The 72,089-nt window shown below is 39.2% G+C and overlaps 1 protein-coding gene across 1 annotated transcript; it reads left to right on the top strand.

The window, feature by feature from the left end:
* Nucleotides 1-17,126: 17,126 nt before the first annotated feature.
* Nucleotides 17,127-71,632, top strand: SVIL (supervillin). Its single transcript, XM_054273622.1, has 32 exons — nt 17,127-17,166; nt 17,290-17,441; nt 17,832-18,498; nt 27,548-27,582; nt 28,670-28,731; nt 29,077-29,216; nt 29,969-30,064; nt 31,293-31,545; nt 34,072-34,543; nt 36,077-36,296; nt 41,608-41,737; nt 52,218-52,368; nt 55,043-55,126; nt 55,209-55,295; nt 56,350-56,527; nt 56,736-56,908; nt 58,126-58,281; nt 59,046-59,182; nt 59,706-59,853; nt 59,981-60,126; nt 60,957-61,132; nt 61,232-61,376; nt 61,815-62,091; nt 63,744-63,895; nt 65,072-65,177; nt 65,993-66,200; nt 67,018-67,151; nt 67,805-67,960; nt 68,365-68,508; nt 69,198-69,319; nt 70,101-70,256; nt 70,383-71,632. Exons 1-32 carry the CDS (start codon nt 17,159-17,161, stop codon nt 70,467-70,469), a joined length of 5,358 nt encoding a protein of 1,785 aa, XP_054129597.1. The 5' UTR covers nt 17,127-17,158; the 3' UTR covers nt 70,470-71,632.
* The last annotated feature ends 457 nt before the right edge of the window (nt 71,633-72,089 follow it).

The raw sequence follows: 72,089 nt of genomic DNA, 5'->3' as shown, positions 1-72,089 counted from the left end.
TGCTTTGGGGCTGGCAGGCCTGGAAGTTGGGAAGCGTTTTTCAAGTCCTTTAAACTCCAGCTTTGATTAGAGCTATTAGTTTTGCCAGACAAAAGGAAGATATTTTCCTTCTCTTCCTGTGGGAAGCTTCAGAACTTCAGAACAATATTTAACTGCCAGCTGGTCTTTCATGAGCAGTCTCAGATTTGAAATGTATACATGCTTAACCTCCAGCTCTAAGCCCAGATGACTGCAAACTTAGCTTCCCACTGGGCTGCCCCCCTTTCTGAAGGCTGAACTGTTGTTCTCTCTGTGTTTGCTTATGTTGGAAGCTGCTAATGCTGAAGAATTAATGATGGCAGAGGGGGACAAGAACATTACTACTGATTTGTAACACAGCCTTGATAACATGGTTTGGCTGAGCACACTTGTAGGTCCTGGAGACTGGGTCATTTTTGAAGGGCAAACTGCTCTTCCTCCTTTCTTCATCGAGTATTTAGAGATTAACTTCTTTTCCTCTGGGAAAGATTTGCTCTTAAACCTGCTGTTTTCAAACAAGCAGCAAAATGCTAAATCCAAGATTTCTTTTCTTTATACCCTTGGTTGACTCCGCTGACTTAATGATTTTGCACCCTGGTTTTTTCCACTTCCAAAGCTGGTTAAGGGCCAGCACAGAGACTCCTCTTATGACAGGTGATCCCTTTTCAGTGGAAAGGAAGGACAGAAGTGGTCACTTATCTAGGGTTCAGTATTCCAAATGATCTGTGTGAGGTGCATAGCATTGATGTAATACCCAAAAGCTCCAACATCTCAGAGTTTTAATACTGGGACCAGTGTTGGCACATGATCCTCATCTTGAATCTACACTGAATGAACTCTGGGATTGCAGATTCTGCACAGCAGGACAATTTCAGTATCAACAGCAGTGCCAGGAATGTTAAATCATAGGTCCTGTGCACAAAGCAATGGCTGGTGATCACCTTCCACCAAACATGAAGAGATCTTGAAACCAAACTCTAGGTACTTTTGTGAAGAACTTGATAGAGATTCTTTTTTTAATTGAATATTTTACTTTCCCCTATAATACCTCTCTTTGGACCCATGAATTCCCTGGATTCTTGACCTGCCAGCTGTATATAGTAGGAAAAGGAGTCCTATTTGCACCAAAGCCTATCACAGATATTTCTTCCCAGATGGTAGCCAGACCAGTTGGAGAGACTGGGTTCTTACTGTGTACTGTAGGCAGACCTGAACAGCACAAGCAAGAGCCTGTTTAAAAATTACACAATTGTGAAAGGCATTCCAGAGTTTTCCTGTCTTTCTGCAGCTCTCTGTGCTTTCTCTTCTGCACCTCATTCACCAGGACAAAACGTTGAGGATGATGTATAGCAGAGCAATGGGGGAGCCTGACCCTGCCCTCCACAAAAACAACCATACCCCTCCTCCTGTGGTAGGGGACATTGCCAGATGGGGGGTGACATTTGAGCTGAGCCCACCTTCTTTGTTAGCCAGAAGAGTTGATCCTTTTGCTGATCATAAGATCTTGTGCCTTTTTCTTTGCTCTGGCACCTCCTGAAAAGCACGCCCAGCAAAAATGAAAGGAAGTATTTACTCCCATTGTAGCTGTCAGGATGGGTCACTAGGGGAGCAGGAGCTAGCAAAGCTGCTGCAGCAGGAGGAACGATGGCTAGGACTGTCTTTTTTGGCAGCATTGAGCTATTGCATCAGCTCAGCTGTCAGGTCTAACTTCTCCTTCAACCTTGCTAAGGATTGCAGACACAATATTTATCAAATGAGTGCAGTTTACCTGAGCTTTATCAGAAACTTCCCTTACTGTGGACCAGATGAGTTACAGGTGGTTAAAAATGCTCCAAGTAATAATGCCTCTATTAATGAGATCAGGTAAACAATCTTCAGACAGGCAAGGTTGAGAAAGAAGGTTTTTTTTGGGGGGGCAGGGTGTCTCTTTTTGCTATACCAACACATATGCTGGTCCAGAATTTCCCCATGAGCTATTACCAGCAGCTCCTTAGTAAGTTCTGCTTCATCTTATTTTTGTGGTTTTAGCACACCTGCACTTATGCCTAGGCCATAAAGCACCAGATTCTTACGTTAATTGCAGGTTTGGACTAGTGCCAACAGATTACATTTTTTGTATATATTAGGCTCAAGTACATGGAGGCTTTCACAGCTGGTCAGGAGTGCACGGCAGTGTTGGTTTGTGTTCTGTTGGTAGTGCTGGGAGTGGTTACAATTAAACATGTAATTGGCAAGGTTACAGCAAAGAAAAGAAACATGGTATGTACCATCAAATATTTCTGAACAGAGAAGGTTACTTCATGAGTCAGAGGCTTCAATATTCCTTGTGTTGGGTGACTCTTGCTCCTGGGAGCTCTGGACTGTTGAAAGATCAGCTAAGAAAAGGTGCTTTGATTAGGTTGACTCCAACATGATTTATGTTTTTAAAAATAAATATATTAAAACAAATATCAGGTGCATTGGACAAGATGGAATGCATGTTCTTCTATCCATTGCAATAACTTGTTAGCATGAAGAACAGTGTTTTGATGACCTAGAGAAGCTAAGTACAACTTCATGATGAGCCAACAGCCATTAATAGGTTTTTGATAGAGTAGGTTTTTCACTTGTGGTTTTGCAGTTTTTCACAGCATCATTGTTCAAATCATGTCTGTACATTTAAGTTCCCAGCATAGATCAGGGTTCTGTTGTACCAGGCATCACAAAAACAGGTAAGAATAGTCAAGAATTTCAGCCTTGTGTTTCTAGTCTGCCTTTTCATAGTCCTGACAACCCCAGTCCTGTGGAGAGTTTTCTGCACAGAGAATCATAGGATGGTTTGGAATGGAAGGGATCTTAAAGATCATCTCATTCCAACCCTCCTGCCAGAGACACTTTTCACCAGCCCAGGTTGCTCAAAGGCCCATCCAGCATGGCCTTCAGCACTTCCTGGGATGGGGCAATTCACAGCTTCTCTGGACAACCTGCTCCAGGGGCCTCACCACCCCCACAATAAAGAATTTCTTCCTAATATCCAAACCTACCCCTCTTCAGCTTAAAGCCATTGCGCCTTGGTGTATCCACAGGTCCTTGTAAAGTCCCTTTCCTGCTCTCTTGTAGCCACCTGTAGGCACTGCAAGGTGCTCTAAGGTCTCCCTGGAACCTCTTCCATGCTGAACCACCCTATCTCTCTCAGCCTGATACTGATAGCAGCTAAAATCTTTTGGGAGGGAAGAGGTCTGTTGGAGGGAAGCTGATAGAGTTCCCTATTTGTTTGGATGGGGTTAAGTGCATGGACCTGTTTCAATCACACATTTAATGCTTCTTTGTGTCTGTGTTAGACCATCAGGTAGTTCAGTGTGAGCAACTAAGCCAGGGTTATTGTACCATTGCAAACAAATATTTCCAGACTTTCAAAATTAGCTAAAAGGGTTCCAACTTTTCAATCCAAAATCCGTCAAATCTGTTTAATAAAAAAAAGGTAGCTAGACAGTACTTTAGTGCAATTTTTCACCTTCTGTCTCGAATTAAAATATTTGGAGCTGTGGTGTCTGTTCTTAAATCCCTACCCCCACCAGTAATTTTGCTCATATGTTATCCATAAATCTTGTCTGTTTTAAATGTTCCAACTAATAGTTAGGCAAAACATTTAAGCATAATGCTATGATTATCAGAGTCCATTTTTTGGCAGCCTGGGTGCTGTTTTTCTTAAATAAGCACTGCAGTTTATCCTGATTAGAGATACGAAGGAATTATTCCTCTTCTCGACATTTTTTCTGTTGTTGTTGGGGCTTTTTTTGTTTGTTTGGTTTCTTAATATGAGGATTCAGGGGTTCTGCATTCGTTTTGCAGGAATATAATGTGCAATTTGGCTGGATCTTTGAAGTGGTAATATTATAAATCTCCCAATCACCACTGCCCAATCTGTTTTAGCATTCATGTGCCTAATTTCTGTTCGTAATCTGATTACTGGCTTGAGCTGCTCCGGCTTGCAGCCTATTGCTATGCATTTACTGTACTCCCTGGGACGCAGAGCCTGACAGCTCCAGTCCTGTGCTATGAAAAATCTCTACACGATATTGCTAAGACAGGCCTAAGGGCTGTGCCTGCTTCAGAATTAGCTGCTATTGTAGTTTCTCTTTGCCGAATCCTTTGTTTGTGCAACCATGTTCAGAAATCCTTGGATCTCCAGCTATTTGGGAAATGTTAAATACTCTGAGGAGCAAGGTAAGAGTTCCAAGCAGATAAAAGAAAATGCAGTTTTTTGTGTGTGTTTAATCTCTCATATGTATGTCTGCATGTGTAAATGTTGTTTGACTGGCTCTCCTGCAGCTGCATTAGGTACTTTAGCAATCAGTATGCAGTTAGTCACCCAGGCTATTTTGTTATTTCCTAAAGGACACTTTTGAAAGATCCGATTAGATGGATCTTTTAATTAGCTTAGCATGCCACCGACTTAGGGCCTTTAAATATACTGAGTAATGCTGGAAGGTTATACTACTTTTTCTTTTTAGATTGTTCATTTTAAATTTCTTGCATATTAAATTATGGATAGTGGTTTTATCGGGTAGTTTGTGCCTAAGGGAGAGGGAACTCGACTGAACAAATGGTTAAACTTGTGAGCAAGTCTGATTTACACTTCAGTAAAGATTCTCTTAATTTTAAATAAAAATATTTTAAATTGCTATAATATGATTACAAACATGTTTAGAATTCTTCAGTAAAAAGCAGAACAAAATGCTGTTGTAAATTTTTTTTTCTCTGTTTATAGAGTACAGTGAGGGTGGTTTTTTTATCTTTAAATTAACCATTGAATAAGACTCTGCTAAACTGATGTTTCTTTTGTGGGCATATTTATTGTCTTTTGAGGCAGAGTTGTTTACTTTTCCTCTTGTGTTTGTATTTAAGACTTCCATATTGTGGTAAGTAAGTTTTATTGGACTTTAATCCCCCCCACATGATGTTTAATTTGAACAGGAGGAAATACATAAAATATATCAAAACTCTCTAATGGAATTTTATTGTCTGCTAAGTTTTTCTGTGTTTGGGATGTGGGGGAAGATCGGGACTCACCCCTGTGAAACACAGCAGAGTTTAAAGATGATTTTGAGGCATTAAAGATGTGGTGTGTATGAATGTTGCTGAATGTGTTTAAGGGGTGCAAGAGCCAAAGTGGCTGATGTGCCCCTCCTAGCAGCCCTCTCCCTCCCTGCTCCCAAGGAAGCAGTGCAGGCTCCTTTCTTCCCTTCTCATATTCCCTCCCCAGTTTTGGCTGGGCTAGGCAGAATTTCTCTGTGGTCTGCTTGTGGTTTTCATGGTGGACAGCTGTTCCAGTGCCAATAATTCTAGGATGGGTTGCATCCTGTTAGAACAGCTATAAATTTAAGATATGCCTGGTTCTGATTAGCTAAGCTGATACTGAGCTGGGCTTTGGAAGTTAGTGCACAGTCCTCTCAAAGTAATGTAAATTTCGCCTTTTTAGAGGATCCATATGGCTCAGAGTATTCTTTTTAATGCTGTAGTGTAAAATATAATGATTTATATACCATTCACACTGTTTTTCTTACAATATTCTGTTTTGATCTAACAAGATGCTTTTGTGTAATCTATGTGCTTTATTCTCCACTTAATGGAAAGAGAAAATGAATGTTAACAAAAACAGGAAAAGTTGCTGATTAAAGTTGAAGACTGCTATTATCAAAGCTGCTTGAAATCTTCACTGACTTGTAGCAGATGCCTAGAAAATGCCTTTTTGCACATTTTTAGCTTCTTTATCAAGTTGTTAAAATTATCTTTTTTTCTGTTACTTTTTAAAAGTTTTTTCAATCTTTATACCTGTAGGGATGGCAGAAGGAAATGGAAGAGGATAAGAAGTTTTGAAATGCTTAGACAAAATGTACCTTCTGTAAATTAAGACCCATATTGTCAGCTGTAATGAGTTGCATTAAACCCTTTCTGCAAAAATAAGAGACATTCTACCCAGACTTAAACACTGTGCATGAGCAAAAATATTTTTTTGCAGTTAGGTCTTCCTTGAAATAGTTAAATCTCAGCTCTGAGGTAGAGTAATAGGAGTGTAGCTGCAACTGAATTGTTCTAAAGTCTGGACTGTGTTCTGAAGTCTGGGTCTGGTTTTGAAAAATAAAATGATTGCTGTGTCAGTGACCAACTGTATATTAATGTAGGGTCTTGGGTAGTAGATTTAATACAGATGGGGATGGAAGGCAATTTTTCATTGGGAGTGAGTTGTCAGTAGCTCCATGTGGTTTTGCACAGCAGTCCCAGACCAGGACCTGCTCCCTGGCTGGCAGAGCTCTGGGGTGTCTTGGTTGCATCCTCACTGAATGGAGGGAGAGCAGGTTCCCTCCTTCCACTGGTCATCATTTAGACCCTCTGGTGATGCACTTGACTGCAGAAATTAAAAAGTTTAATCTAGGAGAAGGTGGGGAGATTGCCCATTGCTTGTTATGGTTCACACAGTTTTGGGAACCCAGAGGCCTTGTAATACATGCTTTTTTAACATCAGTCTGCAATTTTGCTCTCAGTGTAAACATGATTTCCTCTGTGAAATGCATGTTGTAAGGCTATTCAGAAAAAAAAGGGAGCTTCCAAACAGTAGACAATTTTCAGAAATATTTCTGTCATGGATGGTGTAATACTGTTGCAACAGATCCTCAGCTGGATGTCTCTTGGCTTCTGCAGTGAATATGCAGTTTTAATAGTATTGCCAGGCTGCAGCCAAAAAGGCTCTTGCTGCTTGCAGCATTTCTCATTTGCAGAGTGCTTCATAAACATGTCCATTGCCCATGTTATAAGCTGGGAAACAGTGATTTTATATGATCACCTCAGGCTGTACTGCTACACCACAAATATTAGGAATAGAACATGGCAGTTCCATAAAATGTTGATGCTTTTGATGTATCTACTGTCTGTACTCATTTTTACAAAGCTTTGGTTTTTCACCATCTTGGACATGCCAGCTGGTGCTCCTTTGCTTAGAGAGAAGCCTCTGCACAGTCTTTTGCAGGGGAAAAAGGTTATGATTGGAAACTATAACCCAGTGTACCAAAAGTTCCCCATTTATTACAGGATCTTCAAATTGATGTGATTTTTTTTTCTATTTCACAGATTTTGCCAAAGGAAACTCAATCAGATTTAAGCCTTCACGGTTGCTCCTAAGGAAGAGAGCGTTAAGGTAAGGTTGAGTTTTTCTAGCCCAGTGAAGATGTCTGATTGCAGTAACTTTCATTGCTTGAATCTACAGTTATCCTTTGTCAGGAAAAGTGATTATTGGTCCTCTCACAGGACCAAGCTTTTGTACAGAACAGATGCTCTGATCAAGCATTTAAAGCACCAACTGCCTCTACAGTAATGTTAAGTTTTCTAGCTGACATTGCTAAAGGGAAAGTCTCACTGCACACTGAGCTTCCTGCCATTGCAATGCCCATTTTAATGCCCATTTGTGCTTTCATGGCATGGACAGAGTACAGACATCCAGTGTGAACCAGCCTGGAGCACTTACCTGTCTGTAAATCAGGTGGCTGAAGTGGGTGAATTAGTTATACATCCTGCAGGGAGCAGTCTGGGGGGAGAGAGGAAGGGGACCCTGCAGAGATGAGTGGGCTGCTGGTGCTGCTTCCATGCAGGGCTGTGGTCTGTGTCCTTAGGGCACACTTGCACAAGGCTGAGTAAGGGGAATACAATTAACAGTTAAGCAGGATGGCAGGTCACATTCCCTCTCTCTTCCCATCCAAGCTGCCTTGGGTGTCCACATTTGTGCTTGCTGGACTCATCCAAATGGCACAGAGAGGAGGTCAGGAGCTGGGGATGGACCCTTGCCCCAGGAACCAGCTGTTCCATTGGCTCAGCTGCACAGGAACCCACCTGCCACAGGTGCACAGGCTCATCTTTGTGAGCTTCTTTTCAGTCAGTGCACACACCTGGAGCACACCTGGTTCCATGCCATGTTGTTTCTGAGGTCCTGCAGAGGGATGGAGGGAATGGAGTACAAGACACACTGTGCTATGAAAGCAGGAGAGAAGGACATGGCTGTAAAATGGACATTTTACAGCAGAGTCCTGGGAAGGAAGTTCTCCTGGAGGCAGAGAAAGAGAAGTGAACAGCAGCACCTGGCTGGCAGGGGTACAAGTGGGTTTTGTACTTCAATCATAAAATCTCAGTATATGGCACAGCTTTAATTGGGATGGCAGGTCAGTGTTACCAGTGGCATTTGGATCAAACTTCTGGTTGCTTTTGAGGATGTAACTAGGTTAGTGGGACAGCTATTCAGAAACCATATGCTGCTGCTGCAGCAGCAGATGAAGGTTTCAGCCTGGAATCCCTGATGTACAGCATGCAGCTCACACTTACTCTGGAAGGTGCCAGAACAGTACAACTACTGAGACTGTCAAGTACTCCGCTAATCCTGCATTGCACATTGTTTTTAAAGAAAAACTATTGAGATTGTGAAATGTTGTTGCCTGTGTTTTAACAGGAATCATCTGAATTCCTGAACAATGGAGAGTATAATAAGTTTGTTGGGGACCTGAGGCCAAGCCACACGCAAATCCTGTGTGAAACAAACTGGTGGAACCTCATGCTGTTGATTGCATTTCCTGAGTGCAATCATGATCAAAAGCTATATTTCAAGCAAGGAAAGGACAACAAGTTCCTCTTTCAATATCCAGATTTATCAGGGTCTTCAAGAAAGAATTCTTTCAAATGTCTGGTTAACTTTTTATTATTTAGAGAAACCCATGTATTCTCTAATTATTTTAATAATAAATGTGCATAGCCTAGCTGTTAAGTCCAAAAATTCATAGTGCTGCTGCTCAGAATCTTACCCTATATTTACAGCATGACTAGGTGTAGTTGTGGCATTTCTAGAAGAGGGTTTTGGATGAGTTTGAAGGTACAATAAATTTGGCAATCCAAGTCTGATTATCTGAATCTGCTTAAGCAACTGAATTGATGCTGTGACTGCTTCTCCAGCAGAGAAACTAATAAAGCAGGGAGAGGTCTGGAAAGATCCCTTTGAGTAAAAAGGGAAGTTTTTTTAAGGAATTACTTATGAGCTTGTTTTTTAAAACACTCATAAATGGTGATGAGTAGCCTCCTCTAATTTTTTTTTTTATTTGAAATTGCCTTAACATCATTCCAACTCAATTTAGATTCCTAATGAATGTTCTTATTGAACACTGTGACATGTCCTAAATATGCCTACTTTCATTTTTAGAACTAATTTGATGTATGTGTCTATAAATACTCAATTGTTTGGCTTGACTCTGTCATCTTCAGAGCAGTGCTGTCTCTGATTCCTCTGTGCATGGGAAAGCAATGTAATTATGCATTGGATTAAAACATTTGGGTTTTCTCATGTGCAAACATTTAAAACAAGCAATTCCACCTGCAGCTTAGCAAGACAGAGCAAAAAAAAGTGTCTGAAGAGATAGAATTCCTAAATTGTGGACAAAATAGTGTATGATTTTGTTAAAAACTTTGATAATTGTTAATCTTTAAAAAATAGACAGTAATGGTTGACAGTATGTCCAGAGGGAAGTGGAAAATGAGGGCACAAGGGAAACTGTGAAGGGACCTTCACAAAGCAGATAACCTGTGATGCTGTCTAGTGCAGCGAGGGTTAAGCTTAGGAAGTTTGTGGCTATTTAAGGAATTTTAATGAAATCTGCCAGTGAGCAAAGGCTGCAAGCCACCGTCTGTATAAAGGAGGAGGGAGCTCCCATACAGGAAGAACTGGATGACCTTGAGGAGTAATAGAAAAAGGATGTAATGTAATAATACTAAGTGCACAGTTGTGCATTGGGGGCTGATAAATTTTTCTGTCACTTGCAACTGATGAAAGCAAAGCCTTTGCATATTAGTTTCTCATGCAGGATTGAGGAACCAATGCAGTGTGTATGTAAAAAAGCAAATGTGTTGTAGATCCCAGCATTCAGCTAGGTATATAATAATGCTTTCATTATTAAAAAAATCATATTTTCTTAAGATACTGCTGAGACCCAAGTCTGGAATCAAGACTACCCAATTCTGGTCACCATATAAAAAAAAATATTACTTAAGACTGGAATAAGCAGAGGACATTGTAACAGATAATCAGTGAGACTGAGAGCCTGTCCTGAGAAATCTGAGTACATGGAGATAACTTCTTTTAAGAAAATAAGCAAGGTACCTGACAACACTGGCACAAGAACAAATGGATGGAAACCCAGTGACAGACATTTAAACAGGGTTTAAAGGAGCTCTGTCTTCAAAGTCACTAGAGCTCCCTGGAGGGGAGGAACAGGGGGAATGTAACTAGTTTACAAGCAATCTGATAATATGGTTGTTTATGGAACCATCAGGCTAGTGCCAGTTCTGATTCCATGATTTTACCCTTGGAAATTCACGTGGGAATTAGGCTTAGGGGTGGGTGTTCACACATTTCATTTAAACAAGGATTTTGGTGTTCAGTGAATGCTTTTCTGCACAAAGCCCCTTGCTTAGGGAAGCTTAAGGTGGTGCATTGTCATGGGCATTATGAAAGCACGTGGAGATACTGCTAAATAAAGCCCAGGTATTCAAAATCTGAATGACTTTGAACTCATTCAAATGAGCTGGATCCTTCAGCACTTTTGTCTTAAGTAATTAAGTTGATTTGGCAAAATAAATTTGGGCTTGGTTTATAGCCTTAGGCCAATATTATTTGCATTTTTCAAACTCACCCTCAGCTAAAGTCTGCTTTCAAATGGGAACTGGCTATCTCTCCATCCAGTGTTCTCCAGGAGTGTGTCTGTAAGAAAAGAATATATTGTGAGGCTAGTAAGAATTGCAAGTGTTGGCAGTGTGGGGTCAGGCATAGAAAAACATCCAGTTAACTGTCTGAGTCTCTGCCCAGTCTCAGATGACACATGGATCCATCTGCTTGTGGCTGCTCTTTTTTCATTGTGTTTGGATTTTTGTTTAGTTCAATTACCGTGTGTTTGCTGTGTAAGGACACACAGTTCTCTCTAATGGACAGCTTATTGCAGCTCTCCATCTTCTATTTGTTATTTTCTGTAGTGGCTAACATTGCTTTTCTTGGCAGTACCTGGAGTAATTTCTCTAAGTGCAGTGGTTGGAGACAATTTGCAGCAGGTGGCATGGTGCCTGGTTGTGACACAGCCCAGTTTCTTCATTGTCATTTCAAGGGGTTTATTCTCCCCTCAATATCTTAAAAATAGATGTTATTTATGAACAATATATTTATAAACGGGAATACTTATGAAACATATTAGTCAATATATGTTAAAACTCTTTTCAAGGAGAATTATTCTTTAGAAATAGTGAGTACAGCATTCATACCCTTGAAAAAAAAGCAGCCATTTAAAATCTGTCCTCAGGAAGGATTTTCCAACAGTAAGATTGTGCAGTTTTTCTTATCAGAATGACATTAAATCATACAGCACACCACTGCTGTGACAAAATGAAGAACATGGGATCACTGTGAGGATTTATATCTGTTACACCTGTCTACACAGTTTATTAAAGGCTTTAAGACCATTGTAAGTTTTCTTATGTCCAGCTGGGATAGTCACAATGGCTGAATACCACAATTTGTTCTCTGTTTTTGTTGATTGGAGAAAAAAAAAAATCTTGCTTACAAGGAGGAGCACTTCCTCCAAAAAACTCACTCTAAACAGTTGGGATCTACTTTAGACCATTATGATACCACATTTTAAAGTTAAAATTTATGTATTTAATGAACACATTTAAAGAAATATTTTGTTTCATTTAAATGGGCAGTTTTCCTGTTTTGAAAAGATATGGTATAAAATTAAATGATCTGGTACTCCTATTAGCGTATTATAAACTATGTAAGATCCAGAGAACAGTGCAGTAACAGCAACAGAGTAGTCGTGCAGAAGGTTTCTAGGTGGAGTGTACATGCAGTACTGCCTTTGATGACATGTTTTAATATTTATGAAGAACCATTCAATATAGATTATGTTAAATGTACTTGCTTAGCAGAGCATTTTGAAGGCAGTCAGTAATCTAATGCAAAAATGTGTCACAGTCAGTTCCAAACAAGTTTCAAATTATGTTAGGTTTGGCTTTCTGAGTTTCTTTGGGTTATTTCTTAGCTCATTCTTAGGGAAAATATTTTCTTTGGTATCTCTGTTAGACTATCTTGCAGTAAATTGGTTATGTCTTGGGTTTATTTGATTTGCAGCAGAGACATCCACAGTTCTGTAAACCAGATGTTGCTTTCAGTTTTCAGAAGGAGTTCTCCCTTGAAGATAAAGAAGAACTTGCGAACAGCACAAAGGATATTGATGCTAATCTCTTAGCAGTACTTCCCAAAGGTAGGTGAGGGAGACATGCTGTGAACACAAGTGGTAATTTAACAGCATGTGAAGTTTCATCTATGCAAGTACAAGGCACAGTTACAATCACTTAGGCACAGATGTTTTGTAAATGAGTTTTCCCTGTGAAGTGTGCATGAAGGATGAAACAGGGGATGAACCACAATGCTCTGTTATGAGACCTTCCTGCATCCCTGCTGCATAAAGTTCAGCTTTGTTTACCTGTTTCAATAGGCTAGTAGTTGAAATCCAAAACTTCACAGAGTTTATTTTTACAGATAGATTAATCCTGAGTTCAAACTTGACTTGTTAAGAGTCACAGCTCTTTCCAGGCCCCTTTGGTGGTTGGTGGACTCACTGTGCTTGCATGACCAATTGACTGCACTTGAATTTTTGTCTTGCATGTTAAAAGGCCTGCAGTACATATGGAATTTAGTTTGGGGGATATTTTATATTTTCCACATTTCTATCCTAGTCTGAGTAATTTCTAAAGAAAACAGCAGTTCCATCTTTATCATTTGACACAGTTGAGGTAGAGGCAATAATTAATTCTCTTAAATTATTTAGAGAAAATTATAATGTGCTTGACTCCCAAAGGGTGACATTTAACTAAGGAACTACGTGCAACTGGCACAAAGATGTTCCTTTCATTCAAGGATGTCATGGGTATCAGAACTTGGATTAAAATTATGTGTGTATGTTCTGGTGGTATTTACTCTTTTCAAACAAGCTACAAGGCTAAATGCACTAATTCCAACATAAAGGGACTGGCTTGCTCTTTTAATGTCATTTGTTGCAGAGTTCCTCTGGAAAGGAACACTTCTTCCAGCATAGCATTTAAGTGCTATGTAAGTGATATGCTTGCTTTTAAATATGATCATTACAGATGTTCAGAAAGAAACATTGTTGGCAGAATGATGGAATAGAGTGATGTGCATTTATGCAATACAGACTTCTGACAGCACCAGAAAGTAATAATCCATAGTCCTTCATTATTCCTTAGCCTTACAGTCATGTGGCCAGCAACTTAACTGAGCCTTCAGTTGAGAAACCTTATCTGTAAGTTGCTTCACAGTGAACTAATTTCTATTCCAGGATGTTTCTATTTTTCAAAAAAATAGTCTCATAATGAAGGCATCATATTTGGTATGTACCAGACTTAAGAAACAGCACTCAGAGCATTTGGTTGCATTGCAACAGGACTACTTAAAGTCCAGGGCTTTTTGAAAATCCAGGTTATTTTCTAGAGCCTTTCTAGAGTTAATTTTGATCCAGGTTTGCATATGTTGAGAAATTGAAGGGATACGTTTACTTTTCAACTGATACAGACTGAACTGAGGCCTGCACTTGGTTATTGAACGTGTCAATACATCTTTGCTGACATAAACAGAAGATAAATGCTTTTCCAGTCTAGTTTTGAGACCATCACCTTTCCAGTTGTGGAGGGGAGGAAGTAGGAATGAGGCTGGTAGGCTTTGCTATTCTGTTAAATTTTCCTCAAAATGAAAATGTGTGGCACCTGTGTTGCAATGGTTATTTGCCATCTCTGAGAAATTAATCCTCTGGCAGGTAACCTTTTGATCCATGTCTACTCAGACTTCACAAGTGTACATGCTCCCCCTCTATTATGAACTTTTGGAAGGCTTAATTGAGTTTTTACAGCTTCTGTGTTGTAAAAAGAAGACCGCTGTCATGTGGCTGCATCTTTATTCACATGTCCCTTCTGCAGTTGTCAAAAAGGGCTTTCAGCATGTACATATTCTGCAGCAGGTTTTGGAAAGATTTCTGTGAATATATATTTCTATAAGAAATATTCCACCTTGATTTAAGGAGGTTTTAAAACATAAGATGCCTTCCAAATGTACTTTTTGTTTTTCATTCTGGATCAACATACAGAATACTGTTTTTCCTAAATAAAGGTATTCCAAAGTAAATTTTGTTTGGAAGGACTACAGTTGCCAAAGTTAAGATGCCTCTTGACAGTTTACCTCAGAGGGTGTCCTACCACAGCATCCTGCTCAACATCCTAAAATAAAGCCTCAAGTTCAGAGCTGTTTCTGAGCTGTGGCTGTTCTTCCTCTTGCCCTTAACTCACCAATGGTGCTTACAAAGTGTGGTGCCATGAAGTAATCTAGATAAGGAGCTTTTACTGTGAAATTAATTATTTTAAGCTTCTTAGTGTTTTCTTGTGTGCTGAATCAGATTTTTGTGCTACTTTTTAGGTAGGAGTGTTGCTGTTCTTTAGCACTCCCATGGTGTTATTTGTGATAATCACATGGGAAAACATCCCATGGACAGATGGGAGCTGGCACCAACATACTCAAATTGTAAACTAAAAAGGAGAAGCCTGGTCACCTAAATTTGCAATGGCCAATCAGTGTCCTTGGGAGTGAAATGTCTCCAACTAGTTTTTATGCTTTGAAGTAAAACATTTTATTCATCAAAAAGAAACCACTAGACTAGAAGATTTTCTTCATTTTGTCTTCTTTTGGTTTTGCTTTTTTCTTTTGTGCTTCTTTTTCCCTCCTTACCAAAACAAGAATATTGCTGGAACTGCTTTCCCCCAAAAGGTTCTGCAGATGTTGTGTCCAACCTAGCTGAAATTACTTCTGTAATCTCAACCTTGGAAAAAGTGTAAGGCAGCATGGAGTAGTCCCATGCTATTTTTGTCCCATGTTGTTTGGGGAGGTGTTGGGAGACATTTTTCATGAGACCAGTGCTCTTTTTAGGACTGCAAAGTGGTAGTAGAATCTCTGGAACTTCAGCTAGCATGTAGCAAGAGAGTGTTGAGCTAATGCTTTAGGAGTTCTTTGGATGTTCCACATTTCTTGTATGTGGACAACTTATAGTCAAGTTTCCTTTTCTGGGGGTGGGGGGAGAGAAAACTTTCACTAATAAATGAAGCTGTGCTTTAGAGATTTAGTAAAGCTTGTAAAAGACCTGTTCTCTGATGATGGATTTGGTGACTGTATAAATTGGTGACTAGGGAAAAAAAAAAGAATCAGGATGTGGATGGAATGGGATTATAGTAACTCTGAGCTCTGGAGGCCTTTGACTTGTCTGAAGACAGACAATTACAGGTTTTGTTTTGACAATGTTGTGTATACATAGCCAACAGATGGAACAGAAGAACTCTAATAGCTAGTGGAACATAATGAAACAGTAGATTTGGGAGGTGAGAGCAAAGTCTTTATGAGAAATCATTTCCTTTGGTGTGGATCTGAAATGAAGGCTGGTTTCAAATGGCTGATTCCATTGCCAGCACAGCTTGAGTACACAGGGCAACAGTGGAAACTGCTCATGCATTGAGAGAAAAGCCTATGAAAACACAACATAAAGGCTCATCTTTGCCTTGGGGTTGGTTTAGGATCAGAATGGGTTAATTCTTGCTGATCCTGCACATTTTATCTGTAGTCCTACTTTCAGGCTTTTCAGCACATAAGGTTGATGTGACAGTCAATGTCAACAGTATCTGTGAGGTGTGAGCACTGGTATTGAGTACAGCAGACTTCCTGGATGAGTCAGCTCAGCTGGAACCCTGACCACGCCATGCATGTCAAGTTCTTGCAGCAGAGGGAAGGCAGAAAAGGTGCATCTGACCTTTAAAAGGGTGGTGTTTCTGTAATATTTATCTTCCAGTTATCTAGAGCAATGAGATCTGGTAGCAAGAAAAATAAGCTGATAGGTTTACCTCTGCAGTGGAACAATGTCAGCCAGACACTCCTGACTCATCAGGTGTTTCTGATGGCAATCTCTGCCAGTTTAGCAGGCATAGACTTTCACTTGCTTTAACTTTTGATCCCTGGGTTAGATCTAACCTCAACAGAGTTAGAGTCCCAGATGTGCATTGGCTCAAGAATAGGTGCACACAGCTTTTAGCACCACGTTTGCCAAGGCCACAATGTGTGGATGTGCATGTCTGTGTGTTAGGCACACCCCACCCCAGTGCACTGCTGCCCTGGACAGCCTGGGCAGTTTCTCTTCCTGGTGGCAAGAAGCCACCCTGCACTTATTTGTGTAGCACTCACTGCTGCAGCGTGGTCTGCACATGCACAGATGTGGGTATATATAGGGATTACTTCATCTATCGTGCCTCCCCTTGGTTCACTGCAGTTTTGTGGACTGTGGCAGCTGTCTGCTGGCACTTCACACCAGCAAAGGCTTCAGGGGAGGAGAAGGAAAGTATGTCCAATTAAAACTACAAGGGAAAGTTAGCAAAGTAGCAAGTGATTAACCATGCAAGAGTACCATGATGGTGCATGGTAATTTTCACTTCAGCAATGAGTAACTGGGGATTTGATCAATATAAGGGTGTGGAGGAAAGTAAGGAGGAGGGGACCTCTTCCTTATGCTTCTCTTTAAACATGGTCAGTCCCTGACCTTTGAGTAGGCAGGGCAAGCAGACTTTCCATAATACCTGGTTTTGAAATGGGTTACTAGGGCACATCAGTTTAACTTTAGCTAATCAAAATACAACTTGTCCAGTGTACACTACATCTTGAAAACTGCTAGGATGGACATAGTAGATTTGGGATTAGCCTGGAAGTATGTGGAGGGGAAAAGTACTTGATGGTCATACCTATGTGCCTAATGCACTTTTGACAGCACAACCTTAATAAACTAGGAAAACAAGAGGAAAATGCTCATTTCCTCCCAAAAGCTATTTCAAACCACTGAACTTTATTTGACTGTTCCTTCTTATTCTAAAACATTTTAGCAAGTTTCTGAAACTTATTGTTTTATAAGCTACATAATGTTTTGTTGTCTCAGTTTCAGAATTAAGAAAACTCTTTGAACCAAACAACCGAGATTTTTTGGAAATGAAAAGGTAAAGGAAAAAAGTGTTTGGCCCATAAAACAAAACACACAGCTTGTTTTGTTACCTCCTCATAGAAACTCTGCCCTCCAATCTTCAAGATGCCTGTTTTCACATTTTTCGCATATTTTTCAGAAAGGAAAGAATAGCTAGGCGCTTAGAGGGAATTGAGAATGATACACAGCCTATGCTCCTACAAAACTGCCCAGGATCAGTCACACACCGTTTGCTAGAGGAAGACACACCAAGATATATGCGAGCAACTGACCCATACAGCCCCCACCTAGGTGAGTGGCACATGGCAGTCTGTCTTGCACTGCTGAATTACTCCTTGTTTGCTACACTATCAGCCTAGAAGTTCTTCTACAGAGGAGCTCTGTCAGGTTGTTTGGGGTTTTTTAATTTGCCTTTTAAATCTCCAGTTGTCTTATTTGAAAAATGTTTATTGCTTTAAAAGAACTATTTGAATTGAGAACTATTACTTATTAAAGAATTATTCCTAATACATATTTCTTAATTGTTGCTTTTGAAGACAAAAGTGCAAAAATATAATGTGTCTGTGCAGTCACTTTGATTTGTAAGAAAACGGAAAGCTTTTAGTTCAATCAGTTTGAGGGGTGGGTGGGGTACCTGGAGTTTTGGGAAGGACTTGCTCATATATGTTGTACTTTTGACAGGAAGATCAAATGAGGAGGAGGAAACTTCAGATTCTTCTGTAGAGAAACACCCCAGATCGTCCAGATACCGATCAGAAACCACAGGAAGTAATAAAGAGCCCTTGTACAGTACAGCAAATATGGATGTCCAGGAACTAGAGTCAAAAGCAGAGAGAATAGCCAGGTACAAGGCAGAGAGGCGACGCCAACTGGCAGAAAAGTATGGATTAGCCCTTGAGTCTGATTTGGATTCTGACTACTCATCCAGATATATACGGGCAAGGAAAGATCCTGACAGTGTGGAAAGAAAGGGAGTGAAAAGTGAAAGGCAAGATGATGAAAACAAGGACTATGGCAGTCTCTATTTTTCCAGGACTGAGACAAAGTCATCAAAGAGTGCGATTTCTGATTCCAAAGAGTACTCCAGCCGTGAAGATAAAGATGACCTCTCAAATGAAAAGGGTGTTAGAAAAGCAGATGACAGTGCCATTAGACAGGCATCTGAGCCTTCAGCAACCTTGGATAGCTCTGCCTCCCTTTCCCTTTCTGGACGAGACTCTTCCTGCTATAACGAAGTGCCAATGCCACCAAAGAAAACCCCCCGAGAGTCCCTCTCCTCACCCAAGCGGGCAGCCTCACCCACCCACTTGCAGAATGACCAGCCCTTGCACAGTAACAGCAGACAAAGGTAGGTATGATTTCTATTTCTTTTTTCTGTAGATTCCTTTATCTTACTCAGCTTCTGCATCAGTGTCTACAGTATTAATGAGAATGTATTTATTACCCTTGAAGAATGTATTTAGTTGCTTTGGATGTCTCAGGATGGATTAGTTGTGTTTATTGTATCACAGTGTGTGTCTGATAAAAGGAAGTGGCTATGTATTTCTCTAATTAGCTATGTCCCTGGTTTCACTTTATATTTATAGAATTTTTGCTAAAATTAGGCCCTTTCTGGAGAGGACACAAACTAGAAATTGAAGGAGTTATGGTTCTAAATCCCCTTGGGTTTTGTTTTTTGGTACCTGTTAGAGCAAGTCTTTAACTTTCTTTCTTCTATACCTTGCAATTGTTGGCTGGGAGCTTCTAAGTAGAGGTAAGCTGCTTCTCAGTGAAGATTTGACTGTCTTTATGATGGCTTCTGCCAAAATAAAACAGTTTGCAAACTTAAAAGCTGAAGAGTGTCTTGGGTCAGTTGAAATAATAGTTGATTTGTTTTCCTGATGTGAAAGTGTAAAAACCCTTTTGAACTGTGGTAGACAATTTTTTAGATAATATCAAGCATATATATGCGTGAAGGGGCAGAGGGGAGAGTTAAAATTCTATGCTGAATTGCTGTAGACTTGACAAATTTACTATGGTAATAGGGTAACCAGATTCTGCCAGAACGAAAAAAAAATCAGTTTCCACTAATTTTACATTACAATTTCTCAGTGTGGTATAGAAAGGGTGTCAAATTCTTATGCTGACTGAAAATAATGTGTGACTAAGAATTTTTTTAAAGTATGATTTTCTCTAAGTGTGAGTCTTTAATTTCTTGGTAGGCGGATAGATAGAAAATAATAACTGTAAAACCTTAACTTAAAATGTTGCAACTAAAAATTATGTAAATGAGAACTTAATTTTGTACATATGTGCATAATGCTGAACAGTGTTGACTATTTCTAGGAAGCTGAGGTATCTGGTATAAACTCAACCATTTATGCTTTCCATAGAGCACAAGAGCTTTTCAGTTCCCAGTTGTGAGAAATCAGGAAAAAAAAGGAAAGACACCAACATGGATAATTAAAGAAGTGAATGCACAGTAGTGAGCAGTGACAGGTGTTTCGGGAAGAGTATAGAGACACTTCCTAGTTGTGTAGAGATGAGGTTAGGAGGGGCAAGGTGAAGCTGGAACTGAATTTGGCAAGGGATGCAAAGCAAAGCAAGGACTTCTACAGGGATCTTAGCTGGATATGGAAGGTCAAAACAAAACTGGTAACAAAAGGATGAGGAGATGGCTCAGCTAGTTTTTTGCCTCAGCCTTCAATAGCAACCTCACTTTCCACACCTCATGAGTGGGTGGACAGCAGGGTGGTGACTGGGGAGGCAAAGTCCCTTCCATTATAAGAACAAAATCATGTTCCTGACTGCCTGGGGAAACTGAACAAAAATAAGGCTACAGGACCCAATTAGATTTATCCTGGAGTCTTGAGGGAACTGGCTGATATATCTCCATGATATCTGAGCAGTCAGGTGAAGTCCCAAGTGACTGGAAAAAGGGAAACATTGCACCCATCTCTAAAAAGGGTAGAAAGGAGGATACTGGAAACTGCTGCCCTGTCAGCCTCACCTCTGTGCCTGGGAAGATCATGGAACAGATCGTCTCAGAAACTATGCTAAGGGACATGGAGGACAGGGAGGTGATTCGAGACAGCCAGCACAGCTTCTTCAAGGCAAGCCCTGCCTGACCCATCTAGTGGCCTTCTGTGGTTGAGTGACTACGTTAGGGGACAAGGGAAAGGCTGCAGATGTCTCTGCCTGTGCTCCTGCAAGAGCACACAGTCCCCCACAGCACCCTTCTCTCTAAATTGAAGAGCTATGGACAGATTGTTCAGTAGATGAGGAATTGGTTGGACAGCTGCATCCAGAGTAGTGGTCAGCAGCTCAGAGTCCTGATGGACATGAGTGACAAGTGGTGTCCCTTAAGGGTCTCAGTGGGGACCAGGGTTATTTAATGCCTCTCTCAATGACATAAGGGAGTTGAGTGCACCTTCAGCGGTTTTGCAGATGACACCAAGATGAGTGGTGTGGTTGACACTCCTGAAGGATGGGATAATCACCCAGAGGGACACGGACAAGCTTGAGGAGTGGGCTCATTAGAGTCTCCTGAGGGCTTTGCTAAGGCCAAGTGCAAAGTCTTGCACCTGGGCTGGGGCAAGCCCCAGTAGTACCAGAACAGGCTGGGCTTGATGTGATTGAGAGCAGCTCTGCCAAGAACTTTGGGGAACTGGTGGATGAGGGGCTGGACATGAGCTGGCAGTGTGCACCTGCAGCCCAGAAAGATAAATGTGTCCTGGGCCACATCAAAAGGATCATGGTCAGCAGGTTGAGAGAGGTGATTCTGCCCCTCTACTCCACTCTCATGAGATTCCCCCTGGAATACTGTATCTGTAATCCTCAGCACAGGAAAGACATGGGAGTGTTGGGGCAAGTCCAGAAGAGAGCCACAAAAATAATCAGAGCAATGGGGTACCTTTCCTGTGAGGAAAGGCTGAGAAGGTTGGGGTTGTTCAGCTTGGAAAAGAAAAGGCTCCAGGCTGATTTCAGCCCTTCAGTGCTGCAGGAGGTGATTATAAGATTGGGACAGACTTTTTAACAAGGACATTCCTCTTTTCTGAAAGGACAAGGAGGAATGGTTTTGCACTAAAAGAGGGGTAGATTGATGCTAGATATAAGGAAAACATTTTCTTAGAAAAAGGCTGGTAAAACACTGGCACAGGTTGTCCAGAGAGAAGGTAGATGCCCTATCCCTGCAAGCATTCAGGGTATGTTGAATGGGACTCTGAGCAACCTGATCTAGTTGAAGTGTCCCTGCTCATTGCAGAGAGATTGGACTAAATGACCTTTAAAGGTCCCATCTAACTCAAACTATTCTGTGAGTAATAATATAATACAAATTTCTGATTGCATTATCTCTAATTTCAGATTTTTTTCTGGATGAGGCTTGGGTAGTATTTGCATAAAACAAATTTCCCCTAATTGCTGTCTATCTTGTGAAGGAAACCATCTGCACCCACCAAGATGTGGTGTAGTACTTAAAGCAGCCAAGAGCTTAAATATGGGATTTGGTCTCTTGTTTGGATACACATGTAGGCAGTAGCTGGTATTTTAAAGGCCATATTGCCAAGAGCCCATTCTTTAATACCCCTGACACTTTCAGTGCCAGTGTGTACTCCCTGGTATAATATTCAGAGATGTGACAATAACCTCTCTGAAACTCTTGTTCCTGATTCCGAGTGGTCCATTCAGTCAATTTAAAGTTACTCTGTGGTGGTCCCTATAAAGCTATTTGCACAAGAGAAAAAAAGGCTAATTCAAATTTTTCAGGTGACTGCTGTCTGAAGTCAGTTCCACATTATGTACAGGCCATAAAATCGGTTTTGTTAAATTTAAATTTCCCGAGTTTAAATTGGAAAATAAATGCAGCTCACTTTGGAATATATATGAAAGCTTTTGTGACTTCAGTACTAAGATTTAATAATTAATCCAGTTACCCATCACTGAGGAGGTATCATTTGACATTGCCTGCATTTGGCTCCTGAAATGGCTGATTAAATTCAAAACGTTCTTCTGATTGCGCTCTTCAAAGGATGAATGATCAAGTACAAATAATTACTGCTTGGGCTGTGCCCACTATAAAATTGTGCCAAAGTACACACTAAAAGAGAAGGAAGTTCCTGTGCTTCAAAACAATTCCAGCTAGTTGCTTCTAGTCAGCTTCTGTGGAAAGGTTTTGCCTCCTCTTTGGTCAGTTCCGTTAGGGATTCAAAAACATTTGAAAAACAGAAGGTGTTTCAACAGTTGGTGTTTGCTGTTCTAAGATAGATTTGGATTCAATGACAACAGTAGGTGAGTTCTCAAATTTAAACTAACTTGCATCAAATACACTGTTATCTTGAGAACAGATGTTGATTTAACCTTTTTCAACTATTTTTCATAAACGAGTAACTAAGAAAAATTGAAGTATATGACCTGGATCTTAATTTGGGGGTGTTATCCCAAATGGCTCTTCTCCAATGGAAAAGTTCTTTCATAAGTAATGGAAAGCATCCTGGATGCTTGTCACCTCTGGGGGGTGAGTTTGTAAACATTAATGTGGCAGGACAGGCTGTGCCTGCAAGGTTAAAAGTACTTGATGTGTTCTACTGTTGCTGGGGGATTGTAGGTGAAGGTGAGCTTTAGGAAAGTTTTTGAGAAACTTTATGTAGGAAGCAAACAGCCTTTCTTGCACTGCTGCAGGGCTTTTAAAAGCTCCTCTTTCTTTTTGTGCTTTCAACTCTAAAATGTGAACAGAATAAAGTCAAGGCAAGATTAAATTAGGAGTCACTTTTTTCCTTAAGTTTTTCCTTTGCCAGGTCACCCAGTGACACAGTGTCTTTGGTTTGTGCTAACCAGGTAGGCATTTCTGAAGCTCTGTGATACAGGGTTACAAGAGGACAGAGGGGTTCCAGATGCTCCTGAGAATTTCTTTGGAAATATGATGTAGCATTATGAATTTTCCACTTCATTAAATTCCTATTGCTCCTTTGTTTTGGTTGCAGCAGTCTCTACCACTTTAGATCACAAATTAAAGGAATTATTTTACCAGCTTTTACAGATGTCCTTACACAAACTGACCCGCAATGGCAAATGCAAAAATAAGGTTGTGTAGTTTCTTTCACTTCTCAATTTTTGGACAATGTGCACTTGATAAAGTTACCTCTGCAGAACCTTTACCACTTAGCATACTTTGTATATGTTTGTGGGATTATATAATAATTTCTTTCCCAGTTTATTACCTTTGAATTGGATTAGTGTACATTGCTTTTGTTTTCTAGAACCATCCTCTGCAGCTGAGTAATCAAAAAAAAAAAAAAAAAAGCAGTGGGGAAGGGAGATTGGGAGAAATAATGGGAGCATGTATTGAGATCTCAGAAATTACCTGAAGTTCTGTTTTCTGTAGTAGTGCAGGGAAAGCAAAACCTGAATGGTTTCTTCAGAAAGATTCGGAAGGGGACACACCTTCACTTATCAGCTGGCCCTCCAGGTATCATGAAGCATATCTGTGTGGCTAACAATCAGACTGCAAACTCCCCGTCTTTCCTTTTACTATCTACATTTAACACTTGCCCTTAATTTTCCTTTAACAGCAGCAAGTAAGAAAGTGGAGTTTTTTGTGAATAAAAAGCCTGTGAAACTTTTCTGAAGCATCTGCTTTTATTCTAACTTAGAACCAATTGGTATTTTGATGAAGAAGTACAAATTCCCCATGCTTCTTCCACAGCTACAACCATTCTGGCTTCCACTAGATTTTATAACTTCTTATTTTATGTCATTTTGTGCTCTGCAAACCAGCATATTTTTATACTGTACACCCTTCCATCTTAGCATTCCCTACAAGTAACTCCTTGAATTCCAAGGTACAAGAGAAGTAAAAGAAAAAACATTACATGGAAAAGTAAAACAAAATCTTGATCAAAGCTACAGGCAGCTGCTTTCTCCTGGTTTGGTAACATTTACAGTAAGCCCACCATGAAAAGCATTGCAGGAAGACTGGTTTTCATGTCCCTGGTTAAAGTAATACCTATAACCCAGTACTAACATTGGTGTGGATGTTCTGGAGGATGCTTGGTACATGTAGTTCAAAGCATACTTCTTCAGATTTAACACACTTTATATGCTTAAGTAACTCTGCCTGACAAGTGCATCAATCTTCAGAGGTAAGAAGCACCAAAATATTAGAAAGAGTGGTGTTTCAAATAACTTTGGATATCCTGAATTATTCTCTTAAATAATTTGCCTTTTTTTTTACCCTAAACCTTACTTTTTTTCTTTTTTCTTAATGATGTAAACTCCAAAAAGTCTGTTGGTAGCAAGCGTGGAATTGCACATACTTTGAGCTGGATTACTTACATTCAAACTGTAGTTTCCTAGTTTGACTCTCTCTCTTTCCTCAAAACTAAAATTATTTTTTCAAACCCATTTGGGAGGGGAGGGAGTACAGGGCTTTCATTTTTAATACTGTGTGTGTTATCTGCAGACACTCACCCTGTGAGGTGTCTGAGCCTTGGTGAGGCTGTGAAAGTGCTGGAGAGTTTTACCTGCAGCAGCAGCCCCAGAGCAAAGGCTGCCCCTGGCTGCACATGCCTGCCTCCCACTGTGCTGCTGTATTCCATTTAGAAAGGTCAAATAAAACTCTGTTTTGCATGGATGTTGCACAAGTCCAAAGGTGTTTCTAGAAAACACACTGAAGTAAGGTAACTTTTGGGAACAAGTGTTTTTTTTGCAAGTTTTGAATGTTAAAATGTAATGAAACATTTTAAAACAGAATACCTGTTTCAGTTTTTAAATGTTTTTTTCCCTGCAAGCTCTGAAAAGCAACAGCCATGCCATAGTTCTGCATTTGGGTTTAGGACTTTCCCTTTCAGTGTTTTTATTCACTTACTGGAACAGATTACACTACATATGATTTTTCAGATGTCTTAAATGATATACAAAAACACAAGTGAACCAGTCTCTGGCAAAATGTCTGAAGGGCTATGTGGACATAACATGTTTTTTTCACCCCTTTCTCCAATGCAACAACGTCTTGATGTGATGTAAGCTTCCCAGTGTTTAGACACCGTCAAACATCTGACTGCATACACAGCTGCCAGTAGAACTTGCAATTTCAGGCTGAACCCAACACTGATAATATAAAAAGCAGTTTTGATCATCTTGTTTGTTTGAGACTATGGGTATGTGCTGTTTGGCAAACGCACTTGTGATCTCATGAGAACATGCTGTATGTTCCCAGAGCTTGCACAGTTACCTTCTCAGGAGTCATGCATGTCCATGGCCCCTGAATCACTTGACTGTTTTTGAGCAGTGTTACTGCTAAGACCTGGGGGAAGGAAGAGGTTGCATCATAAGATTGCTTCATTTTAATGCATTGGTTTGTGTTTTACTACAATGTTGCTGTCTGTACCCACAGTAGGTGTCTGTGTTCCTTTCCAGATTGGGTATTGCTGTTCACAGCTTTAATCCTTTTTCTTTCTTAAAGAGTAAAAGTTAGAGAGAAATTGGTGAAAGAGGAAAGTGCTCGTGGAAGCCCTGAACTTGCCACAGACACAGTATCTCAGAGAAAATCCCATCCAGTGCCAGCCCACTACATGCCTCTCCAGACAGAAACGTCTGCCTTTGATAGGGTTCTAAATCAGCCCGTCAGTTCCGTCCGCCAGCCGATCCATGGCTATATCCAGCCTGCTGGCATTGCTCACACAGCTCAGCTGATGGCAGCAGAAGAACCAGCAAACAGCCCTGCTGGCAGCCTCCTCCCCACAGACACAAAGCCCTCAGCAGCCACTGCCTCGGAGAGTGAAAAGAAGGAAGCACCCGGTTACGGAGCAAAACCTGCTGGAGAAGATTCCTTGGAAGGGGAACAGGCCTCCAAAGGCAGAAGGCCCATTCTGCCATCTGAGATTCGCAAGCAAGGGAAGAACCACGAAGGCCTCTTTGGTGGAGGAGAATTGGAGACCCCTGTGGGGAGCTCCTCCTTTGCAAGCAAGCCGAAAGTTAACTCAGAAGTTCAGAGGGAGTTGGAATGCAATAAGAGGCAGGCCCCAGAGCAGCAGTTTAAGACCCCTGAGAACGTAGAAAGGAGTGAAGCTGTCATGTACATACAGAGCGGATCTGTACTGCAGCCTGACAAGGCACAGGCTCCTGCTTGGAAAGTGTCAACAAAGCATAAGGTCCTGACTCGCTCCATGTCTGACTATACTGTGACTACTAAGCTAGAACCTTTTAAAAGTAAGGAGAGCATGGAAGCAAATCCACCAAATGGTGAGATTGGCATGGTTGACACAAAAGTCTCTGTTGCCCAGCTCCGTAATGTCTTTCTGGAGTCTGCTAATGCCAACAAGAAAACGGAACTGTAGGTGACATTTCACTTGTATTTTCGTGTGAAACTTGCACGTCCTTGGCAAAATTACACCCACTCAACAGCAGTTGTTGTTCGGCACTTAAAGCACACAGCTTAGCTCTCACCAGAGTGTACTGAAGGCTGAAATGGTTTGAACTCTGCTTTTGTGCTTCTGCTTGCTACTGCGAGTTGTCATGTGGGGTAGCTGGAATGTGTTCGTCTGCATGGACCCGGAGGAGCATGCAGAGTGGTCTCTGGGGACTTGTTGAGATGCTTACATCTATGTTTTACTTCTCTCTCCTATTTTCTTTCCTATGCGCTCTCTGTGGTGCGATTTGAAAGTGAGTCTCGGTTTGAGATGTCGGCAGCAGGTAGTACTGTGTCTGCCAATGGGGACCGTGGGCCACGGAAGGCGAGGCGCTATTTTACACCTGGTGAAAATAGAAAGACTTCTGAGAGGTTTAAAACTCAACCTATAACATCCGCAGAACGAAAGGAGACAGATAGGTAGGCACGTACATAGCTCTGTGTAGCATTCTGGTGCAGGTGGATATTAGCAAGGTTGGGACAAGATTTGTCCATATATTAAAATAAACGTTTTCAAGGTTATTGTTTGTCTTTGAAAACAATTTATTGTAGCTTCTTACAAAATAAAGAAACCCCTCCCCCAATAAAACCAATTTGTTGCAAATTCCTCCCATTTGAAATAGTGAACAGTGAATCATCCTAAAGTACTGTAGCTGTTTGGTTCGAATGTTAAATGCTTTTGGTTTCATATAAAGGGTTTCCTTTCCATCTACTCTGCTCTATCATTTACTCTCTTTATAAACCATCAAAGGTACTTTTTTATGTTAAAAAGCTGGTAGCAAATCATAGACTTTTATTTTCTGCAAGGTGAACTAGAAATAATTTTCCTTGACTGTATTTAAGTTTGGCTGCAATTGCTAGCATTTATGCTTTATTAAAGGATGTTCCCAAGTGAATACTGCTGAAACTTGAAAAACAGATAAATTCTCCTGCTACTTGAGATTGAATTTGAATTTCATTTTTGATGTCTTGTTTCCAGCTAACTTTTTTCTGTTTGACAATTTTTCACTAGGTCAATTTTGTATGCAGAAATACCAACTGCTGACGGTATGTTGCTGTACTGTTTTCCAAGGAAGAAATGGGCTTTGATGTGTTTTATTTTGTTTTAACTAAAGAACTGTTTGATAATGGAAACAAAATCCAATTGAAAATATCTTTACCTATGATATATGGTTGAAATACCCCTTTTCCTTGGGCCATAGCTACTACAGACTCGATTTCAATCTCATTTTCAGTCCAAAAGTCTGTCTGTTGATACCAAACTTCAAATGGGAGTCAAGCAGAGAATGGCTTGAAACTTTTCTATATAGTTGAGGTTGGATTTTATCCTAATTTAGACAAAAAATAAGCTAGTTGTTGGGAAAAAAAATTAGTCATTGGTCAGTTTTAATCACTGGTCTAGGACTTACAATTTAAAGAAAGCCTGTAGTATATTGTGAAATTGATGTTACTAACTTGTTTTTTGGCTAAGGAAGTTGCAAAATGCAGGTTATTAAGTTACAGAATTCAGTCTGCCATCTTGCTCTCTTTCCCTCTTGTCACCCTTGGCAAGTCTGGCACAAATTAAGTAGGTAATCTCATGAGTAGCTATATTTAGATTTAATGCCTTATGCTATTTGAAAGCTGATATTCCTTGCAGCTCTGAGATGCTGGCTCTTGGATCTGGAGGATGCTGATTTCAGCTCCTGAGGATACCAATTTAGCCTCTGAGAAATGTGGACACAAGGTGGTAATCAGAATGGCCAGCTAGTAGAAGATAGATGTTCAGTACTCTTCACTCACCCTTAAGGCAGTCTTTATTTTCTTAGTCCATGTGTTTTCATAGACTGATATAATAACTTTGATTATTCATCAAATGTTGTTTATATAGTTTGAAAGGACATGAACTGTCCTAAAGACAAGTCTTTTCTTTGCAAATCGTGTCAGACTACATGTCAGACTGTATTGCTCATTTGATGCAATACATGTAAAAACAGGTGAAGTTTACACAGCTGTGTTCACAATAAGTTTTTTGTTAAATGTGAGGAACAGCCAGCTTATTTGCTGGTTTGTAATTATTCCTATTAAAAAAATATTGCTCTTAATATGAAATTAAATCATTATGTTCAGCCTCCTTTTTTTTCTCTTTGTGTAGATGAAGAAAAATTGGATGACCGAGCTAAACTAAGCGTAGCTGCAAAGAGACTCCTTTTTAGAGTGAGTATTGCATTAAATTAAACACTTCAAATAGAACGTGCTGAAGGAGCCCAAAGTGCATTAGAATGAAGTATAATGCAGTTAACCAAGTTCAAGCTCCATAACTTTTGGTTTCTACTTCATTCCCTACCTACACAGACCTGTTGCCTGCTTTAAAAGTGTTATTTAGAGAGAAGTGTGGAGTTAGTTTTAACTCCATGGTGCATACTGTGTGGTTACATCTTGCTTCTGATTCAGAGATGGGCATTTGGGAACTTCACTGCTGTGCATGCTAGAAAACTAAGAAGAAAGTACTGTTTCAGAACTTTTCTTCCATGGTTTTAATTATGACACATATCCTGTTAGGAAATGGAAAAATCATTTGAAATGAAGAATATTCCCAAGCCACCTGTCAGAAGCTCGGCGGTGGAGAGGAGGCTGCGGCGCTTGCAGGACAGGTCCCACACCCAGCCCATCACCAGCGAGGAGGTGGTCATTGCAGCCACGTAAGTCTGCTCTTGGCTCTGCCCCTGGCTCCTGCTTTCAAACCTGGGAATAAGCTCCATATCTGTGGGGCTCATAACTTTGTAACAAGGAAAATATTTATTGCTAAGGGCCTTGAGAGCCACAGGGGAAACTATATTGAAATTCCTTTTTAAATGTAGAGGGACTAGTAAAGCATAACTTGTATGAACAGTAATTTGGCAAGAAGTTTAGGAACCTGTGGATTAGGTAAACGAGATTAATTATAGCATTGTTTCATAACCCAAATGAATAAGATAGCTTGTGCTGAGGGAAATCTGCACAATTTCTTATGGAATGTATATGTATTGGGGAAAACTTTTTACACCCTGAAATCTCAAAGGTACTTTTTGGAAATGCTTTTCTTGCACTGTACTCGTGTATCATGACATTTTCCTGAAAAAGGGAAAATCATTTTGGGGGGGGAAATTAAACAATGGTGAATTGAATGGATGTTCATCTAATAGTCAGATGTTAACTTACTTTATGGATTAAGAATAACTTCAAGAGTCAGCCTGTTTGCTCCTCTAGGTCTTTAGTTCTTTCAAGATACTTGGAATTACTTTGCAAATGTCACAGCAGATAACTCAGTTAATTAAAAATGATTGCTGTGTGGTTTTTTTCTGTTTTGTTTTGGTTTGGTCTTTTCTGTAGTTAACACTTAATGTATTGCTTTTCTTAATGCTTTTTTCTTCTCTCTCCCTGTGAATTTTCCCTCCTTGGCAATTCTTTAAAGTGAAACTAGCCCTGCTTCACGTTCTGTGAATACCCACACAGTAGTGACAAGAGTACCTAGTCCCACTGTAGTTAAGAGCACTGTACAACCTACCAGGTACTGGGGGGGTAAACATGCATGTTACATGGAGCACAAGATTCCTCAATAGCCGATGCATCTTTAAAGTCTTGAATGCCTTTTCAATGTGTCAAGTGAATACTTGTTTCAAGAATATTTAAAACATTCGTCAACTTCATTTATGTTTGCATGATAAAGCAATGCAGCTGTTTTTGTCAAGCGTCTGTTTTCAGGACCCTTCTAACCACACTTAACCTGTTGTAGAAGCTTATTCTTCTGAAAGAAAGAAATTAATTTGCATGTGAGCAAACATAGCAGAACCCTCTTCGCTCTTGTAATTTTTTGTATGGTAATATCATCCTAAGATGAAAATAGCACAGCTGAGTGCTTGATTTCACAAGCAGTACATGTCCTTTGTCTGTCTCTACATGTATTTTTTTAGCTTGCAAAATTAAAGGAAATATAAGAAATTGCACCACCTATAGGTAAAGTTGCAGAATACTGTTCTGAATGAGAGAATTTTAGCAGAGACCATGACAGAAAAAAAATAATTAGAGAATACTACTAATTCCATAAATGTGAAAGAAGTTGAACAATAAAATCTTTTATAGTAAAGGTGAATAAAATACATTATTGTAGAGACAAATGCAGTTACAGCTTTTATGAATCAATATGTCTGCCTTCAGCATTGGTCAATTTTCAAAATCAATGGACTGTGCTTCAAAACCAATTTTTCTTGTTGATTTATCCCAGATAATTCAAAACAAAAGACAGTCTGAAATCTGTTGCACTTCAGATTAGAAGAGTCATTGCAATTTTTTCTAACTTAAAAGCAGCACAAACTTGGAGTTTAAGTCTGTCTTTTAAATATTTTTATCATATATGGTCCACAAATTGCTTTCAATAAAATTGAACTTTATATAAATTGCACTGTAGGACCTTAAAGGCATCTTAAATGTCTCTACATAGCTCTGTGCTCTGTATAAAGAGATTATCTGGAAAATCTCTCTTCAATCTTGAGTTCCCTCGTAAAAAATGTTGTGTCCTAGTCAAATAAATTCATGAATGAAAATATAACTTTTTTTTAAATCTTCAGCTTTTGAATTAGAATTCATCATGCCAATGTTGAACCACTGCACACCCACTTAGGCTGCTACATTACATTGGCTATTGTGCTTCACGTGCAGATCTTCTGCTTCTATCAGGTTGAGATTTTAAAACTGCACAATGGCTTCTTCAAAACTAATTTCCAGTTCTGCTTCTTCAGCTTGCAGGCATCAGCACACCAAAAAATTTTAGCTAAAGAGGAGATAAGAGCAGCCAAAGAGGCGATGGGGCAAGATCAGTCTGAGGAACCAGATTCTTCCACCTTAAGCTTGGCAGAAAAGATGGCTTTGTTTAACAAACTGTCTCAGCCAGTGTCCAGAGCCATCTCCACGAGGAATCGGGGAGATCTGAGGCACAGGAGGATGCATGCTCGTTACCAGACTCAGCCAGTCACCCTTGGAGAGGTTGAGCAGGTAAGTGCCATCACAGCTCCTTTGCATTTCTTTTTATTGGAGAAAACAGCTTCAGTGTAAGATACCACAAAGGCTGGCTGTTCCTTTGCTCTGAACTACACACAGAGGAAAAGGTTTGTCAGGAAGCTGCCTTCTGACACTGAACATTCCCTGAAGTGTTCAAATTTTTTGGTATGATTTTCTTCTTTTTTTAAGTAATTTGAGAGTTTATTGACTTCCTGCCTAGTGTAAGCTGTACCTTTCACAGTGTGTGCCACTTCCACTAGAGTATTACATGTTGTCTAAAAGTAAATTCTTGATCAAAGATGTAAAAAACTGAGACACACATCATTTTGCTTTGGTTGTATTTTCAGGGCATTTTGGAGGTTTGTCATGTGCATTTTTCAGGCTCTTTCTTGTAAGCACAATATATTTCTGTTATTAGTAAGGACATAGTCTGTCATTTTCCTCTGGGAGGAGGCATTGATTTTTATCTGTATTTTTTTCCCTAAAAGCAGAATACTTTTGAAATTCGGGAAGTCAAAGAGAAATTATTTAATGTGCAGTGAAATTTGGCTTCCTGTTCTGGAATACTTCATCTTCATCTAATTGGAACTGCAAAGGAATGCCTTTTTAGTAAAGCCCCAGCATAAGGTGGCCCAGAAGTGGTCTTTTAGATCTCTTCACAATAGCAGAAACAGCAGTCCCTTTGCACTACAGCTTTGAAAGAAATCACTTTAACAGTCAAGCACAACTCCTGTGCTTGTCATATTTCTATGTATTTGGATAAATCTGAGTGTTAGAAAATTCCTGCCCTTTTCTTTCTATATGCTTCATTCATGATTATACATTTTCCATATTTTATAATAACAGGATAGTAAGAAAGCAGTATTTCTCTAAACATATTGGTGCAAGGCTGTACAGATTATAATTGTACTTTATGCCTACTTCGCTTGCACATGAAGTAGTAATAAATGCTTGACAGATTTATTTAAGCAAGGTTTCCAGACCTTACATAGTCCTTTTTCCATTCACTCTCCACGTGCCAATCACTGTCACAGCAAGGCCTCTCTAATGGTTGTGTCACCATAAATACATGGTGTTTGGGGCCAGGATGGTGGTGAATGGAGCAGGGCTGAAGCAGATGGGGAAGAAGTGACAGTCACGTCACTTTGTCAGCCTTACAGAGCAAACATGCTTTTCAAGCAAGGAAAATCAGAGGAAGCATGTTGTGTCATCTTTCGGAACCTAGCAAATGAAATCAGAGTTGACTCTGAAGCAAGCTCAATGGGAGTGTATTTACAAAAAGACTTTCTACAGTGAACTGTCCATTGGAGTGTTGGGGGGTTTGGAGATGCAGGTATGGTTTTTCTAGGAAGAAGCAAAAGAGAGCTCTCAAAATAGATAACTAGAGGTTATATTCCCAAAATGCATATTTGAAAATTAAAATATCTTGTAATTAAAACTGAATTCACTTTTCTGATCTCCTCTAAATTTCTAATTCTGATAGATGCAATGGAAAAAAAATAAACTGGTAACTATTTTCTTAATCTTGTTTGAAATCTTTGACTAAAATAGTCTTTGCTCTGCTTCCCAGTTTTCTTAGTGAATGACTGTTGTGTGTGTTTTATGGAATCTGCATGCACTTTTAAGGTTCTGAGCTGATTTCTTCCTGCTGGTGTGATCTTGTCTGTCCTTTTGCACACTGTTCACTAACTCTGCAGTTTAAGAAAACAACAAAAAAAACCCCCTCTCCAGATCTGTATGAGGCATGTTTGTCACTATCTTTCATAGCTTTCATAGTTTCTCCTTTGGAGAAGATAAAGCTCTGCATGTCAGAAAAAAAATGCATCTTAACGGCATCTAGAAAATTTTACGAAATTATTATGTTAGAAGAGTAGAAAAGATAGTTGTTCCACTGTGGATGCTGGCAGAATAAGTTTGGAAGTGTTTTTAATGTGCTTCTTAGGCTCAAATACTTTGCTCATGACAGCCAATGTTTGCATTTGCAAAAGTGCTGCATGAAGGTGATTTATGTGGAGGGAGCATCAGGAATGTCTGCCCTGGGTTAGGACAGCACGGAACAGTCTCTCCCTGGCACTCAGTGGTCACCAGAGCTGGGAGCTGCAGGGCTGTGCCAAAGCTAATGAGTCCTGCTGAGATGCAGAGGTGATTAGCCTGGGCACATGGCATGTCAGCTGGCATCTGGAACCTGAGATAATTCCTTCCTGCACTGCTGCAGGTCCTGAGCCCTGACACAATGCCAGGTTGCATGTTCCACACACAGCCCTTGTTGCTAAAGATGTTGCTGCTCACATGCAGTTGTTTTTACCTTGAGTGGAATAACCCATCTGCAGACAAATTACAGGGGCATTGTTGCTTTCCTTACCTGTTCTAATCTGTACTGATAGAGTACAATATTTACATGAGAACATACCTTGGATGAACTGATGTGATAAAGCTGCTTTTTGGAATTGATAATTTCAGAGCTTGTAAGTCCTATTTGGCTTTTTTGGATTTTTTTTGTTTGTTTTTTTCCCTTCATAGGTCCAGAGTGAAAGTGGAAAGCTCGCTCCCCTGTCACCTGCAGTTGCAACATCGATTTCAGCCATGGCCTCTGCCCTGGCTCCCTTGCTTGGGGACCTGCACGGGAAGCTGAGCCCGGATGGCAGAGGGGGCGCTGGCACCAGGTTCCACCCTGCAGCAGAAAACTTGGACTCTTCAGGAAAACACACACACAAGTCAGAGCAGTGGCAGCCCTCCGTGGAAGCCCTAGAAAGCAGAAAAGCATCAAAGAAACATGAAGAAGAAAGAAAGAGGTTTCTAGCCCATGAAGCGAATGAAATTAAAAAGTACAGCTCCTTTGAGGATGAAACCACACATCCTGTTCCTGAAAAAGCAGGAGACCACCATAAAGACACAGCATACAGCTTCCTGAGGAAGGGCAGCTTGGAGCTCTTTGGTTCACAAGCACTTTTTCAGCCTCTGGAACAGAAGGAAATCAATACTGGCATTCAAGGTAAATGGGAAGACAAAAAAGGCCAGTCCTTTGAAGAAAAGGTGGATTTGGAAAGTGTTCTGAAAAGCAAGACTTGGCAAAGAGGTGTGGTAATTGCTTGCTGTTGGTGTGGTCTCATTCAGCAAATGGTGTTTCAAGCTTTATCAAGACTGGTTATGTTTCCTTTTTTAACACTGCTTAGAAGTACAGAAGTATCTGTGAAAAGTTTTATAAATAGAGGGCTTTTTTTTTTATTCTTTCTATTTTCCAGTCTTAAAAGATGGCTCAGTTTTATTCAGATTTATTTACTTTGAAAGAAGTGGTATTATATGCTGAAGCTAAGATTTATTCTTTCTGGTTTTGCCCTTTTTCCTGCCCTCCAAAATTCAGAACAAACTGAACTTGCTGCTTTGAGTCAATTATCTGACTTTAATTTTTGTGCATATAGAGTTATGAATTACCTACATAAGTGCATACATACCTGTGGATAATTTTCAGATAATTAATTTTGCAAAACTAATATTATTTTCTCTTTGATGTGGTGATGAAATACAAACCAGGAAATTCTCAGAGCAATTACATTTTTATATGCACAGCATAATTTAAACTTTAAAAATAAACTTGCCTATCTTTAAATAAAGTACTTAGGAAATAAACTGTGGATTTGGTCATTTCATAAGTCCTTCTATTCTGCTGAATTTAGAAGGATGTTCTGTGCCATTTCTGTTTTATTTTGATGGGTGACAGCATCACACTACCCTGTAGCACTAAAAGCATTTTTGTGTTCATCCTGTGAAGTTAATATATTTTGAATTTAATGGTCTTCACACAGGCATAGAGAGGAAGGTACAGTTCTGCCTGTATTCCTCTAAAGCAGTATCCACTCCGTCCAATTAGCCTTTGGTGACTGCAGGGGACATGGAGACTGGGATATAATAGGAGCAGCCATATATCAGAGGGGTGTTGTGCTTATAACATTTCAAAAAGAAAAATGAAGATCACTTATATTTCTTTAGGGATAACTGTAACAGTGCATTTATTTTTTTTCAAGGCAGTTTTTTCCTGTGGTTTAATTGCTCCTTGAAAAAACAAACCCAAAACAGCCCCCAACACCCTCCTAGAAAATAATACCTCTATTAAGCTATTAAATGTCCTAGTATGCTACTCAAGCATTAAACTGCTTTACCAAATAGTTAATTTTCTTGTTTCAATTTTGTCTGCTTCTCTTCCCCTGGTCTTTGTTCCCTGTCACTTTCATCTGTTCCTTTTCCTGTTGGTGTGATGAGGGGAGCAGCAGTTTGTGCCTCACCCATGGGAAGTTCAGAATTGTGTATTGAACATGATGTTCTGTGCCTTCATGTGAGCATCAGTCACAAATGGCAGCAAGTAATGCTGCACAATTAATCTCTGTGCTCTAGCTCAGCCAGAAGTTTCTCCCTGTTAGAATAGTATGTGATGTGAATGTTTAAAATACAGATTTGCTTCTTCAGTGTTAGCAATGTAAAGTGTCTTTGAGAACAGAACTAATTCAGCACTTCTCTTTTGAATGGGCAGACCACGCTGAGCCTTCTTCTGAACTCACCAGCACATCAGCCATGAGGACAGTTTCACAAACAGCAGCTGCAGCATCCTGTAGACTGCAGGAGCTCTCTGAACAATTGGAAGGCAAATTTTATAAGAATTCCTGTGAGATGTTTTCCATGGGAGAGAGCAAAGCACAAACAGCTGAGGATGTCCTTGATAGTGCCAGCAAAACCATGTCAATTAAGGAAAGGTACTTTAATTTCTCTGTCTTTTTTTAATGATCCCTATAAATACAGTTATTATATTGATGATGGTATAAAAAGCTTTAAAACTGTTTCTAAAAAAGCTAAGTAGTGATTACTAGGCTTTATTATTACTAACAGCAGAAACATGCAGCTAATCTGCCTGACATGCTTAAAAAGCAGATGATGGTGAATGAGAATTACCATTTAAGAGAACATAATAAACTGAAAGAGCTACCTGAAAAATCAATGAATATTTCAGAAAATTAAAGTTGTAAAATATACATGTTCTGATTACACTTATATACTCAATATACTTCTCCAGGTTCTGCTTTCAGTTATACATCAGGTATAATGTGATTCTGGTTTATTTTTAATAACCATTTCTTCTTGGTCTACAGGATAAGCTGACTAGAGGGAGTCACAGATAGACTCTGATATTGCCCCCCTACTTCAGAAGTACCTGGTTGCCATTTTGACTTCTTTGTACTTACTGTAGGGATTTTAAAAGGATAGTAAGTTAGACAGGTTTATAGGAGTACTAGAAATACTTTTTCCAACCCAAGATCATTCTGATCTGAAGCAAAATGTTAAGTCCTGCACTTGTGCAGAGAGTGGGAGTCCAGGATTGAAGTGCCAATAGCTGCTGTAGTACTTGTAAAAGTTTAACTAACTTAGTTAAAACTTTGAGAGTATAAACTCAGTCCCAAACTGGTAGCAGTCCAGTGAGTGAATTATGATTATGATTATTTGGCCTATCTTTGCTTCAGTTTTTCTGCATGAAAGCAGAACCAATAAGTGAAAATAACTGCCTGATTAAACTTTCACTGTGTAAATGTATTTCCTCACTCAATGAGGGGAGTGTGATATTAGGCATTCTGAACCTTTTTTTTTCTTTTAAACATAATTCCAAAGTTTGCTTCTCAAATTCATGTGTTTCTAGGAGATATGAGTCACTCTCATTTACAAGCATCCCCACTCCCTGTCAACCCCTTTACACAAGGGGATGCAGGAGCAGCTACAGCAGCTGTGCACTCTTAGTGCCCTTTCTGAAGGCTGTATTACCTTTTTCAGTTTATTCTTGTTTTGTTTAAAGCAACTTTCAACCCCCTTCCCCATCCCCTCCTGTAAATATGTCAATTGTCTTGGCAGATGAGGTTTAAGACAAATAACTTCTGGTTTATAGGTGGTAAATTATCTACCATCCCTGATCCTGGTGGAGAGAAGGAGGTTGGAGGGAGGATCCAAGTTTTAGTAGCTGTTTCAGTCCTAACTTCAATGCCTCAGCTGAGCTGATCTCTTGAGGAACTGAAGCCTGTCTGTCACACAATCAGGAGCCACTTTTGTTAGGGCTCCAAGACTGTGTACTCAGTCCCAGAGCTGGCAAAAGGAAATACCTGTCGTATTCCTTGTCAGGAATTTGTATACCCTGATTCCACAAATATCTGTAAATGACTGAGCTCCTATCAAAATGTTTCAGCCTTCCAAAATACCACAGTAGTCTACTTCTTGTCCCAGAATTAAAAGACTACAACCACTAAGTTTCTTTTGCCTGGCTGCAGTTCATGCCAAGTATTCATAAACATCAAAGAACATTTCTGCTAAAGATTGACTATTACACTTGGATTTCTTTTTCCTTTTACATTCACTAACTTCATCTTCCCATCCAGTGGATTTTTCTGGCTGTGTCAGACATTCTTTCACCTTATGGAAGAACAACTTTTCCACACATGAAATAGTATTTGGGCAGGATGCATGAATGCTGGTCTGGATGAAAGTGATTTTCCACAAAGACTTTCTTCACTGAACTAATACTATCCTTGTAGAGTGAATGTATGGCTGGCATTTTCAGAATTGCCTATACTATATAGAAGAATGAGAATCATGACTTTTTAAGGAGGAAAGACACCTATACTCTCTTCTCCTGTCTCTGTGCATTTATTGAGACCAAAGGCTGTCCTGTCAGCTCCACTGTAGAAGTCAGCTGCATGCCATGATCACCATTTTAAAAAGCTACATCTGATTCATTTCTCGTGAACCTTTTACCATCATTCTCACTTTCTCAGGAAAAATCTAGCCTAAACTTAGTTTTCAATCTTTTTTGATGTATGGATACCTTAGCAATACTTTCTTACATAGTCTGGTTCCCACTATACTGAATTTATGCACTCTTTGTACAGTCAATTTCCTTTCTGTAGTTATATATCTCATATTGCTCTCCAGGATTTATGATTTATCCAAAAAGAACTGGTCAAGTGCAGCCAAGGGAGAACATGTAAAAACCAAGCCTATGTCCAGTTTATTCTAGCTCAAGGAGACAACTAGCAACTAAGATACTAAAATATTGCCACAGAAGAAAGATGTGTCATTTTGGACATTTTTTGCCAGGATTTTTGCCAAGGCCTTAAATGTCACTCTCTTTGTTTAGGCAAAACCATTGTTCAGATCTCATTTCTGTTTTCCTTCAGTATTCACTATCCAGCATTTTGCCTTCAGCTCTGAAAGCTTTTGCTTTGAGGCCACCCTGACATCTCTGGGATGAGGATCATTCTGTCTTGATGTCACATATTCTATCTCAGTAGCAGGTGAAAGAAGGATGCAGAGCAAGCTGTCAAAGATGGGCAGACACACTAAAAGCTTTTTCTTTCAAGAAAAGAGTAGAACTTACTTTCTTCATATTGGAAAAGGAACTTTTGGAGGCAAAAGTAGTGTGTCTACACTGCACTGTGAAAGTGACAAATGATTATTCATTATTTATAAAAAGTGGAAAACTAGAGCTATTCAATGAAACAAGTAAGCAGCAGGCCTTAAACAAATCTAAGGGTTAGACCTAATATTTGCCTTATTTTCTAAGACTTTCCAAAGAGCCAGCTGCTCTGTACTGATGAGCTTGTGGGCTTACTTTTAAGAACCAATTCAGTAGTTCTTGCATCTTTATTCATCCAAAAGGGTGTCCTCCATTCAGCTGTTGCTGAGTCAGGGCACTCTGACTTTACTGCCACTTCCATTGTTCAAAAGAAATGCATGGCTTTAGGTTTGACACAGCAGTGAAGTTTTTATTGGCATACAGAGCATACATGTTTCTTTTAAGTGGTGATTTCATTGCTCAAAACAGGCAAATGTGTGTTCTCACTTGTAGGAGTCAGTTGTTTCATTACATATACCAGTGAAGCACAGAGGGCTGTTATGAAACCATCCTTATGGCAGAGAAGAAAACAAAATCTCCAGAGACATAGAAGTATTCTTAGAATTACAGATTTTTCTCCCCCTGGTCAACCAGGCTGCTTGGGTGAAAGGTCTAGAGCAAATACCCTGCTGTAATGTTAGCTTAAAAAAACCCAAAACCCAAGAAATAAAAAACCCCACTTTTTTTTCCCCTGCCTGCTATGCTGAGTAGCTGTAAACATTTTTAAAAACAAACCCAGCTTAGACCAAAGCTGACCAATATGCCTTCTAGCTTCAATTATCACAGATCATTTCTAAGCAAAACTGACTTGAGAGAACATAGCTACTGAAGGTAACTCATTGCATGGTGGCAATTCAGTCCCATCTTGGTCTCCTCCACAGTTTTACACATGCATGGATGCACTCCAGAAGATTAGTTCTGGGCAGTGAAATCTTGTGTCCTTTCTGCAAACAATGACCATGACCTCAGCTCCTTATTGTGAGTCCTTCTCACCCCTACTCATCCCGTGCTGTGAGGTATGAAGCAACCAGGCACTGTGAAGCCTGCCAGCACTGCCTGCCTGGGCAGGAAGAGAGGAAATAACTGCTTTCTTGAATACTAACATTCTTACTGCCATTGTATTCTGTTAGATTTACTGTTTTCTGCATTCTTAGTTTTTCTCAAGTGACTGCCTTAGGCCCAATTGATCATCCCAAATAGGTCAAATAGCATGGCTGCACCCCCTGGATTTTTGCAGGAGGCAGCTGCCTGAAACTTGGCCTCTGGCTTCTAGACCTCCTTGGTTCTACCCTTTCCTTCTCCTCAGAGTTTCCAGACGAGATCTGCTATGAGGATAACAGTAATCACATCTCTGAAAAAGAATTTCCATATCTTGTGGTCAGAATAGGTTTAACTACTCAACCTGTTCAAACATTGATAGGGTTTAGGGTTTTGTATAATTCTTACTGAAATGCTGTAGATTTGAGAAAGGTATGTCATAAGACTTAATTAAACTAAAAAATTATTTAGTAGATCAATGCAACTGTTTGCAAAAGTGCTGCAGATACACATTTTATGGATTACTAAGAATGATTTCTGAAGTGTAGAAAACTCATATAAATGTCAATTTCTGAGGAAGGTAAACTGAAGATCATCATGCCTGCATAGACCTCATATTCCTGACTGACTTTCCCTGTCCCCAAAAGTAGTCACCTCAGGTTTGTAGGGACAAATATAATTCTAGCAAACTAATCTACATGTTGTCCCCACTGCAGCCAGTCAGCACTTTGTACTACATTCAGAATTTTGCTCAAGATTAGGAACTGTGAAAAGATCCCACTTACTGAGATTAATGGTAATCCACATTTTAAATGTTAGACCTCCTTTAAACAAGTTGAATGTTGCTGGTAGATTTCACAGCTGCAGGGTAGTTAGCACCAGGTTATTAGTGCATTGGTGTTGCTGATTTGTGTCACAGGAATGCCTGGGCTAAGCAAGGGAATACAAAGTGATCCCAGGGAGTCTGATAAGTAACCTCAGCCCCTGGAGTTGTAGTGAAAGCAGGAATTGCAGAGTTGTCCTTTGATGTGCCTGATGAGACCTAATTGGTGTGTGCCTGCTGAACAGACCTCTTTCTTCTTGGGTCTTAAAGAAAATAATTTTAAGAGTATTTTTTAATGAGTACAATGAAGACCAAAGGTAGGATACATATTCTTAACTTTGGACATCTACAGGATAAGTATCCATAGCCAAGCTACTCACTTGCTGTGCCTTAGTGACAAAGTGGAGGGAAAAAAGCAGTTATTAATCTGACCTTTTTATACACCTACTTTAGGAGGATCTGTGTGGTACCTTGGTCTCCCTTGACTGCATTGGCAATTTCCACTGATGATACAAATTAACTGGAATGTCTGTCTCAGGTCTGGATGTCTGTGTTTTGACAGATGATTGCCATTCAACATGTACAGTATAAGGCTTCATGTTTGTTTGTGAGCTTTGTATATGTGTATGAAATGTGAATAACTTAGTTAATGCTAGAAAACCTAATTTCAGATTATCTTGAATGCAGCATTAGTGAAAAAATGAGGTTATCTTTTGAGGATAATGGGAAGGACAGTGTTTAAAGATGCCTGTTGGCATGCTTTTCCTTGTAGGTTGGCATTGCTGAAGAAGAGTGGTGAAGAAGATTGGAAGAGCAGGCTCAGCAAAAAGCAGGAGTATGCAAAGGTGGCCGTCGCTGATCGCAGTGCGCAGATGCAAGAAGTTGAGCAGCTGTTGAAGAAGGTAACTCTGTCCCTATTTGGGAAAAACATCTTGCTTGAAATGCTTTTGCTTTTTGAAGATGCATCCAAGTAGACAGGCATGCCTAATATGAGCTGCTAGCTCCTGCTGCTCCTCTTGTTGTCGGGCTTGTTTAAAAACCAATTCTCCCAACATGAGGGATTATTTAATGAGGAGGTCTCCACTGTCCTGGGATGTGTAATAGTGCTTACAGTGTCTTCACATCAGAAGATAATGAGCTAGGAAGTGGGTCTGTAAGGCTTTTGCAGCATGTACAGGTATGATGATTTAAGCCCTTTCTCCATCCCCTCTTCCCTCTCCCCCTTCCATGCCCCCACATTGAAATTGCCTTTATACTTAGTTCTGATGTTTTCTTATGTATGGGTGAGTTTGTGAAAATGTCACATTCCTAACACTGTGTTATCTCTGTGCATACACTGGGTTTTTAACCACTTATTTTGGATCCTAGAGCTACTGAGGTAATGCAGGAACAAGAGCATTCATGAGCCATTTGGCTTTTGGTTATCGTGCATGATCTTTGCAGTTTGTGAAGAGCCAGAAGTGGCAGGACCAAGATTTTATCTGTCTTACAACAGGTAGTGAATGGAGAGGGAGACGGGTAGAAAAGTGAGGAGGAAAGGGAGATCCACATTGTTAGCACACTCAGATTATGTCTATACATGAGTAAATTAGGTTGCCCAGCGAGAGCGGATCTTTTCTATGTATATATATATATATAATATATGTATATATATTTGTGTGTATATATATATATATACAATATATGTATATACAAATGTATGTATATATATTTGTAATAATATATACATATAATATATGTATATATTATTACTTCAATACAGTAATGGTCACTGGATGTGCTACCTGTGCCATTTTTTTTTTTTTTGGTCCAGTGAAATTTTTGTTTCAGACTAAATTTAGCTTGGTCCTGTGTCCTGACTGCCTTTAGCAACAGTAGTGCTACATGGGGATCTTGGAGTGCACTTCAGGGCTTGGGTTCATGCAAAAGTCGGTGCAGTCTGCAGTGTGAACCAAAGTGCAGAAAGTGAGGATGACTGAGAGATTTGCTTCAAAATGGACTGTCCCCTGGCTCAAAGTACAGGGCCAATGGAGACTTGTTTCCCTTCTCAGTCAGATGAAATAGGCTGTTTCAAAAGCCTTTAATTTCTGTAGGAGTACTTCACAGAGGACAGGTGAAAATAAAATTTATATTGCAAAATTTGGCTAGTGGGGATGGTAATATTTGGATCCAATTATTTAGTTGTTTACTTCTGCTAAATATATAGGTAAACAGTAACAAAAAGTCTCCTGCTCCATCAGTGCATTACAAGTAAGGACACAATTTATCATTATTGAGGATAAATCTGTGCCTGAACATGTGAGTCATCAGTCATGTTAACTGGACAGAAAAGAATAAAGCTGATTTTTGCAGTTTGGTTTATGGGGTTTGTTTTGGTTTTGCCCTGTGGACTTGTTCAAAAATCCAGCTGCTAGTTTGAAAGGCGTCCTAAAGCAAAAATAGTTCCAGGGAGGAAAGCAAAATTGTGGTCACATTTTTAACAGGCTAGTCTCCAAAATGACAACTGTTGAGATCAGATAACAAATGTACTCTAGCTAAAGACAGTGGGGTTGAGAAAAAGCTTTAAACAGCTGCCAAGATTTAGGCAGAGACAAACCCTTTGTTCTCTCTCCTCACCTCTCAGCACCCATACCCTCCCTGCTGTGTTGCCATGTGCAGCAAGCACAGTCAGGCTTTTAAAGCAAGTAAGGGAGCATGAAGTGCTGGAGGGATACAAGCTTTGAAGTGACAGTGCTAACAGAGGACGTTTCTGTGACACTGGGTCACCCACTCTGATAGTTCATGTTAGCTCTTGGCTATTTAGAGCCTGAGTCAAAGGATTTTCATGTCTGCCTATGGATGAAAACTTGGGTGTGTAAGATCCACAATCCCATGAACTATAGTGATGTTTGGGATGCTGATTCTCATGTGATACATGAGAAATATGTAAACTCTTACTGAGGGTACTCTACTTACAAGACACCATGTTAGCTGCCTTTAAATCTAGAAGTATTGATTTTGATAAGCAATCAGTGTGATGGCTGTGATCCTTTGAGGACCATGAAGCACTGTGCTATTGAAGAACTTCTGTAGAACTTTGAGACTCTGCTGTACTTGAGAATCTTAAGTGTTTTCTGTTGCTGGATTACAGTAAAAATGCAGGAATTGTAGTGATTACTGAATTTTGAGCTAGTTAGATAATTTCCACACATGGCAGTCATCAACATCATGGCAGTCACCAACACCATGGCATTAACAGCAAGGGTGTGTAAACTTCTGTCATGCCCTGCTGCTTCAAAACAATGCCTGATATTTTTAGTTGCAGTATGGTGCTCCTATTAATGTAGTCAGACACCTTTTTAGGGTTTTTTTTGGTGTGTCTGTGTGTGTCTCTCTTTTAAAAGGTTACCTAAATTATTCTGGAGATTTGATTATTGAAGCATAGCTGCAGAAATTAGAAGTAAATAGAGTACATTTAGATTTCATATAAACAACAAAAGTGAAAAGATTCATACTCTTGACAAAATAACTACATTAAATAATGCTGTTTGATCACTTCTAGTCAAAATGCTTCTTCGTGGTGTCTACATGGTGAAATATTTATCCAAATGTGTTACAGTCATTTGTGTGTAGACTAAACTGTAGAAAAACACCATAAAATTCATGGAAAAGCTGACAGAGCAACCTCAAACAGGAAAGAAAAAAAGAGAGACTAAGGAATTAACACAAGCAGATACAGATGAGGGGGAAGCTGAGATTTACTTGGAGGTCCAGCATCTGTTTTGATGATTGCTGCACACAGGAGGAAAAATTTTTGGAAGCTGTGAGACTTCTTAGATTATTTATATATAGATGGTAAAACATATTTGGACAATTCAAAGAATAGCTCTAACATCAGGGGAAGCACTGTCTTGCTGGATGAATGTCTTACTGGAAAAAAAATCTCTTTTATTTAGGAAAAATATTTTGGATTTAGTACTTTGTTTTCATCATCTTAGGCTCAATGGAACACTTGCAGTTTGTTGGATTTCTTCATGAGTAGAAAAATTAATTAATTTCAAAATCTTTCCATAATATCAAAATAGGAAGATTTACTGTAATAAAAATTTCTGGTTTATAGTGAACCATTTTTAACAGAGTCCCTGATTAATGTGATTACCAGCTGCATTGCAGTTGCATTACAGCAGTGACTGACATTTGAAACACTTAATTCTTACATTGTGTTTAAATTGCAGCTCAGCACTGGTGTTAAAGACTAGGGCTGAGCAGTCATTTCAAAATTACTCAGAGATGAAGTGTGTAAAAATCTTAGAGAGGGTAAGCCCTTGAAAAGTGACTTTTAGACACTAAAATATTAGTTTTTTGCTGTGGTAAGAGTTTTATCCAGTTCATATATGTCATCCACCAAGTGCTTGTATCACATTCTCATCAAAGCTGAAACTCATTATTGATCTGCATTTTGAGCCACTCTAATAAGCTGCATTTATCCATCCACTGTGCCATGTTCCCCATTTGCTTTAACCTACAGAAAGGGAGAAGAATTAAAGCTGATAAAGCCATGTTAATCAGCTTTGGGTAAGCCCAGCTCTGGGGCAGGGTTTATTTGTAGGCTGTGTTTGGAATGGTGAACTCACCTTCACTGAGTACCCTGGGCTTAGCAAATCCTTCCAGATGGCTTTTGAGTCTCCCAGTTTCAGCAAGCATTCTTTCCTTTCATCCAGAGAATAGATGATTTGCTGTTTAGCAGGGTCTGATTAAACTTGCAGCAGAGTTATTCACATTGTGGTTGACATGGTTCATCAATTTAATGGTGCATGAAAACAGAGACATATTAAAATTATCAGCATACAAAAAGTGTGTCTTCCAGCTGTGCTGTTTTGTTCTGTGTTGGGTTGTAGTGATATTGTTACTAACTTGGATAATTCCTGCGTGAAATGGCTTTGGTAAACATGCTGTTGTATTATGACAGCATTTCTGATCTCTGCTTTCCAACAGTGAAAACATTTCTAGAAGATCAAAAGATTCAGTAAGAAATAAGGGAAAGAGGAGTTACTTCTCCCCCATTTCCATTTCTGGTAGTCCAGTTCTTTTCTAATTCCTTTGCTCTGCTTCTGTCCTTGTCATAGGAACCTGTATATGCTTCTACTTACTCTCCTGTTATACCTGCTCTCCATAAATTTCATCCTTTTCTACCTATTAATCAGGTGAGCAAAAGTCTGCACAATTTAAATGCTCAGCAATTTCAAGTAAGGACATTTGACCAGTGTTTTTTAACATACAAAATTAATAATCCTCTTAACTGATTAACCAGCTCAGTAAATGTAGCTTTAAAGAAACATAATGTTATGCCACTATCCTGTGTACTCTGCCTCAATATACATTGTGCTACTATTTCTCTTTTGGTTGCTTTTCTGAAAGTTCTATATCTGTTTTAGACTGTATTGGTGAGAAAGTAAAGGAAGAAAACATTATTGCATTCATTATAATACTGAAAACTTGTAAGTTGCTAAAAGAGTATATAAAAGGAGTAGTATGGAACTACACAGCATTTATTGTAGAATTTTGCTGTGTACCCTGATCTCCCTGTCAGTAATGTGCATGTCCAATGTGAGACATAACATCATCTAACTTACTGACTGTAAAAGAACTGCTTTTGTTGAGAGGTGACTTTCCCATAGTGCTTTTCCTTAGTCCCTGTTTAAAAGATTTTTGTCTTGGCACATCCTGCTTCTACTCTCTGACTATCCCATCTTCCTGCTTCTCTCTTTCTTCTTTTAAGGTCTGTAGTACTAGTTTGAAAGAATCAAGCTCTCTGATTTCTGATGACCGTCATCCTTGGAGATGGAAGGTGAAATGCTGTATAAAATTTTTATTTCATTTTTGGAGGGAGGAATGAGACAGAAAATTACACTCAGATTGATGATGCACATTCCTAATTTGTGTTTGCCTGGGAACAGAGTTCTGCTGCTGCTCCAGAAAATATTAGAGAAGCTTCATGGGAAATGTTCCTCAACATCATGTCTGCACCTCTGCAATTCCATCACAGGCAATTTGAAGAATTAATAGATAATGAGAAATATAAACTTCCTACACCCAGAGCAATATAACAAAGTTCTCTTTGAGCAGTAGAGTACTAGACCTTGATCTCAGCAAACTATTCCTGGTTCACATGATCCAAGGTAAAAATGCAAAGGCAGAAGTGGGCAAAGAAACAAGCTGCAGAAAAACACAAGGAAATATTTTAGGATGTTTTCTTGAAAGCAAACAAGGAGGGCTCACTGGAAGCTCTCAATAGATCTACATAAATCAAAATCTGCTATATTACACATCCTTGTCCCTTGCCTCCCAGCTAGCACTTGTGGTTCCTGTGCTACGAGGAATCCATTGGGTTCTTCATTCCCGCAGTCTGTGCTGCATGCAGGGAGCTTTCTGACCAGCATGGGTAATGGCAGTGAGTTCAAGGAGCAGATACTGCTGGGCTGGGATGAGGAATACAGGAGGCTGGATGAATACAGAGGCTACTGGATATATTACAAACATTTAAGTGACTGATATTTACCATTTCCGCATTCACTTTTATAGCTGGTTTTGAATATGATCTTTTACTGTGATTTTTTTAAATTAAAATTAAATTTTAGACTATTCTGAAATTTGTTCGTGCTACCTCTTTCCTATAAGCTGTGGATTTAAATAGCTTATTTACTTTGGTTGTGGCAGAGTTCACCGGCTTTATGTATCTAGAAGAGAACAATATATTCTAACTTAATAATAACCCTCCAGTAATGACAGGAGGCCTTTTAATGAGCTGTTCATTCCCTCTGTCTTAAAAGGATAACAGCAAAAATAGTCAAAAAGAGTCTTCTTTCCATTGATTTTGGTGAGCTACATCCTTCTCTCTTAGCAAGCTGCTTCCTTCTAGCACTGTGTCAAGGTACATGCAGTTTTGTTTGGGGTTTTTTTCTGGCACAGTTAATCACTTTGCTATTTGCACCAAACATGAGCTGAGTGTGTTGCATTTTCCTCAAAGCATTTCTGAACAGAAAGGCATACATCTGCACTGGAGTTTTCCCTCTATGTTTTCTTACATGAAGGCCCTTATAAAGTTGCAGAGCAAAACAACATAGAGACTTTTTACCATACTTGTACAACTTGTTGGATTCTCCTTATGGCTTTTTGTTTTAGGAGCTTACACTAGAGAAGTTACTTGTATTAAAAAAAAAAAAAGATACTTTTTGAATCCTTCTTTTATGTAATTTATAGTATTTGTTTTAATAGAACCCTCTTTTGAAAAACAGATGGGTTTTTTGTGTTCATTCTTGGCTTGGACTCCCCCAGGTAGTGGCAGTCTTGATCTTCTACATAGAAAAACATCAATTATCTTATTTCTTTTATTAAAAAACAACCAACAAAAACAACAAAACCAAACACCAGCATGCTAACAGACCACTCTTTCTCAGTTCTTGTCACCTAAAGGGGACCTTGCTTGGACTGCAGAATTGCAGGAGCATTGCCTAGATGAGGCTTCTTCCTTAGCATAAACAGGGGAGTGCCTGCCATACCCTCAAGAAATGTGCTAGAAAAGACCACTATCATCATCCAACCTAGCCAAGCTGTGGGAGAAAGTAATCCCTGTTTCTAACTGTTCTTGCATTGAGCCTGTAAATCCTTCCCAGCCTAAAAACAGGATCTTTTAGAAAAACACAGTCTTAATTCTAAACTGTCAGCCTACAGAAAATTCTTGGCAATATTAAGTAATTCTTCATATGTTATTATTCTTGCTGTGTTAAATGTAACTCTTAACCCTTTCTTCAGTGAAAATACACACTTATCTGATATAATCTAATGTTAATTTAAAAAAAATATTTTAAGCCTTTCAAAATTGTCAGCGCCCTGGGTAGAAGCATGGAGTCTGGAAATGGATGAGTTATTCCAGTACAGATTATCTGTTCCAAACAACTTTCCATGAGAGTTTTTGTCTCTCTTCTTTTTCTTTCTTCCTAATTGGCTGGGTTGGGGTTTTTTTAAAAAAATATTTCCCTTAAAAGCCTGGTTTACCAGACCTTTCTGATATCCTTTTTTTTTTTTTTCCCCTTCAACCATCTATGTGATTATCTCCTCTTTATCTTCATCATTCTCCTCTATGTTGGTGTCATCATGAGGATCTTCTTAGGGGATGAAACTGCATCCCTTGTTTTCCATGTTCATGAAAGCATTTTGATCAAATTTGGGATGAATCAGATCACTGCATGGCTCTTTCCTCTTTGGTCAGTTAACCAGTTTACAGCCTGCAAGCTGCTCTGGTATTTTTATATTGCTCAGAAAAACCTACCTCAGAATGTCATCTGTGATTAACTCAAATATATTAAAGAAATCAGAGATAACAGTGTTAATACATTTAATCACACTTGAGCTCATCAAACTTACCCTTTTGATTAAACCTGTTTTCCATAATGCCATGTGGAATGGCATTAATTACATGCTGGTGATTTGATTCTTCATTGATTGTCTTTGCAGCAGCCTTTCCATGGCTGTCTGGAAGAACCAACAGCTTGTGTGACCTCTTCCTACATGCTTTAGTTTTACTTCTAAATATTGTCCACACCTGAGCTTTTATCCTAATTATTTTCCCATTTTCAAAGGCTTTTTTTTGAAATTTGTTCTTGTATTTTGGGGCATCTCCTTTTCCAGTTTTTTTGTCTAAGGTATCAATGAACACATCCATCTATTTTACACAATAAATTAGAATATTTCATTGAAAGTAACTACTTTTTTAATGAAAAAATTGCATTGGATCTTATTCCTAAGTTTTTATATGTTATTTTTATTTATTCTTGATATACTAATTTTTGATTTGACTTTTTTACAGTTGCAAATTTGAAGTTCTTCTTTCATATCATAATTTGGGTTTTTAAACTTAGAAATAAAATCTGGACTTAGAAGCTTTTTGAGTTTTAGCTTTCTTAACATATGTTCTCCCAATTAGAATGTGCTTTGACCAGTTAATTCCTCCACAAATGCTCCATGTGGCAATTCTGAAAGCTTTCCAAACTTTTCCCAACTAGCACGTGGATTTTTTCTGAAATTTCTTTTGACAGTTGCATTGGCTCATATTAGCTTTCTAGCTATATAAAATTATTATTTATTTAATCATGGCATATACTTCTGGTTTTCAGCAGAACTGTTAAGGGAAGTTTAGTTGATGGGAAATTTCTTGATGTCTATTTAGTTTATAATTTTTTAGTTTATTTGTTCATTAATAGATTAATGTAGGAGTCTTCATGCATTAGGAAGAGATCTAGTGTGGAATTTCTCCAAATTGTGTAACATATGTACGCAGTCTGGTTTTGGTTTTTTTTGGTTAGGAGCTCCAAAGATGTTTTTCCCAATGGAACAGCTTGAATTCTTCCATTCAAAAAAAAGAAAAAAAAAAGTCCATTTCTCCTGTCTGACAGCTGTTTTCTTTTATCCTTTGACACAGCTCCAGGATGACTGACAATCTTTCTGGCAATTCATGTGTGTAGTGATTAACACACATACTTTCTAGGTCTGCATCTTCAGAATTTTCAGTAGCTCTGTAGACTCTGAAGCTCCAGGTATTTGCTGGAGACAAAATCCAAAATTAAGACTCCTCTAAGGCTAAAAACCCAAAACTAAATCTACATTATTTTATTTCTTTCTGCCTCTCCCTCACTTCCCTCACATTGTAATGGAAGTCAGCATCCTTATTAAGTTTAAAGTATTTGTTTTGTGTATTGAATTTTACTTGTGGCTTCATTAGGTGTTTATTAATTTCCTGCCCAGGTCTCCTTTAATATGTTGTTGTGGTATTTTCTACCAACTTTTCATCCCAGAGATGGCTGTGCTGACAATGGGTAGAGACTGGAAGACATGAAAGAAACTTCTTCAGTGTTTTTCTTTGAAGCATTCAAAGGCTTTGGCAGATGAGGAAATGATACTGAATAGACTTGTATGTTGATATTTCTATTGAACATTTTGGAGTTCTAGGGAAAAATCAGAGTATTTAATCTTGATTATCATGGCTTGCAGTCCTGTTGTCTGGCTGTCCAGCTCTTTTTCCTGATAAATGGAGAGGAAGTGTTACTGCAGAAGGCTGCAGAAATATATGGAACTAGAGGGGAGTAGTGGGGGGCTCTCATGGTCCTAGTCCTTGTACAAACCTTTTCTTGGCTTGTCTTCATTCTTCTGACTGATGTCTGCTGATCCTGGTAAATACTGAAAGCTACAAAGTCTCTATATTAGAGTGTCCCCTCCAGTCACAATAGTTTTTATATAAAATGACTTATTTATTTAGTCTGGTTGATTTTTAAGAAAATAAAAAATAACAATATCTTCTTGAAAGGAGAAGAATGTTTATGTTCACAAGCTGGTGCATACTTTTGCATTTTCTTTCTGTGGTTCTCTGACCTAGAGTGGTATTAAAGCTTGAGATTTTAATTTGTTTTTTTGAATTCTAGCAGCTAGGTTGTGAAGAAAAATGATTAATAGAATCAACTTGAAAGTAATTCTAGACTTGACAGTCCCATGCACTAAAAATACTTCTTTGTTTGACTTCTATGCAATGTAATCCCTGAAATGTTGATAGTTTTTAAAGATAACTATATTAAAGTAACAGCCCTTTGGCCTGACCTAGCTACAGCAGAGTATGTAAATTCAGTTTCTTCCCTACCTAAAGTACCATCATCAATCTGTCTGTGTGAGAAGGGCACTGAGACAGTGCACCTTCTGCTTCTAATCACTCCAGCTGTTGGCTGCCAACCTCCAAAGCAAGAAAGGAAAGCTAAGGGTGACCTAGGGGGAGAAAAAAAAAGAGGGAGTGGTAGAGATGATCAGTCCTTGGAAAAATATTTAGTAGAGCAAGCTGACTTAAGATCTAAAACGAGCAGCCTCTGGAGACACTGCTAATCCTGCCTGGGGAGCTGAGTTACTGTAAGAGACTGATTAGGAATCACCCACTGAGGTTACACCACTTCTCTGTTTGTCCCTGTGCCACCTGCAGATTTGCACACCTGGAAACATCTGCTCATAGTCAGTAGTGATGTCACCTGTGTAGCAAGTTATGGTTCAAAAGAACAAGGCCTGGAAAATGATTTCTTACACAGAGTGAATAGTTTGCTTTCAGTAGAGGAGTGCCATCTGCCCTGGCTGGTAGTCTCAATAAAAGGTCAAAGAGCACAGACCAAAACCTTGTGCTCCCAGTGTAATGGGGCAGCAAGACAATGAAGCCCTGCAGGGTCACTGAGTGTGTGTGACTTCACTGCAGCAGCTTGTTCCCTGCTCCCTTCCTCTGCATCTGGCAGCTGAAATGTTCCACCAGTCTTTAGCTATGTCTCTAGCAGGTTTTTGAAACATCTCTTTTTTTCTTTCTTTCTTTCCCCCAAAAAGCAAAGAATGGCAGATAACCAGGAGAGTCAGATGACCATTGAGGAGAGGAAACACCTGATTTCAGCTCGAGAAGAAGCCTGGAAGTCCAAGGGAAAAGGAGCAGCCAACGACTCCACACAGTTCACTGTGGCTGGCCGAATGGTAAAAAAAGGTCAGTGACGAAATGATCCCAATATAAATAAGACATCTCTTATCTGTCTAGTCAAAATAAAGTCAAACTAAAGCAATGCAGAAACAGCATCTGTATTTAGCAAGAGGAAGACTGTTTATCTTCAGCTGAATAATTGTGTCATGAGGCTGTTCACTTAAGTTTCTTGTGGGCGTGGTATTGATCCATTTTATTCTGCACTGTTGCACTGCCATCCACTTATCTCTGGACTCTGTCTAGCTGGTGGAAATCTACCACTGCAACAGGGATATATGTTTTGGTTTTTCTTCTAATACAACCCACAGGACATAGTTAGATTATTCTTTTTTACTTCCTTTGAAAACCCAGCTGCACTGTCTAGAGAATAGTTGTGAAATCGAGCTGTTTCTGTTGCTGGCATTTCCCCCATTCCTAGGATCACTGGGAATATTTAGCAAACAAGTATTGTTTTTATGGATGCTGTCTTGGACAAGAGCTTGAAGTGTTATATTTGGCTGAAGATTCCCTGGTTCTGCATAAAACCACAGAGTAGAAATGACAAGGGAGCAATGTTGACTTTTTTGGGATCTCTTGAATTCAGTCACTGTTTCCAGATCTAATCATTCTTCTGAAGTGGACAGGAGTCTCTGAAGGCTGCACATGGTAGGAGTGCAGCTGTTCACACAGCATGCCTGGGAAGATGATAGCTTTGGGAAGAAGGCACCTAAACTGATCTTTTGTGCTTAATGACTACTAGGTTTTGGGTTGTTACAAGGACTTGGATATTAAACACAACAACAATGAACCTTGAATTAAATTACAACCATGAAAAAAAATCATTGTAGGGCAAGGGCAATAATGCAACAGGAGTAAATGCTTGCAATCCAAGCCACAATCTGTTGGCAGACAAACAGATAAATGGTATTAGGAATTACTTCTGTTAGTAACATATTTTAGCTGCTCCTTACATTTTGCTGCTAGAAATGACAGTTGGTCACTATTTAAAGAGTAGCCCTTTTTGGAGGGTCACTAAAAAAACTGTTTAGAGTTCAGAGCAGACCTGCTCTTTGAGTTTTGGGTTTGTTGTTTCCTTTTTTTTTTTTTTTTTGCAAATAGTTTGGTCTTTGGAAAGGAAAAGAAGGAATAGAAGAGCATTTGCCCTTCTTAATAAAAAAATTATCTTGAAAGGATCTCTTTAGGTGCTGTGATGATTCTTTTGAAGAAGCAAGGTAATGCAATGACAGTGAAATCAATAAAAGTAGCCCAAGTTAGATGTGTACTGATTTATATCCTGAAAGAATAAATTATCATCATGAGTTTTTAATTTAAGAGATTATGAGAAAGCAATGCAAAATAACATCTTTGTTATATGCATGTGCACAGATGCTGTATTTTAATTGCTTCTTATGGCTGAAAATTATCCAGTCCTAATTGGAAGGTGATCCTTTCCTAAGCAGTTCTCAGTGTGGTCTTGTGGATTATGTGCTGGTAGAGCTGCTTAAGAGCTGTGTCCTCTTGAGTGTCTCTTGAGGAAGGCTTAACCCACTGACTTAAAATCTCCTGGAATTTTGAGTCTCTTAGGTAACAGAGGAAAAAATTGCTTTTGGAAAAGCTACCTAGTAATATTCCAAATTTAACTTGGAGTTTAATGATTATGACAATTATATTGCTACAACTTGCAGTAAATATAATGGAAACATGTTTAGTATATGTTCTCCCAGCACAGTATTGGTTTAATCTGATCAAAATAACTAAAGGCTTAAGCTTACATGGCTCAGTAATTAGTAAGCTATGGCTAAGTGGAAAATAGATAATAGAGAACAGTATAAATGTCTGTTTCTCCATTTACTGAAAGTCTAGGCAGCAAAAGTTAATAGGTGCAATTGTTTGCCTCAGTATCCTTTTCTACCTAATAAAACCCACAACTGCTATAGAGTGCAGTTCTCTTACTAGAGCAGAGTAGATTCACATGACAACTAAAACTAAAAAATCTATCCTTATTTTACCCACTGGGTCCAGAATTAATTGCTTTATGATAGTTACTGAGAAGGATGGAGGAGAGTACAACAAAAGGAGAGTGTAGTGCTTGATGTGGTGGAGATTCTAACTTCCATTTCTACTTCAATTTCCATGTATACTTAAAAACTCAACAGGGACCAAGAATTACTGTGAAATCCAAGGACAGCATTCACAAGTTAGATACATCCTGTTATGTGTATTCATAGAGTGCTTAAATTTTAAAAAGGGAGTAAGAGAGTGGTAGAGGTGAAGGTGCCTAGCAAGATCATGGTGACTTCCCTGCTAAACTTATCTTTTTTTTTTCAGAACACTTCAATGTTTATGAAATGTAGCTTGTGGCACAGCTGGAGCCCAAAATGTAGGACAAATGATCTGCTGCTACCTTGAAAAGGGGAAAAATTAATATATTCCAGAGACAGCCTACATTTTGTGTTGGCTTGCAAAGAGACACTGGGAAATGAAGCTTTGTTCTTGTGAATGGGGTGGTTTCTGAGGCTACTGTTGAATAAAGGAGCAGGCAGGGCCCTCTGCCATCTCCAATACAATGGCTGGGGAAGTGTGCTGGCCTGTAGGAAGTAGCCAGGCTTATCTGCTTTCCCCAAATAGCCTCTCTGTCATCCCTGTTGAAAGCACAGGCTAACTCATGGCTGCATTTCCTGTGCTCTGTGTCCCTGTGCAGGCCTGGCTTCCCCAAGTGCACTGACACCAACAGCATCCCCTTTCCGGCAGAAGTCTACCACCCCAGTTACAAAGCCCTTGGAAGGTAAGGAAGAAAAATGGCTGAAATATGTTCAGGCTTATTTACTTCCTGCCAATTAACAGGTTTTACTTTCTGGTTTGCTTAGAAATTGAAGCCAGGCCTGACATGCAGTTGGAATCAGATATGAAGCTTGACAAGTTGGAGTCATTCTTGGGAAGGCTGAATAACAAAGGTTGGTAGAGTTACAAAGGGTGGCAGTATATCCACCCTCTAACTTTAGTAAATTGATTAAAGTGCCCCTTAGTTAAAATATCTGGTAGCAGAAACTGAATATTTCTTTGCTCAGTTACTGAAAATTTTATTTTTGTGATTCAGTCTTTGCTAAATTTTAAAAAAAGCCTTTTGCAATTGTATTACAAGTGTACAGTAAAATAAATCACAGATGCCTAAATAACTTTCTTAACTCTCTGGAAACAGGGATGTACACATCCTTTTGTAGGGCAGAATTTCCTAAGAGCACACAGCCAGTCTGAACCATATTGCCATATACAGTGAAACATCTTTAAATGTAGTTGAATCCTATCAAAATCAAAATAGGATACTAAGCTGCTCCCAAGCACAATTCATTCACTTTCCTGCTTTTTTGAAAATTGACTCTCTGTAGCAGCTCATCAACTTTCCCTGCACAGCCTGTTGACTGTTTATGAATCTCTCGAGTTGTCTGGTGTTTCCATCTCACAGGTCTGTCCTCCATTTGTAAGACGAAAATCTTTATTACATCTTTATGTAATTTGTAGTGTAACAGATACCATAAACAAGTGTATTCACATTTCAGTACAGGAGGCACTAGCATAAGATAATGACTGTGCCATACTCACTTGTCTGAAGTAGTGACTTTTCCCCTTGTGATTCTAGATCTTTTCAAAGGCAGGAATTACACAGTTGGAGGCAAGATGGAATATACAAAACCTAAAATGCTTACATCACCATACTATAGCAACTCATTTATAATGTCCAAGTTTTCATTTAGCCTTATTTCCCTACCATTTTGTATAATGGTTATTGCATATGAGTTACAGGTCACTGTTTTAATATTCTTTATCAACACACTTTTCTACCATAAATTTAAAAAAACTAACACAAAAAAACCCCAACAAAAACCAAAATACCACCACCACACTGAAAAAAAATTACCCAGGCAACTACCAAACAAGCCATGTTTACCTTTTCTAGACTTAGAAACTCTAGTATGGTTATTTACTGGGTGAGGTGGTTTTTTCTTACAGTTTCTGGGATGCAAGAGACAGTGCTGACAGTTACAGGAAGGTCTGTGAAAGAGGTGATGAAGCTGGATGATGATGAAACATTTTCCAAATTTTATCGCCATGTGGATTTCCCTTCCTCCTCAGTGCCTTTGGACTTTAATGAGGACTTCGATGCCATCTTTGATCCTTATGCACCAAAGTAAGAATTACTTTTCCCCCATTGTTTTGAATGCTGAGACAAGGGCAGTGTTCAAAATGTTCAGCTCTAAGTCATCCTTATTGGGCACATTCATTTCTTCTGAAATCATGCTCCTGCCTGAATTGAGGAACTGATCCTGATTTATTGTCGTTAGATGATTCTGACTAGAAAAATTACCTGATGATTACAAACAGTACTTGTTTTTCAGGTTGACATCTTCTGTAGCAGAGCACAAACGTGCAGTTAGGCCCACACGCAGAGTCCAGTCCTCCAGAAACCCCCTGAAAATGCTTGCAGCAAGACAAGATATTCTACATGAGTATACTGAACAAAGACTTAATGTTGCCTTCATGGAGTCAAAGAGAATGAAAGTAGAAAAAAGTAAGCCAGCAGGATGATTTTTACAAGAAACCATCTTGCCTTTGTAATTAAAAAAAAATCCCAATGCAAAAAATGGAACTGAAGGGATGGAATGTATTCTCTGAGTGGCAATAAATGGATTGAGGTATAAGGTAAATGTAGACTGTCTAGGAGGCCTGGAGAGAAGGGCAGGTGTGTTTTCCTCATGGAAAGCTACCTATAGCCACCTCCTGTGCACAGATTTAATTATTTATTTTTAGCACAATCACCTTGTGCAGAGAGAGAGAGCCAGGATGCCTGCAGGGTGTGCAGGGTGAGGAGGTCAAGGAAAGCAGATCGAACCTCGCCATGCTGGGGTGAGAGCTGGCAAGAGTGGATGAATTTTTGTTCAGATACACTGCCCTCAATTTTGGGTCTTAATTTTCTCTCAGAAAGTGGAATTAGCCTTCTTGACTCCTTCTGATTAATTTCCATAGAGGATCAGTGCTTTGTGGCAGGGCTTACAAGGTGTTTTACTTGTGAATTTGCTTTTTCCTGACAACCAGACAGACAACAAAGACGTTGTTGTAAAATTTATTCAAAGATTTGTCCAGCCACTCTTACATTTTGGGGTACAAGTTATCCTTACTACACTTGAGTAAAGAAAGATCATCTGTAACTATTGATTGTATTGATGAAAACGCTAACTATATATGTAATACTTTGTTGCCATCTCATGAGAAGGATTTCCCTGAATTATAAATTCAAAAAGTGTCTTGCCTTTGGCTGAGCAATAAACAAAAGTAGACAAGAATCTGACCGTAAATTTACAGTAAAACATGGCTAAGACTTTGAAATGTAAATAAGTGTTGCATACACAGTCTCAGCCAAATTTTAAGGGAATAACAGTTAATTAGCCTTGTCTCTGTGCTGTCTTTTATTATTAATTGCTTAAAAGGCATTGAAGATCTGCACAGTACTTCACAAAACATTGGGTAGGATGGTTCCTAGTAAAGCTGGTATTCATGCCAATTCTGACACTGACAGTGTACTCTTGGATATCTAGAAATTAAGATAGTCCTAAACCCACAAATCTTTGGGGTAGTGGTTAATGTGCCTTTACTGTTGCTATGGAGAAGAAGAAAAACTGGAAATAATGGTCAGAAATTATTTTCTTAATGCAACAACTAATTTTTTATTATAATTTTTTTTATTTTTATATCTGTCTGTCTTTCCTCCAATTTCTTGTCATGTACAAGTGTCTACAAATTCAAATTTCTCAGAAGTAGCACTTGCTGGCCTGGCAAGCAAAGAGAATTTCAGCAACATTAGCCTGCGGAGTGTTAATCTAACAGAGCAGAACTCTAACAACAGTGCTGTGCCGTACAAGAAGCTAATGCTGCTGCAAATTAAAGGTATGCTGGAACTGCTTTTACTTTCCATAAATAATAGGCTGAATGTAACATGTGGGAGCTGCTACCACATTTAGATGCTTAGCTTGTTCTAAATCTTCAGGATCCCAAAATCTGAAAAAATAAGTGGTAATTGTGTAAAAAAATTAAACCTTACAAATGGGTTTGCATTGGTCCACTGGTGTGTGTTTCCCAAAGAGAAAACAATATTTCAGAATATTTCAATATAAATTCTGGCTATCCCCTGTGGAAATTTTTTAACTGTCCCATTCTTCCAGTGCTCAATATAATTTGGAAATGATGTGACAGTGTTCTTCCTCCACTTCCCCTTATAGTTCATGGTAACATATCTGATTCTGCAAATAGCTAGGTTTTGGAAAGCAAAATTCTTAAAATCCTAAATTCTTAAAACTTTTTACTGCCTACAGAAATTGTGCTATGACTTCACTTAAGCAAATGTAAAAGGTTCTGGAATTTTGCTGCTGTCTACCATTTACTTAATTCATTTCTTTCCAGAAGGACACAGAGTTGTTAAAGCAAGAACAGGAAATAATAGAAATATTAGTTGATAGGAGACAACATTTTTTTTTTTCCTGTGAGTAAACTTTTTTTCCACAGTAGTAGTCTTTTAATTATTCTTAAACAGTCAGTTTCCACATATTTTGCTAAATGTGCTGGGATTGTTTGTATTTCATTCAAAACAAATTAGACCGTGGCATTTGATAGTAGTAGTTGAAGGAATATAATTAGCTTTGTTTTCTCTTTAGGAAGAAGACATGTTCAAACAAGATTAGTTGAACCAAGAGCCTCATCACTGAACAGCGGAGACTGTTTCCTGTTGTTAACTCCACATTTATGTTTCTTGTGGGTAGGAGAGTTTGCAAATGTCATAGAAAAAGCAAAGGTCAGTACTGTTGTGAGGTTTTATTTATTATTTATTTTTAGAACCTTTGCAATATGTGTCTCTGATAAAATTGAGCCTTAGTGCCACTTCTCTCAAAAAGTGGCATGTAATTGATAGTCTGTGACAGGGAGATATGCAGGATTCCTGAAAATATGTTTTAGGTCATGCACTGAATGAAAGCTGGCATTTGTGAAGGAGTGTGTAGTTTGTGAAGCTGTAAGAGAAAAAAGGATATCCTCAGGATACAGACTAAACTAAAAAAAAAAAAAATTAGTCTGAATTGCAGGATGTCCTTTTCATTCCCATGTCCACTGAGATCAGTCTTGCTTTAAGGCAAATGAAAGAATGAATGCATTTATGTAAAATTTTTTTCTAGTGTCTGTTTATTTAGTGCAATAAATAATAACAATTTCTTCTGCTATTTGCTGTATTATATCTCATTTGCCTTCTCACTGAGCAAGAATATTGCACAAGTATTCCAAAGACTTAAGCAATCCTGTTCAGATAACTGTTAATCTCTTAGGCTTCAGAACTTGCAACTTTAATTCAGACAAAGAGGGAACTTGGCTGTAGAGCTTCTTATATACAGACTATAGAAGAAGGAATAAATACCCATACCCACGCAGCCAAAGACTTCTGGAAACTCCTTGGTGGACAGACAAATTACCAGTGTAAGCATTGTTATAGTTACAGTATCTGATACTCTACCACAATAAAATAGTAGAGTTGGTTCTCTTTAGTAAAGATAGATGGAGTTAATTTTTTTTTCCTGTTATTTTTGACAATCTTTCCCTTAAGCCGCTGGAAGTCCTGAAGAAGACGAAATGTACGAAGCCGCAATAATAGAAACAAATTGCATTTACCGCCTTGTAGAGGATAAACTCATTCCTGAGGATGACTACTGGGGCAAGGTGCCAAAATGTACCCTGCTACAACCAAAAGAGGTATTGTGCCACTAACTGCTCCTGTGGTAAGTGCAGGAACATGCAGCTGGTAATGACTTGCAGTAACTGCAAATGCTTGTGGAGAGGATCGCTGAAAACTGGGTCCTCTGTGTTTCTGAAAGGTTTCTGCATGCTTTGCTGTCCAGAGTGTGCTGCAAGGTCTCAAGAAATTATTATTCACATTATCTTCATAGTAAAATACCATTTTAGGAAGTGTAAATCTTTTTTGTCAACAGTGGCTTACCCCAGAGTCATAAAGTGCAAAATAAGTTGCACTTGGGAAAAACAAAACAAAATAAAACCTGCTTCTATTTCTATCCCTAGCTGACTTTTCCTCTTCCAACAAACATTTCACCCATCTAAGTCAGAATGAGAGCAGGTTTCTAAAATGAGGATATGATGCATTTTCTTGAAAGTATTGAAGTCACTGCCTTTTTGCCTATATTGTGTGTTCTGTCAGCCCTCCCTGGCTGTAGGACAAGGCATAGGTCTGAAATGTCGGAGAAAGCTGCTGAAACTGGACAGCTATCAGGCATGCAACAGAACCAGATTTTTAGCAGTAAGAGCTCTCTAATCTGCTAGTGACTTCAGCTACATAATGATACACATCACAGCATTCCCCCTACTCGCTTCCAGTCATCCTCAAAAACTGGACATCACAATGCAGACCACTGGCCTGTCCTTACTTGCATTGCAGTGCTCTTTGTTACTGTCTATACAGAAACTCATATTTGGAGGATTTTCTGTTCAGCACAAGAAAACTGGAGGATCAGGGTATCACCTAACCTAATAGTAGATTGATTTTTTTTGTTGTTTGGTTTTGATTTTAGGTGCTGGTGTTTGATTTTGGCAGTGAAGTATATGTATGGCATGGAAAAGAAGTTACTTTAGCACAAAGAAAAGTGGCATTCCAGCTGGCAAAACACTTGTGGAATGGCACCTTTGACTACTCCAATTGTGATATTAATCCTCTGGACCCCGGAGAATGCAATCCCCTCATACCCAGGTATTGTAACTCAAATTAGTCTCATTGCAGATACATAGTTTTCTTGCCCTCTTTTCACAGTGTTTAATTTGATTCTCTATCTTTTCTTCCCTTGCACAGAAAGGGACAAGGACGCCCAGACTGGGCTGTATTTGGCAGACTCACAGAACATAACGAGACAATACTGTTCAAAGAAAAATTTCTTGATTGGACAGAACTGAAGAAACTCAATGAGAAGAATTCTAGTGAATCCCTTCACCAGAAGGTGCATATAATAAGCATGCTAGGTATTTCAAACCAGATGACTTAGTTGGGATGGCAGCCAGGGAAGTTTGTGCTCAAGGATCAAGAGTGCTTTTATCTTGTGGGCTTTGACCTAGGGGTCAGAACATCACCTCCTACAGGAAACCCACAGAGTTGTATTATATTATTGTTATTTATAGATTATAATATCATTATATCTTATGTGTTGGTTATATATTATATATAAATAATGATATATTTATTGTTATTGTTATTATTAATAATATATGAGCCAGGCAGCTCAATGAATACTGCTGAGGTGGCTCTGACAGGGCTTCCAACAATGACAAGTTACTAAAGTACTGAAATATGCAGGAGTCAAAATGTTTGACTGGAACTGTGGGGCAAGGAAAAAAAAATGCTGTTGTCAAAGAAATCCCTTCTCTGTGTTTTCTGACAGGAAGAATCCAGATCTGACTCTAAACCATATGATGTCATGCTAATGGTAGCTGTGCCTCAAACAACTGTGGGCACAGTCTTGGATGGAATGAATATTGGCCGGGGTTATGGACTGGTAGAAGGAGAAGATGGGAGGCAGTTTGAAATTATCACTGCCTCTGTGGATGTCTGGCATATCCTGGAATTCGATTATAGTAGACTGCCTAAGCAGAGCATAGGGCAGTTCCATGAGGGAGACACATACGTGGTGAAGTGGAAGTACATGGTGAGCACTACAGGTTAGTGAACAATTCCATTTCATCCTGCTGAAACATGCAGAAATGCAGCTAAAACTCTGCTGTTAGTGGTGACATCCAGACCTAGATTTCCATGGATGTGAGACAGTTTGAAAGGTTAGGGATGCTAATTTCGCCTTTCTAGGTCATTAAAATGTAAAGTTTTGTATTTTGTTTAAAAGAAAGCAGTAGAAAATAAAGAAGTTGTAGCTATTTTTGGTACACCAGATGTAATGCTTCCATCTCTGCTTTTACCCACCATTGGTGGTGTACATGTTCACAGGACAGTTCATTATGCCCACAGCTTAACACCAAAATAGTTAGGCAGCTGGACTAATGGCAGTGGTCTGAATGTCTCGCAAAAGAGATAGGCTTAGCAACAAGAAAAACCTTTGGTGGTTATGGAGATCAAATAACAATGACAGGAAAAGCCCTTGCCAGCTCATTGCCCTTGCTATCCCTTCTGCTGTTGCTGGAAACCCTTTGATCTGGGTTTGAGGCTCAGCAGTGTTCTGACAAAGAGCCTGAGAGCAGCAGGCAAAGCCTGAGGACCAGTCAGCTCAATAAGCCCACTGGAACTCTCCCTTCTGGCACTAAACTAAGAATAGGTGGTTTTTGTGGTAAGTTAAAAACAAATAGTCTAAAACTGATTGTTCCAAATAGAGTTTATTAAAGTCAGTTGAAAGCACATAACAGTTATACAGCTTCAGGCTTTTAGCCAAAAAAATGTAGGTAGGTCTTAGTCAGGATCATTGAGATCAGATACTGGCAAATCCAAGAAAAATACGAAAGCTTGTAAGTCTTGGGAGAAGTGGGTAACACTAGTACTGAACTGTAAACAGACTTCTAATCCAAATGGATGAAAACATATTCCATCACTCCAAAACAGAATAAATTTTTATGTAGGAGGCAGTACTTTTATGGGCTGAATGTACAGATAAGAATGAAACCCATAAATTTTAAAGTAAGTAGTGTTTTGAGTATTCTCAACTTGAAAAAAACAGGATGCTTTCTCCTAAGTGTTTCACTTGGATGCTGCTCAGCACTGCTGGAATCAAGGCAGATGTTTTAACATTTTTTTTTCAAATCTGTTTTAAAACTCTTGGGTTTTTTAAAATCTTTGATTTCATTCTAACTCTTTATTCTCTATTCACTGTAAAGACTGCAATATTCTGTAAGTGGTTGTGTTGTGAATTTCACTTGCTGTAAACATTATTTGCTTATCATAACAAGTAAATGCCGACTCTTAAGGAGAAAAAAAAAAGCAGCTCCTCTCCCGCTGCCAAAGAACAGTGTGTAATGTGGAAAATCAGCCATAATGCACTCTCTGCTAACATTACTGGACAGGCCATTTCACATGCAAATTGGCTCAAATGCTGTCAGTTATTTTTCTCCAGATAGTAACAGGTCTTTCTACATCTCTTTCTCCAGCCAAGACAGGCATCTCTGCCTGTGGGCTTACATCCACCTGAGGAGACAATGCCAGCTCTGCATGGGGACACTCTGGCTTGGAGACTTAATGTTCCTCCAATTGCACATTTTTGTCTTTCCTGTTCTGGATGGGATAGTGCTGAGCTGGCAGATGAGATGAAACCATGTGCTGTTTAAACCTATAGCCAGAATATTTTCTTCAGCATGTGCTCTCTGTTTCACAGTTGGAAGCAGACAAAAAGGAGAGCAACAAGTACGGGCTGTTGGAAAAGAGAAATGTGTGTATTTCTTTTGGCAAGGAAGGCACTCCACAGTGAGTGAGAAAGGAACATCAGCTCTCATGACAGTGGAACTTGATGAAGAGAGAGGAGCACAGGTGAGCTTCCTAGATGGCAGACCTGGTAAGATCTGCCTGTCTGGATAGCCATGAACAGTAAACAGGAATGATCTTCTTTGCCTCCTCCCTTTCTGTAAACGTGTTCTTGCCATTACAAATAAAGACCTCAAAATTACTTTTGACATTATTCCAATTGCCAGAGACACATAAGCTCCTTTATGTACTGTCATTCCCAAATGCTGCTTCTAAGGATATTTCTAAAAATGGCTGAAGAAGAAGGTCTTTTCTCCTTTCCCTGCAGGATTAGATGAACCACAATTGCACAGATTCATGCCATCCTTTCAAGTGCATGTTCAGAGAGCAGGACTGTCTTCCTAGTGCCAAGGAGAAGCACTTTTTGCAGGCCAAGGCAAAAAAATACATTGGAAATTTTGAATTTGCTTACTCTGTAATTACATATTAATTGCATTGTTTGCAGAGATTCTAGGAAATGAAGGTGAAGCTGAGAGGACAGGCTAATTTGCTTTGTCTTTAGGCAGACTTGGGCTTTCCTGTGGCTTCACTGTTACCAGCATACAAGATGGATGGATTAAAGTTAGTTTCTGTGCCTTGGTCCTGCTTTAATTAGTTTTTTAACAGCAGCATAGAAATGACCAGCAAGACAGGAGTTCATAGAGGAGAAATATAAGGGCCCTTGATCAAGAGTGTGAGAGTCTCTGCAACATAGCTGATTTAGGAATTGGCTATATCAGTTTCATACTCCTTATGCAATGTTTAGTGAGCAAAGAGCATGCATGTTATCAAAGAAACCAGTTTTATAGCAAATTTTGAACCTACTTCAGTTCCTATGTTATCTCCATAATGGTTTCAGTGAACATCGGTCAAGGTGGACAGGTTCTGTAAATATTCATAAAATTCAAAAAAGGTTAGTTTAAACCAATTTAAATTAAAGTTCATTTGGTATTCCATTATCCTCTGAAACTCAATTGTTGGATTCCAGCTAGAGTTTCTTTTAATATGCAGGCCACATATGGAACCCATTGCGCGCTGATATATGGTAATTTAAACAATAGTCAGCAGTTATAAAGTAGAAGGAAAGCCATCTTTGTGGGTGGCCATAACTATATAATTTTTAATAATCCATAGAGACCAGTTTTCCTGAGTGTGTATACTTCTTTTATTTTTTTAATGAAGAGTGGTGCGTTCAATTTCCAGGTACAAGTCCTTCAAGGGAAAGAACCACCGTGCTTCTTGCAGTGTTTCCAAGGAGGGATGATTGTGCATGCTGGAAGAAGGGAAGAGGAAGAAGAAAATGCACAAAGTAAATTATTGTTAGTTAAGAGTTTCTGCCCCAAAATCCTTTTTTAGCTGTTGTGGAGAGCTTTGTATTCAGCCTCAACTACCCTACTCTGTAGAAAAGAAAAATTAATGCATGAAACTCTTGAGACAGCTTTGCAATGCTTTGTTTCAAGGTAGCCTTTTTCTTCTTTGAGCAGAGAAGAGATTTTGTCACCCTAGAGCATGCTGACTTGATTGTATTGATGCACATATAATTTTTTTTAGTTTGATTTTGCTTAAGCCAAGTTCCCATTTGCTTTAAAGTATGCCCTTTTCTACACAGTGTGGGGAGGAAGAGTGTTTTTATGAGCAGTTCTTCTGCTCCAAAGAAAGCTCTAAGTTTTTATTCCCCAGTCATTGCTTTTTGTAACATATTCTTTGAATGCAGAAGGAGAATTTCAGTGGAAGTGTAGCTTGGAGATGCTTCAGTTTTCACTTGACTGTGACCTTATGTTCCTAAGATGCAGAGGGAAAAAAGAGCTGAACAGGAGGAATACTGTGTTTGTTTCCCTTCTTCACCATATGAAACAGCAGAACTTGACTCTTCTGCTCTGTTAAGCTCTTCAGCTCTCAGTACTTGTGCTCTTGTAGCAAGGTTTTAGAAGGCATCTCTCCTGCCCAGGGTTTCTGAAGTAATGTTAGCCAAACCTGGTGCTTAGCTAGTTCGTTCTGTCACAACGTAGGCATGCAGGAGGTGAAATTCATCCAGTATGAGAACAACTGTTCCAGAGCAGAGGTTTTAAATTTTCAGTCCCATGTGATTTTATAATAGTGCTGCTCTGTTCCTGTCTGCTCCAGGTGATTGGAGGCTTTATTGTGTGCGAGGAGAAGTTCCCAATGAAGGAAACTTACTTGAAGTAGCGTGTCACTGCAGCAGCCTGCGTTCCAGGACATCCATGATTGTCCTTAATATCAACAAAGCTCTCATCTACCTGTGGCATGGCTGCAAAGCACAGGCTCACACCAAGGATGTAGGAAGAACAGCAGCCAATAAAATAAAAGAACAGTGAGTGTCTGATCTATATTTTGGAGATGATTATATAGACTACCAATTTACTTGAAGCAGTCTTACTCAAAGAAAATTTGAAATAAATAAAGCTGTCCTCTAAGTACAAATGCAGCATGTGTATGCTTTGTCAGGAGGAAGAGTGAAGGTTGGTTGGTTTGGTAGGGTGGAGAAAACTCATATCCTGTAATTGCTTTCATTTGACTGGAGGTCAAATGCATTTATGAATAAACTCATAGAATGGTTAGAAGGGACCTTAAAGATCATCTAACTCCAGTCTCCCTGCCAAGGGCAGAGATACCTTCCACTAGACCAAATTGCTCAAAGCCCCATGCAACTTGGCCTTGAACCCTTCCAGGGATGGGGCGCCCACTTTCTTCCTACTATACTAATTACAATTAAAACAAAGTCATTTTCCATTTTCAGTGAGATGTTAAACATCTGAATAGCAGATTAAAGGGCATTTGATAGCAGGATTAGAATCCAGCCTTGTGAGTAAGGAAGAGGAAATTAACTTGGGAAAGCATGTAAGGAGGACAGCAGCCATTACAAAAGCAGGCAGTGACGATCCCTACTGAGAACTCCTGTGAGCATCTCCTTCACTCTGGGAATGGGATCCAAATGCTACAAGAATAGCTGTTGAATTTCCCTGTCTTGTTTTTGGATAATTTTTCAAAGTGCTTGTGTTGGCCTGAAGTGTGCAACAAGCCTGTAAGGTACTTTTGGGGTCCACTAATGCGAGTGGCCAGCAGGTTTGTGTGTTAGCTGTGTTTGGGGCAGGAGCAATATGAGTCCAATCTCTCTTTGTGTTTTATAGGTGTCCACTGGAGGCAGGGCTGCACAGCAGCAGCAAGGTGACGATTCATGAATGTGATGAAGGGTCAGAGCCCTTGGGATTCTGGGACGCACTGGGGAGGAGAGATCGGAAGGCCTATGACTGCATGTTGCAAGGTAGATCTGCCTTCCTGGACTTGGCACTCACATTTTACTCTACTAGTCTACAGTGTTGTCAGATTTAATGTAAAGTTTTTGAAGAATTTTTTGGTGGTTGAGTAGAGAAATGCTTCCAAAAATCTTACTGAGTTAAGTAGTACTGTTCTAGAAGGAAAGTATTGGAAAAACCAAGTGTTTCATTTAGTTCTCCCCTGCTTCTGCTGCCCTCTGTATTCAGGCAGCACATAGCAATAGTTAGCACTGTTACAAATATATTTTGCTTCTCTTCTGAAGGAATTTAAGAGGCAGTTCTCCTCACATTCCTGTCCAGACTTTGCTTTGAAACTGCCAACAAAGGTAGCAGGGGAATTGATTTGCCAAGTGGAAAATTTGTCAGCTAACTCTGCGATGGGCTTGCTTCACTTAAGCTGCAGAACAGCGGGTTATGAAATGGCTGATACTAACTAACCAGGATCAGATTCAGACTGATGGCAGCCAGCCCCTCAGCTCAACTTTTTACAGCTGTTGCTAGTCCCTCAAGACATCTGGTTGTCTTTCCTGATTTTTCAAAACCCAGAAAATTAACAGTAATTTTTAAAGTGTATTGTTAGCTTTTACAGTTAAGTCTAACATTTTTTGTTGTGGCTCTTCTTAATTTTTGTTCTTTAAAGATCCTGGAAAGTTTAATTTCACGCCCCGCCTGTTCAGCCTCAGTAGTTCATCAGGAGAATTCTCAGCCACTGAGTATGTTTACCCTTCAAGAGACCCTGCTGTCATCAATTCCATGCCATTCTTGCAAGAGGATCTTTACACTGCCCCACAGCCAGGTATGTGCTTTAAAATACTTAAGTAACAAGAAAACAGATGACTTTATCCTGCATTGGGCAGTATCTTAGTAATTGTAAGCACTTCTAACTTGATATATCACAGGAAAATGTGTGCACATGATGCTTATACAGTACTAAGCAGTAACAGTAATTTTTCCATGATGAAGATGCTGAGAAATAATCAAGTGTATGTATGTATGCCAGAAGCTTGCTGTAAAAATATGTTGTTTATATCAGAGGATCAAAGTCCAGTTGAAGTTTAGCTGGATAATTAACAAAGAAATTGATAAGATGTGAAGTGATCCTGTTGTGATGCTGGCAAGCATTTAAGACTGGGGTTGTTCAGGGGATTACAAAAACTAATAAGTGGTTGATGATGCATTTGTTATTTTCTGATTGCGTAGCCCTCTTCCTTGTTGACAATCACCATGAAGTGTACCTGTGGCAAGGCTGGTGGCCTGTGGAGAACAAAATCACTGGATCAGCTCGGATCAGGTGGGCTACGGACAGGAAATGCGCCATGGAGACAGTGCTGCGGTACTGCAAAGGTAACAGACTGTTGTGCCTGCTCTGAGTGTGTCACACCTGTCCATGCCCTCTGTCCTCAGCTGAAAGGTGCTCCCCCAATGTTATCAATAAACATCAGTTCATTTGAAGATTGAACATTCCCCACTCTTTCTTAGCAAACCATTTGTTTAGTAACAGCGTTGTTCCCAAATTGCCAAGATACTCTACTGACTCTGCTCTCAGTGGAAAGGCTTTATTTATTGTGTTACACCTCAGAATCACAAGTTAACAGTTTAAACATTCTCACTAAGCCTCCAAGCTTAAGCCTAGTTGGTTCTTGGCAGGACACTTCTGCTGAGCATACCAGAAGGTTTCGTTTACCTGAATTTGGCTAATTTCAGACCATCACACTCTGCTTACTTTATTCTAAGTCTGCTTTTGTAAGATAAGAAAGGCTTTGGGTTAGAAGGAGCTGTTGGGGATTTTCAGCATATATGTTTTAATCTTTGCAGTCAGATACAGTAAAAATACAGAAAAAAACATGTTAAAAGGTCCTATATTAATTAAAAAGAAATCCTGGAAAATTTATTCTTTCTACCTTAAGCTACTTCAGCTTTTCAGGAAAAATTAAATACCCTTAGGAGGTAGCTTTAAAGAGTGGGTGAGATTGCAAACTACTGTACCTTTTGTAATTTCTCCCTCCTTTTTTTTGTATTTTGACTGTTTTTAGGAAAAAATGTAAAGAAGCCCCCCAAATCCTATCTAATTCATGCTGGCCTAGAACCTCTGACATTCACTAATATGTTCCCAAGTTGGGAGCACAGGGAAGACATCGCAGAGATCACAGAAATGGTAAAGCTTTTCATTGCATAATCTGTTTCCTATTGCTAGTAATTGTGCCTTGTGTTGTCAGTTACACTGGTTGTTTCCAATGGCAAGCCCCAAGATCCAGAGGATAAACTTAGAAAGCACAGTTCACCACAGCTAAATTCTGACTGGGAATGTGTATTTCAGAGGCATTGCTTTTTGATTTTTCATGTAACTTCTCATATTCTTTTTTTGTTAAAAACAGAAGGAAAGTGTTACCTGAATCATCTCTTAAAAAGAGATGTGCTGGAGTTTGAGCTTAACAGAATAGCTGCTTCAGTCATGCAGCAATGTGCAGTTCTGGTCTGTTCCCCAGATTCAGAGTGCAGGGGAACAAAACACTTTTCAAAGGATCAGCTGTCTGCAAGGGCTTTGTTACTGACTTCCTCACCTGGGATTCAGAGTCACAGCCAAATTACATGTGGCTGCTTAAAATCTTTCAGTCAAAGGGCATCTCAACACAAATGATGTTTTCTGTTTTGTAAGTCTTCTGCAGACATCCTTAGTAGAAAATGCTGGCTTCATGACTAAAAACAGATTTCAGCCTTAAACTGAGATTCTGGGAAAACAGGATGTCCTTCTGCTAAGTGCAGACCTGTTTTTAGCTGTGAAATTGTTGTAGGGCAGCTCTGTTGGGCTGTGTGCACACCTGGACATACAGCTTTGTGCCCAGGCAGGGCAGGTTATCCCATGCCATCTGCAGATGGCCATGGGCACAGCTGATGCTTTCAGCAGTGTGATCCTGTTCTCTGTTTTCTCCTTTCAGGACGCTGAGGTTTCTAATCAGATAATACTTGTAGAGGATGTGCTGGCCAAGCTGTGTAAAACAGTGTATCCATTAGCAGATCTCTTAGCTAGGCCTCTGCCTGAGGGAGTTGATCCACTGAAGCTTGAAATTTACCTTTCAGATGAGGACTTTGAGGTAAGGAGAGAATAGGTGCACTGTTACTCTGTGCATATATGCCTAACCATGCAAGGAAGTAATTTGCTGGTTGTGCTACTCATCAGTTGTTTTTGCTAATAGTACATCCTTTCATTTTAAATGCAGGTTGCGTTAGATATGACAAGAGAGGAGTACAATGCACTGCCATCTTGGAAGCAAGTTAACCTGAAGAAGGCAAAAGGACTTTTCTAAGCTGTGTTTATGGAAGTGAGCACTAAAGGGATGTCCACTCTCACTTTCTATGTCCTTTAGAAGAATTGTACCCTACATTTACAGAACAAATAAAAATAATCCAAAGTTATTAGTGACTACCTATCTGGAGGTGTGTAATATTATAATAAAAGGCCAAGAGAACTCTTTGAAAATGGAATTCAATTTTGACTCTTAAAGATAATGTTTTTAAGCTCCGTTCTCCTATGCACTTAAACAGTAGTTTCTTGAGCTACTGCTGCAGGTGTCCTTTGGCTATATCCAATACTTGCCATTTTTGTTTTTAAAGAAGTTCTCTTTGTAAAGTGTTATTTTGTTAGTTTGTGGATTACAAAGAATTTATATTTATATAAACACATAGAACAAGTATTTAACAATGCAATATGTATTCACTTTCAAGACTTCCATGTCAAAACTACAGAAAAGTAGCTGATGGCAGTTGCTTGTACTGAATTAGCTATACCACCAATATGTATCTCCTTTGCATTCTGAAAAGTTTCTCTTTGCAATAGTTAATGAATTGTTCTCAGTGCTGCTTCAGGTGCTAAACTGAACAAAGCATTTGTATTTATAGCATGGATTTCTTGAGAAACTATGCGAATCAACCTTTATACTTTATTATCCAAAAATGTATAGTGCCTTGTTTTTTGTGTACAGTTTATATACAAAAAAAAAAGATTGGTCTGCATTTTGAAGATGGCTTAGAACGGTCTCCTATGTTACTTTTATAATAGTAGAAATAAAAACATCTCAGTTTCTAATCCTTGTTGTAAACATTAAACATGTCTTTTGTGATATAAGAACCGAAAGGAAAAGCTTCTGAATAAACTCTTAGCGATGCTCTGACTTGTCATTAATTTGTACTGTAATCTGTACTAGCATTGGAACCTCCCATAACATAGTATTTTCTCAAAATATTTTAACCTTTGATATCTGTGGGTATTGTACAGAGTTATAATTTGAGAAACAGATAATGTAGAAAATAATCAATGTATGAGATAAAGTTGGGCAAAACTTTAATGTTGAATGTTGGAACCTGTCAGTCACACAACTCTGTATTCTTTGGGTTTCCCTGTTTTATATATGAAACCAAAATTATTATGCTGGTTTTCAAAATTTGAAAAAATCTTTTCAACCTTTGTGCAATTGGGAGTAAAATTTGAATTGAAAATGAGCGTTGTGTCTATTCTTTCAATAAGCACTGAAGATAAAATTGTTTTCACTCAGTTAATTAGGACATTGAATAGAATCTTCGAGTAAATATTTGCTTATGGTTTGAAATGTTTTTCAGGCATTTGGCATTTCTATAATAAGCTGTGTGGTTCTCCTCTGTATCCTAGTGGGTTTCACATTTTCATTCCTGTCTGCATAGCTTTCCTTCTTCCCTGCAACCATTTAGAGCTGCTCGTGGTGATATCTCAGGTTTTAGCTTTTCTTGGGGTGGTGCCTGTTGCTGCTCTTGTCATTCTCCTAGGCCAAGGGACTTGAAGTGGGATTTTTTGCATGTGTGAGGTGTGGATTTCTGCAAGATCTGCAATAAGTATTGCTTCATAGTTAAAGTGAATCTTGTTTTGACAGATGGACTGGTAAATTGTAACCAAG

Source organism: Melozone crissalis, unplaced genomic scaffold, assembly GCF_028551555.1.
Source record: "Melozone crissalis strain CALT ecotype California unplaced genomic scaffold, PUWL_Pcris_2 ptg000016l_1, whole genome shotgun sequence".
NCBI classification, from domain to species: Eukaryota; Metazoa; Chordata; class Aves; order Passeriformes; family Passerellidae; genus Melozone; species Melozone crissalis.
Note: the sequence above shows the minus strand (reverse complement) of the source record. Positions and strands in the feature narration are given on the sequence as shown.

What these genes read in the sequence shown, in the direction of transcription:
- SVIL (XM_054273622.1), top strand. An exon ending in CAAAGAGACTCCTTTTTAGA is followed by an intron (nt 28,732 to 29,076) that starts GTGAGTATTGCA and finishes ATATCCTGTTAG; the next exon opens with GAAATGGAAAAATCATTTGA. An exon ending in GTACATGGTGAGCACTACAG is followed by an intron (nt 62,092 to 63,743) that starts GTTAGTGAACAA and finishes TCTGTTTCACAG; the next exon opens with TTGGAAGCAGACAAAAAGGA.